This window comes from Bos grunniens, chromosome 3, assembly GCF_055505025.1.
Source record: "Bos grunniens cultivar Pamir isolate PY7600 chromosome 3, Bosgru_T2T1.0, whole genome shotgun sequence".
NCBI lineage: Eukaryota > Metazoa > Chordata > Mammalia > Artiodactyla > Bovidae > Bos > Bos grunniens.
Genome location: NC_141167.1, coordinates 94,919,268 through 94,991,356, shown reverse-complemented (window position 1 = coordinate 94,991,356; position 72,089 = coordinate 94,919,268). Strand labels below are relative to the sequence as shown.

At 43.4% G+C, this 72,089-nt stretch overlaps 1 protein-coding gene and 1 long non-coding RNA gene across 5 annotated transcripts; one reads left to right on the top strand and one right to left on the bottom strand.

Annotated features, from left to right (window-relative positions):
* Positions 1-10,683: 10,683 nt before the first annotated feature.
* Positions 10,684-24,818, top strand: LOC147376152 (uncharacterized). The gene is made up of 2 exons (XR_015161662.1): positions 10,684-10,949; positions 24,602-24,818. It is a non-coding gene; the product is annotated as an uncharacterized LOC147376152 (long non-coding RNA).
* Positions 24,819-49,645: 24,827 nt separating this feature from the next.
* CD2 (CD2 molecule) lies at positions 49,646-64,403 on the bottom strand. 4 transcript variants are annotated; one of them, XR_015161660.1, is made up of 5 exons: positions 64,038-64,127; positions 63,596-63,898; positions 58,653-58,886; positions 54,196-55,367; positions 49,646-50,411 (listed from the first exon to the last, which is right to left on the bottom strand). XR_015161660.1 is itself a non-coding variant. In XM_086394490.1 (5 exons), the coding sequence occupies exons 2-5, from the start codon at positions 63,753-63,755 to the stop codon at positions 50,116-50,118; spliced, it is 813 nt and encodes a 270-aa protein (XP_086250616.1). In that variant the 5' UTR covers positions 63,756-63,898; positions 64,282-64,403; the 3' UTR covers positions 49,646-50,115. The 4 variants fall into 4 exon arrangements, 2 of the variants coding, with proteins under 2 accessions (XP_086250616.1, XP_086250615.1); XR_015161661.1 differs by having other exon boundaries at positions 54,196-55,363; XM_086394490.1 differs by lacking the exon at positions 64,038-64,127 and adding an exon at positions 64,282-64,403 and having other exon boundaries at positions 54,196-54,318.
* Between the last annotated feature and the right edge of the window lie 7,686 nt (positions 64,404-72,089).

Here is a 72,089-nt window from a genome sequence, read left to right as displayed (position 1 = left end):
TGGGGTCGCAAAGAGTCAGAATGATTGAAGTGACTTAGCACTCATGAAGGCACACAACTTGAGGCCATGAAGATATTCTTCTTTATAAATTTCTGGATTATTTCTATCTCACATTTAGATGCGGAATTGACGTACCTGGAGTTTCCACATTTGTCATAGCAAATTTCCATATACACATGAGTCTGTTCCTGGCTTCTCTTTTCTATCACTGCGGCAATACCACAATGCATTGCCTGCCGTAGCATCACAGTAAGTCTTGGTTTCAAGCAGAGAAAATCTTTACCCTTTCTTCTTCAAGAGAGTGTGAGTTATCCTTGGGCCACTGCATTCCCATATAAATTCTAGAATGAGTCTGTCAAATTCCACCAGAAATTCCCAACATACCCTTGGAATTTTCACTGAGATTGAATTGAATTCATAGATCAATTTCGGGAAAATATACATTTTTACAGCATCAAGTCTTCCTGTTCATCAGTATTGTATACCCCACTCCATTTCAGTTCAGTTCAGTCACTCAGTTGCATCCGACTCTTTACGACCCCATGAACCGCAGCACACCAGGCCTCCCTGTCCATCACCATTTATTTAAGCATTTAATTTTTCTTAAAAATGTTTATAGCTTTTCCTATGTAAATCTTACATGTCATTTTTAGATTTAGAACTAGAAAGTTTTTATATTTTTTGTTATATTTTTTTAAATTTCATATTCTAATTCTGCTGCTGAAATATAGATAAGCAAAAGATTGTTTTTTGTTAGCAATCTTGCTAATTTTCCCTAAAAATTCTAGTAATTTATATTAAATTAAAAAAAATTCTCTGTATACAAGTGTGTCACTTGTGAATAATAGCAGTTTAATTTCTTTTCCAATTTTTTTCATTGCTATGTTATACTCGCTAGGCTTTCAGGTACAGTGCTATAAATAAGTTAAGATAGCAAGCACTCTCATTCTAGTTGCACTGTAGTTAATTTCTAAAATATTTTTACATTGAAGGAATTACAGCTAATTCCTAGTTTGCTAGGAGCTTTAAAAAAAAACTACAAACATATGCTGAATTTAATTAAATGAGATAATCATATGATTTTTCCTGTTTTCTATGTTAATTACATTTATTAATGTTTGAGTGTTAACCCAATTTTCAATCTTGAATAAACCCAACTTGATTATGATGTGATATCCTTTTTATATATTGCTGGATTTAGTTTGCTATAATTTTTTGTTTGGGATTTTTACATCTGTGTTCATAAGTGGGATCAGCCTAACATTTTTCTTCCTTGTTATGAGCTCCTAGCTGAACAACTTTAGGACCCAGATTATGTGGGTCTCACAAAATGAATTGGAGAATGTTCCCTGGTTTTCTGTTCTTTGGATTTATATAATATTGACATTTTCCCACTTTAAGTGGCTGGTAAAATTTGCTGGGGAAGTCATCTGAGCCTGGAATTTTCTTTGAGAGATTTTCAATTATGGATTCAATTTTTGTAATAATTTGTGATTTAGAAGTTTTCCTTCTTTTGGTAGATTATATTAATCTAGGAGTTTATTTGACTAAAAATTTCAAATTTATTGGCAAAAAGTTATTTATAATTTCTTATTGTCTAATAATTTATTTTAAATTATTTTCGATTCTCTCACAGGAATTCAGAAAAAAGAGGAGAGTAAAGTCAGAGTATTTCTTCCCGATTCTCTCCCTACAGGTGATGTTCCTTTTCTATTCCTGATACTGTTTATTTGTATCTCCTCTCTCTCTCTTACAATCAACCTTGCCAGTGGTCTAACAATATTATTAATCTTTTCAAAGGACTGACCTTTTATTTTATTGGCCATTTCTATTGTATATTTGTTCTACATTCTGTAGATTTCTGGTCGTTATTATTTTACTTGTTTTACTTTCCTTGAGTTCAATTGGCTGATCTTTTTCTACTTTCTTGGGATGAATATTGGCCTTTCCTCTTTTCTGTATATGCATTAAGAATTGAAAATGTCCTTCTAAGAATTACCCTACAAATTTTGATGTATAGTATTCTTTATTTCGGTATTGACCATCTTAAAACTCATCTGGCTTAAAACTCAAGGTTCAAAAAACTAACATCACAACATCCAGCCCCATCACTTCATGGCAAATAGACGGGGAAACAATGGAAACAATAACAGACTTAATTTTCTTGGGCTCCAAAATCACTGCAGATGGTTACTGCAGCAATAAAATTAAAAGATGCTTGCTCCTTGGAAGGAAAGCTATGACAAACCTAGACAGTGTATTAAGAAGCAGAGACATTACTTTGCCAACAAATGTCTGTATAGTCAAAGCTATGGTTTTTCCAGTAGTCATGTATGGATGTGAGAGTTGGATCATAAAGAAGGCTGAGTGTTGAAGAATTGATGCTTTTGAACTGTGGATTCTTGAGAGTCCCTTGGACTGCAAGGAGATCCAATCAGTCAATTCTAAAGGAAATCAGTGCTAAATATTCATTGGCAGGACTGATGCTGAAGCTGAAGCTCCAACACTTTGGCTACCTGATGCGAAGAGCTGACTCACTGGAAAAGACTCTGATGCTGGGAAAGATTGAAGGCAGGAGGAGAATGGGACAACAGAGGATGAGATGGTTGGATGGCATCACCGACTCAATGGACATGAGTTTGAGCAAGCTCTGGGAGTTGATGATGGACAGGGAAGCCCAGCATGCTGCAGTCCCTGGGGTCACGGACATGACTGAGCAACTGAACTGAATTGAACTGATTTGGTGATATTCGTGTGTAGAGTTGTCGCTTGTGTTGTTAGAAGAGTCATTAGTTGTTAGTCGTTAGTCGTCTCTTGTGTTGGGCTATGACCAGTGTATTCTGTTGACAAAACTCTGTTAGCTTTTGTCCTGCTTTATTTTGCACACTGAGGACAAACTTGCCTGTTATTCTAGGTATCTCTTGACTTCCTACTTTTGCATTCCAGTTCCCTATGATGAAAAAGACATCTTTTTCCAGTGTTAGTTTTAGAAGATCTTGTAGGTCTTCATAGAACCATTCAACTTCATCTTAGTTCTAACTATTTTTTATTTTTCAGTGTGATTTAATCTTTTATCTGCAGGTTATTTAGAATCAAATTGCTTTATTTTTAAACATTTGGGGGAGTTCTTCTAGCTATATTTTTGTTATTGACTTAGTTAAATTGTTTTGACTAGAGAACAATTTTTGCAAGATTTCAGTTCATCAAAACTTGTTGAGACTTGTCTTATGGCCAAACATATGGTCAATTTTTCTTAAATGTTTTATGTGCAATTAAAAAGAATGTGTATTTGCAGATGTTGTGTGCTATGCTCTATATATGTTAATTAGGTCAGTTTTGCTGAAACTGTTTTTTCATATATTCTGAGCCCTTTCTATTTTTTTAAATCTGCTTGTTCTATCAATACTGAGATAAGATATATTAAAATCTCCAACTATCATTATATGTTTGTTTATTTTTTTCTTACATTTGTCAATTTTTACTTTATACATTTTGAGGCTATTTTGTAGCTGTATATAGACTTAAAATTTATATCTTCCTGGTGGATTGACTCTTTTTATCATTATAAAGAGTATCTCTTTGCTGCTAGTAACGCTTTTTCCCTTAACATTCACTTTGTGTAATTTTAACATAGTAACACTAACCTTTTTTTTTTTTTTTTTTGGTTAGTTTTTACATAGCACTTTTTTTTTTTAATCTTTTCCATTTACACTTTCTATAGCCTTAGGTTTAGGCAATCTGTCAAAATAGTTTATTAAATCTGACAATCTTTGTTTTAATTGGAGCAATTATTCCATTTAATTTTATGTAATATATTCTGGTATATTTGTCCACTGGCTTCCCTGGCAGCCCAGTGGTAAAGAACCTGCCTGCCGTTGCAGGAAACTTGGATTCGATCCCTGGGCTGAAAAGATCCCCTAGAGAAGGAAATAGCAACCCACTCCAGTATTCTTTCCTTGGAAATCCCATAGACAGGGGAGCCTGACGGGCAACAGTCCATGGGGTCACAAAGGAGTTGGACACAACTTAGCGACTAAAAGACAGCAACATTTGTCTGCCACCTCTATTGCTCCTTTTAAATTTATTACTATATAGTTTACCCATATTTGGGTACTATTTAAATATATTGCTTACTCTATCTTTTACTCTATGTCTCAGCATTTCCACTCCTGAGTAATTTTGCACAGGACTCATGCATAGGTCCATGAGGGCATGTGCAAGACTGTACATCACAGTACTGTCCTTGTAAGAATTCTGAAGCAATCATGGAAGCAAAACTCCTCCTTTGTCCTCATGCAGTTATGAGTGTGTGCATTTCCTGCCATCTTGGGACAGGGCATTTTGCACACTGAAATAAACTGATATTTGGCTGATACTGTTTTTTCTTATATTCTGAGCCCTTTCTATTTTTTTTAAAAATCTACTTGTTCTAGCAATACTGAGATATGGTATATAACGATAACAACAACTATGGCAAAGGACAGGTTTATCTGTCCTTTCATTTATTTTGGAGAATAGAACTAGAGGAGACAATTCTACACTGAGTTTAGCCATGCTGATGGCTGAAGGCTGATGGTCACCTTCTTCATTGGACAGGAAAATCATATAAAAAGAATATACGCTCTTTTCCCACTGTGAACTGATATATGAGAGCTTGGTAACATTGGTAACTCTGTAGGAGGAGGGCATGGCAACCCACTCCAGTATTCTTGCCTGGGAAAACCCATGGATAGAGGAGTCGCAAAGAGTCGGACATGACTTGGAGACTAAACAACAACCTTTCCATTTAGATACCCCTCGTGGTTTTTGTTTGAAAAACCAGTTCTTCTGGATGCTGACTCCTTCGCACCTCTTTGCATGTAAACTGCTGTTCTCTTCTAAATAACCTTGTCTCTGAGTCTCATACAACATAAGGTGGGGATGCAAACCATGGGACACCACTAGCAGTTGTCAGGAAGAAAGAGACACTGCATTGGCCAAAAATTTTGTTCAGATTTTTCCATAAGATGTTACGGAAAAATCTTCACGAACTTTTTGGCCAACCCAATACATATAGTTCACAGATATTTAAAAACATGATTTAAAAAATGTAATTATTAATTAATCTTTATTAACTATTGTTTAATTTATTAATTTAAATTCATTATTTGGGCTTCCCTGAGGGCTCAGTGGGTAAAGAATCTGCCTGCAATAAAGGAGACGCAGGAGACTCTGGTTCGATCCTTGAGTCAGGATGATCACCTGGGGGAGGAAATGGCAACCCACTCTAGCATTCTTGCCTGAAAAATCCCATGGAGAGAGGAATCTGGTGGGCCACAGTCCAGAGGGGTGCAAAGAGTTGGACATAATTGAATTCTTTTTATTTATTATTGATAATTATGAATCATTGTTTATTAATTTAAATTCATTGTTTAATTTATTTCATCCTCACAGCAATTATAGATACAAGCTTCATGAGGGCAAGGATTTTGTACTTGGAACAATGCTTGGCACATGCAGGCCCTCAGTAAATATTTGTGAATCTTTGTTGAGTAAGTCCTCCTTTTACACACATGGTATGGAAAAACTAAGGGTCACATAACTTGCATAAAGTCACCTTGTGAGTAGGTGGCAGAGATGTGATTCCAGGACTACATTCTCATCAGCATGCTCATGGTCTCTAAGTGAGAATGGTACAGTACTGTTTTTTAATACTGCACAGTAAAATTGTCTTTAAAAATAATGCAAATTCAGATACTCAAGCAAAACAAATTTGTGTGTGCATGTGGTGGAGAGGGAAAGGAGAGTTGAGATCAGTAACGAAGGGTAAAGAACAAAATAAAGCACAAAGGGGTCTTGTCTGCAGTGAGGATGATACTCACAGGCGGCGCAGTAGGAATAACTCAGCTCCTTGCACCCCGGGCTCCAAAAGAATAACACCGATTTTGTAACAACAATCATAACAATAACAATGATGATGATGATACATGATGGGGAAAGGTGAGAAAGTAGAGATGGTAGGTAAAGGCAACACTTTCAAAAAGTTTTGGTCGTAAGGAGAACAAAGAATGAGGCAGTGGATGAAGGGGAATGAGGGCTCAAAGAAGATCTTTTTTCTTTCTTTTCTTTAAAAATAATATCCTTATTGAGATATAATTAACATATCATGCAATTCCCTCATATAAAGTACAAAATTCAGTGGGTTTTAGTATTTTCACAGAGTTATGCAATCATTACCATCATCAATTATAGAATATTCTCATGATCCCAAAAAGAGAAACCCCATTCCTATTAGCAGTCACTCCCAATTTTTCCCAACTCCTTCGTCCCTTGGCAACCACTAAGCTTCATTTTCTTTATGTCTATAGATTTGTCTGTTTGGACATTGCTATAAGTGGAATCATATAATATGGGGCCTTCTGTGGTTGGCTTCTTTCACTTAGCATAGTTTCCAAGGCTCATCTATGTTGTAGCATGTATCAGCAATTCATTTCTTTTACTACCAAATAATATTCCATGTGTGGATATATCACATTTGATTTATCCATTCATCAGGTGATGGACATTTGAGTTGTTTCCACCTTTTGGCTATTATGAAGGATGCCGCTACAAAATCCATGTATAGGTTTTTGCGTGGACATTCATTTTCATTTTACTTGGATGTATGCCTAGAAGTGGAATTTCTGGGTCATGAAGTAACTTTTCATTTAGCTTTTTTTGGAACTCCCAGACTGCTTCCAAAGTGGCTGTACCATTTTACATTCCCACCAGAAGTGTGGGAGGGTTCCAATTTCTCCACATCCTCCCCAACACTTTTTAATTCATTCTTTTGATTATAGCCATTCTATCAATAGTAGGTGTGAAGTTATGTATCATCGTGGCTTTGATTGGCATTTCCCTCATGGCTAACAATATAGAGCATCTTTCCATGTGTCTTTTTCTTTTTTAAAGATGGAACAAAAGTGTGTTGCAAATGGCCCAGTGGAGGGAGAACTTGATGACAAAGGAGATACTGGGGCTTTACATGCGTACTCCGTGACCCTGTCCTCTGTCTTTCTGCCCAGCAGCCAGGCACATAAGGACTCAGGCATGCAAGGACCTGGACATGTGAGGCCCTGGTTGAATGAAGACTGGGTGTGTGAAGACCCAGGGCACAGGATCCATTTGTGACTGGACTCCAGACCTCTGTGGACCTTATGAGAAGAACAGCAACCAGGGGCGCTCTGTAATGAAGGGACAAGCCCCAGGTCAGGAAGCAGCATCTACCCTTCACCATAAACTATCAAACAGCACTGGAAACCAATTTTATGGCCTTAGCTGGGGGCCAGCCTTCTGAGGTCTCTGACTGTAAATCATCCCAAGGCCGTAGATCCTGCTGGCTGGGCCCGGCTGCCCTGCGAGGTGGGTTAGGGAGGAGGACAGACAGGCAGCGCTCCTCCCCCTCCTCTTTGTGTCTGTCAAAAAAGCACATCAAGATAAACATGCTGAGTGGCTTTGACAGGAGAAGCCACACAGGGTTGTGAGATTTGCAGTTTGGCTATTTTGGAGTGATGGCAGGAATGGAGAAGGAGGAAGGGGGTCCTAATCCTGCGAACCTAGGAGGCAGCCGGGTCTATTTCCAGCCTCTGCCGGTGGCACTCGCTACTGCCTCCCCTCCTCCTCCCAGTTCCATCTCTCAGCAGCTGGCCGGGGGGCTTTCCTGTCCCCTCCGCTAGCCAGCTCTGTTCCCACCCTGGCTGCCCCCACCAAGCTGGGAGAGAGGGTCTGAGGCAGTTTGGAGTATAGTCTGCTGAAAGCAGAGCGGGGAGAAGGGAAACGTTGAATATTAGCTTAGCAGGGAAGCTGTGGGGGACGGGGAGAAGAGCTGCATAAATCTGCATGGCTAATGAAGTCAGGACAGAGCGGGCTGGGAGCCCTGGGACAGCAGGTCGAGGACAGTGGGGAGCTGTGAACTTGAGGGGAAGAAGACACAGCCAGGGAAAGACTCTCTGCCGTTCTGGAGTAAGAGGGATTGGGAGAGGAGGGGGGCGGGGGGCGGATGTGATTTTCTAACAAGTGAGGAACAATGAGGTAATTGTGGGCCAATCGGAGTGAAGAGTGGAATTTGAACCGGGGAAGGGAAGAGAAAAGACCCCTGGGGAACTAAGAGTGCCACATTCTTGTGGCCCCCTTGAGACCGTGTGAGAGAGGACGGCGCGGAGCAGGAAGGCCAGTCGGGGGCCCGTGCGGCTCAGTGTTAACCTTTGTGCTCCAGATTTCCTTTTGTGCTGTTTTCAGTGTGCTGGGAAGAATAGCCCCACGGGGCAGGGGCACAACCCTCCTTGGGTGGTGGCCTCTCTCCCCACAGGCCCTGGCCTCCCTGAATCCTGGCCCACAAGGCAAGGTTCTCAGCTGAGACCCGTCCCTTGGCAGGTGACTTCCCCTCCCCGCATCGCGCCAAAACGCTGACTCACCGGCAGGTGGTATTTGGAGCTTCTTTGGGTATCCCACCTTTCACATCCTTGACAGGTGGTCCTCCAGCCTCCACTGGAGCACTTCCAAAAACAGGGAGCACATTACTTCACAATGCAGCTGTTCTAATTTGGGGCCTATTTTTTAGCAAATTATTCTTCTATATAAAAAAATAGATATATCTCCCTCTAACTTCCACTGATTTTACTTAGAGTTGCATAGAATGTATTCCATAGCTTTCTGACACAAGAGTATTCCAACTTGTAAACATTGGTAGGATTGCTCTCCAGTCCCCAAAAGTCTTTTGCTTTATAAAAAGTTCCCATTTTTTCACTCCTGTCTCTCAGGAATGATTTCCTTATCACTTGCCTTGCAAGTTGCTCTCCTCTGAATATGCATCCATTTTCCACTTAGTTATTTTCTTGTTTATTCATTCATATTACCAATGTATTCCAAAAGAGACTTGAAGTTTACAAGCCATAAATGATAACAGCAGGTTTATAAAGCAATGGAGATATTAGTGAAGTGAAAATAAATGCAGGAAATACCAACCCAAGTACACAGATATGTGCCATTCGGTTCTCTGAACTTAGCCCCGTGTAGTTCCTAAATTTGCCTTTTAAACTTGCTGACAACCAAAGCAAAACGGAAAATATGGGTGGTTATACAATTTAATGTCCTTAAGAGCAAAATAGGAAACACTGCTATGCCTGTATCTGGAAATGAAAGAAAATTTTCTGAGTCTTCCTGAAAAACACACCCAACAATTTTCTTATGATAAATTCAATAATACACTTACTTGAACTGTTTCTTAGAAAGTTATCTCTCAAAAAAAAAAAAAGAAAGAAAGTTATCTCTCAATGTAGATCGAAGTCTTAACTCCAAAGCATAATATCAATAAAAGCAGACACTCCAGTGTGCTAATGTGCCTCTTAAAATCTGGCAATAAAACATTTCAAATTCAATCTAACCAAAGAAAATTACTGCCTGTTTGGGAAAACTATATTTCTATTAACGCAGCTTACAGTTGCATTAGCTTTTTGCAGAGCGCCACTGGTATTGACTCTTTGTTAGTGTCTACTCAAACTTACTCCCGCTGCTGTGACAGGAACTGAATTGAAGCCAAGCTGTCTTCATCTTATACTTGTGCAATTGATTTTTTGAACTTAAGTGCAGGACTATTTTGTTTATCACTACAAAATTCCATCCTGTTCGAGTCACTCCTATTTGTTCTAGCCTATTGATAATTTTTTATTTGTATTACATCAACCAATAGACCACATTTCATGGAGTATAAGACTCTTAATTGTAAGATGCACTATTTTTAAAAACTACCACAAAGAAGAAATATTGCCAATTAAACTATGACATGCAACTGACTGTATGATACATTCGATTTTAGACACGTTAGGATGTGCATCTTAGAGTTGGTGAAATATGGTATTAATAATCTCTCACATTCTGTCATTTGCAATTTGATAAACATATCCTCCATAGTACCATTTACTGGGTTTTCATAGCATGCAGCCACTGATGAAAACGTTGAACTGGGCAGGGCCAAGGAGAGCGTTTGGGAGACTTCTACCTGGGAACTCCCTCAGGTTTGCTTGCTCATTTGTTTGAATACGCACTTCTCAAATAAATATTAATTTATCCAGTGAATGCACAAAGAACTCAGGTTACAAAGATGAAGACGGTCCGGCCCCCGTCAATCTCAGTCTGCAGTTCACACAGTAATCCATAAGGCATACTCTCTGGGCCTGGTTGTTCCAGCCCCTCAGTATCCCTTTAACTGAGCTCTTGTCCACATCAGAACTTGAGGCCCAGTCAGGAGGGGCAACTGGAGGAGGATGGAACAGAGCAGGGAAGGGGCCAGGACCCGGAATCAGGGTGGGAGAAACAGGCTGGTTACAGGGTAAGTAAGTACACAAATAAAGAAGTCCATTGCCTGAAAGGAAGTGTGAGTTCAGGCATGACCAGAAGTAGACTCAGAAAGAATGAGCAGCCAAAGCAGAGATGCCACAGTTGTCCATCCTCATGGTCAGAGGACATTCGGAGATCTGAGTATGCATGGGCTACGGGACAGGGATCCAGGCCCAAATGGCAATGAAAGAAGACACCTAGGACCTGGTGGGCTTCCGTCTATGGGGTCGCGCAGAGTCGGACATGACTGAAGCGACTTAGCAGCAGCAGCAGGACCCCCAACTCGTACTTTGGTTCTAGGCAGGAGTCCGGCTGCTAGGACACAAAACCAGTCAGATCTAAGAACCAGGTTCCAAAACTGCAGACTGCCCTCTGCTCCCTGAGTGTCCACAGGGTGAGATGGGGGAGGTAGACAGAGGCGGGGAGAGACTTCCTCCTCAGGGCAGTAAGAGCTCAGGCTGGGCCTCGGTGTGGAGCAGGGGGAGCCAGACCTCTGAGCTTTCAACATGCAGCCAAAAAGACCTGGAGGACCACAGGAGAGAAAATGAGAGGAACAGAGGAGCGAATGTCTGCCTCTGAGAAGAGGTCTGGAGAAGGTGAGTGATTTCCCCAGGAGACTAAAGTCTCTGACACGTGGGAATCCCCGTCAGGAACCGGCTAGGGGCAGAATTGGCCAGTGAGTGCAACTTGGGCACACACAGCTATGAGGACCAAAATGTTACTCCTTCATTAAAAAGAGTTAAGAAATAAATTTATATACAAATGAACTTAGTTACAAAACAGAAACAGACTTACAGATATCAGGAACAAACTTAGGGCCACCAAAGAGGAAAGACGGGGGAGGGGGTATAAATCAAGAGCTTGGAGTGAACACATACACACACTGCTATGTATAAGACAGAACACCAGCAAGTCCCTACTGCACAGGGAACCCTGCTCAACATTCTGTGATAATCTGCATGAGAAAAAAAAGAGTGGATATCTGTATAACTGAATCACTGTGTTGCACACCTGATACTAAGTCAACATTGTCAGTCAACTATACTCCAATAAATTTTTTTAAAAGATAGTTATGGTGACAGTGATAAAAATGAAAACAAAAAGAAATTCATGATGGTGGCTTAGAATAATAATTATAAATTGAATGCAGAACATTAGTTACTCCCATGACAGAATGAAATAGAAATGTAACTGATTCTGGCCAATTGCAACTTCATTCTGAATGAAGAAGCAAGGCACCCAGTGCCATGTATGGAAATAGCTTCCTTATTTGCACTCATTCACATTTATTTCAGACACACATATGATTTGTTAGTACTCTCGTAGTTCTAAGAAAGCCTCTTTAGAGGTTTTGTGTTTTTGCTTTTAAGAGAGAGAAAAAAAAATCAAGACCCAGTTAAATTGTGAATTTAAATACAAACTTTAAAATTGTAGGGATTCTCATGATCATATTAAGGTCTTTCTATTATTAGATAAGCTTGAAACTTACGGAGCATTTTCTCTCCCGGGTCAAACTTAGATTGAAATGTGGAAATAGATGATCAAGATTTGGGTTTTTATAAGTGTCTGTGTGGGCAGACACAGGTCCCAGCCCTAGAAATTCTTCACAAGGATCTCACAAAATGTGACTCATTCAGTGGAGATAATGGTGACCTTGGCAACAAGAATACTGAGGTCTCGGGACTTCCTGGTGGTCCAGTGGTCGAGAATTCGCCTTGCAATACAGGGAGGTGGGTTCAATCCTGCTGGGGAAACAGGTTCCACAAGCTTCAGAGCAACTAAGCCGGTGCACTGCGAGTACTGAGCTGGCATGCCACAACTAGAGTCCCGTGCACGGCAACAAAAGATCCTGCATGATGCAACTAAGACCAGACACAGCCAAGTAAATCAGCCAAGTAACTAAAGAACACTGAGGTCTTCATCATATCCGGAGGACTGATCTCCACCAGAAGGATTGGGTAATTCTTACCCCAGTGGCAGGAGGTCAAGAGTACAAGAGTACAGGGAGGTGACCAGCTGGGCTTTATCTCCACAGGCCTTCAGGGCTCAATCATGTTATCCTGGACACCACTGGCGGCCATCCGGGGCTGAATGGTGGCGTGGGAGGCACCGTAAAACCTGTAGGTGGGTCTTCCAGAGGGAGGGCAGGAAGGGTAAACCCCAAAGTGCCACCCCTCCGGTGCAGAGTGAGTGTAAGTTCCTGCTCTCCCAGCAGGGGGCAGCAAGGGCCGAGGAGCAGTGTTCAACTAATTCAAGCGACTCCCAGTAATACTTGAACATCGCTGAAATACAAATGGATTTCTTATTGAGACAGCAATTCAGAGTAATAATTTGGGTATTGTAGTAAATGAGGCTCTATTTTACAGTCACAAACTGGTGGGGCCAGAGTGCTTGAGTTATAGAAAACATAGAATATCAATAAATGTTAGTAAAGGATTTAGCAGAATGAATGCAAATTACAAAATAAGCCTATGAAAATATTTCAGTCTTACCTGTACAAAGAAATGTAAACAAGATAGTACATTAAAATCTGTCAAACCATCACATTTTTAAATTATAACTTGTCAAGAGTTTAGGGGAAAAAAAAAAAAAAACAGAAGTAAAACCAATGAATCACTGAAGTGGTAATTAGTTAAAATTTATTGTGCACACACCAAGAAGGCAATTTGCAAACCAAGAGCACTCAGACTAAAACACTAATGAGGCTCAGAGGAATGTTGTAACAAAGCAACTTTTGTGGGTGGAAGCGGTGAATCTTTGCTCTTCACAGTGATTGTTACAATATTATTAATAGAATTTTCTTAAATGAAGATAATTGGTTATTAGTGTTTACCTCATATAAATGCAAGGGAACAATTAAAGTTTCACTTATGGTTTTTTGAAGCGTAAAGCAAAGAAGTGACCAAAGTCAAGTTAGCCAGACTTGTCTTGCAAAGTAAGCTTAAATTAAGCTTTGCTTGTATAACTGAACTGATTTTGTCTACTCAGTTAATTTTCAAGTCTGGTTTCCATTTGTATTTGATTTCTAACAACCTTCTGGCTAATTATGAAGAATGCTTTATGCTTTGGATTCTGTTTATACATTATCTCATCTAGTCCTAAGTGTTCATCCCATTGTATGAATGAAGAAACGGAATCTCTAAGAGATTGAGTAATAATATACTATGTCAATTTGAATATATATGTTGATGTCCTCTCTGTGCTACTAAAATGATAAATAATTAGTTGTTGTAGGAGCCGTCATGTGCATTGAGGATGTTTAGCATCGTCCCAGATCTCTACCCACTAGAAGTCTGTAGCAACCCCTCACCCTACTTGTGACAACCAGAAACATCTGCAGATATGACCAAAAGTTCCCTGGGGGTCAAGTTTGCCCCCAGTTGAGAACCACTGGATAAGGGCTATCTGATGGTGAAGGATCTCAAAAAAATTCTTGAAGAAGAGTGGTGTTGGATGTAACAGGCTGGAGTTAGCCAAATATTTTTGTGCCCACTGAGCCACCGTAGGGTGCAGAATACATCTGCATCACCTCTCAGAAAGATTATACACCAAAAGGAAGAGAAGACTCGGAAAACTAAAACCCAGAGGATTAAGTAGAAAGCTGTTTAAAGAATATTTTGATTTCTGATGCATCTTGAAGCAGGATTGTGAAGAACTGAGGCAGAAAGGTCTTCATGATCATGGTGGACTTAACATAATACCTGATATAATGATAATTTTTAAAAATGTGAACAATGACAAAGAAGACAATGCAAGAAGAAAAGGACAGCTAGAAACTCCAGCCCAAACAAAAAGGGAAGGGAAAGTAACTGTAATATTAATACACAGCAAGGGTCTGCAGTGAATAGTATTTATGCAGTTATAATAATTCATATTAAATTAATCATAAGTATTAATAAATATATTAATGATAATCACAGAGATATCATTGTTATATTACTTAATAATTAATTATTGACTTACTGTTGGCTAAATGAAACATGGGCTTCTCTGGTGGTTTAGTGGTTAAAAGAAAAAATCTGCCTGCAATGCAGGAGATGCAGTTTCGATCTGTGTGTTCGGAAGATCCCCTGGAGAAGGAAACGGCAACCCACTTCAGTATTCTTGCTGGGAAATCCCATGGACAGAGGAACCTGGTGGGCTACAATCCATGGGGCTGCCAAAGAACTGGACATGACTTAACTAACGACTGAGCAATATTACCAAACTATATAGCGATATGTTTATTGGAAGGTTATGGGAATGGCAAGTGGGGCAGGGGCAACTGATATAAATGAGCCAAATCCTAACATGTCACAACAGTAAGTGAATAATGCCTACAGCTTTTACAGAATAAAAGTAATACTGGAGATGAGCATCTAAAACAATAACTAAAAATTTGAGTGCCCCTGGGCTGTGAACAGGAAGGGTGCTCAGTGAGCCAGGAGACTAGTGTTTTCTATTATACTTTTTGATAATGTTTATTTTTTGAAACAATATGCATATATCATTTTTTGAAAATATTTTTAACATCCAGACCTATTGAAATGTTAGCGAGAAGAGCAGTCTTCTCTGTTGCTGGTAGAGGTATGTATTGAGGCAAGTTTTCTGGGAAATAGTGTGCCAGTTATCAAGTCTTAAAATATTCACCACCTCAAAAAAAAATATTCATCACCTCTAGGAATGTATCCTTTAGATGAAGCTAGCAATGTAGGCTAAAATGTATATGCAAAGCCTCATATTATATTATTTGTTACAGTAACAAGTTGGAAACATTGCAATTATCCCACAGTTGGCAAGTAGCTAAATGAATGCATAGATATACAACTAGTAATATACAACTTTTAAAAGAGTTTATGAAGAACTTAACATTATGAGGAGACATGCTTACAAAATACCAAGTGGAAAAAAGCAGAGGACCCAACTAAAAGGCCTTATCTCAACAATGTAAAATATATAAGTGCAGGAAAAAGTTTAGATAGCAACATATGAACATGTTAACACTGGTTATCTCTGGGATTGTGGTAAATTATATTTTCTTCTCAATCCTTCTTAGTTTTCTAATTTTTATTCAATGAGCACATATTGCTTTCACAATCAGAAAGAACATAAAGGTAATCATTTTAAAAGAAAAGGAAACAATCTTGAGTACCAGTTGCCTTCAGTTCAGTTCCATCTCTCAGTCTTGTCCGACTCTTTGTGACCCCATGCGCTGCAGTACGCCAGGCTTCCCTGTCCATCATCAACTCCTGGAGCTTGCTAGAGAACAAAATCTACTTCTGTGTGGCTAAGGCCTGGTGGAGGTTGCTTCAGGCCCTCCTGGAACCCCCGGAGGTTGATTTCCCACTGTACAGTCAACTAGAGATTAGGAATGGAACAAAAGACTATGCAAAGAGTTTCACTTTGCATAACTGGTTTAGCTCATCAAGGCCTTGGAACACGTGTTCATTTTTATCCACAGTCTAACAGAGGATTACCATTCACTGTCACATTCATGTGTCTGAATCTTAGGAATCCCTGAGTTCTTAGGATCTTTTCCTTCAGTTTCAGGTAGCAAACAGCAGATGAATGATGGTACTTAAGACTGTTTAGGTCAAAAAGCAAGAAAATGAACAAGATATTATTTACTCTAGAGTGGTTTTTCAGTGGTCTTTTCCTTTATAAAATGTAGCTTTTCATCAAAATATCAAAGTATTCTATCATTCATTAATAATACAAAATAGAACAGTGGTTCTTAAACTTTAGAGCTGTTTTAATTATCTGAGGAACATGTTTAAAATGCAGACTAGTTGGCTCAGCCTCTCAAGAGTCTCATGCGTATGATCTAGGATGGATTTGAGAATGTGCATTTTGAACAGATATGATAAGTTGATTTTGATGCTTTTGTTTCTGAGACTAATTTTGACAGTTATAAAGTAAGGTTTGAAGAAGTATATACCTATGGATATAAACTCAGTCCCTTCCAAACTAAGAATTATTTGTTAATCGCTGCTTAATTTAGCTAATTTTGTTGACTTTATAAATAAATGTTTAAACTTTCAGTAAAAGATGGGTGGATTAAACATGGGGAATTGAAGAATATACTTATTTTCACCTCACCTGAAATAACTGTGGCTGGATTTTTTGTAAAAGCCATAAATCCACAAAAACAAAGTGGAAGAAAGATGTCCACAAGATTTTGGGACTCATAAAGTGGATAGACAAGAGGTAAATGATGTAATGGTGTAGAGGCAATGGAAATCTCCATAAGCAATGGGGAAAGTGACAACGGGAGGTCAGTTTGCTCAAGTGAGCCTCATAGACGCCTGGTGATCAGAGGTACCAAAAACCTCTGAATTTAGGGATGAGGAGTGGGGGCTGAAACGGAGAAGGCAATGGCACCCCACTCCACTACTCTTGCCTGGAAAATCCCATGGATGGAGGAGCCTGGTAGGCTGCAGTCCATGGGGTCGCGAAGAGTCGGACATGACTGAGCGACTTCACTTTCACTTTTTACTTTCATGCATTGGAAAGGGAAATGGCAACCCACTCCAGTGTTCTGCCTGGAGAATCCCAGGGATGGGGGAGCCTGGTGGGCTGCCGTCTATGGGGTCGCACAGAGTCGGACATAGCTGAAGCGACTTAGCAGCAGCAGTGGGGGCTGAAAAGAGGAGCATTGATTCACAGTCTGTGTGAGCAGCAGTCAGACCACAGGTCTCTCCTCCTATGCCAGCAAGAGACAGGTGTGTGCTCTCGACATTGACAAAGAGGCTCTAGGCTCAGAGATGCCTGACCAGGGTAGGGCAGGCGTGCAGTTATCCGTCTACTGTCTCTCACTGGTTTACCCTTCTTTGTCCTGATTTGTTACATGGAAGCTGGATGTTATGAACATTTTTCTTTGCTGACCTGACTGGCTTGATATTGGGCTTTGTCGATAGAAGGTTCTGGAATGACTCTACATGGTGCTAGCAGCACAGAGGTGCTTGCAACCCTTCTGGATCTGTTTCTCCTGCCATTTCATTCTGTGAGGGAGCTAGCGGACTTACGTGGGGGCGTCTAGTGGTGCTTCCTTCCCAGCTACACTCAGCCCATGCTGTCTGTCTGACTGCCACTTCCATGGCAGCTCTAGCTGGGCCCTCCAGACACTGCCTCCACCTAGTGACCATTTCTACAGGAGCTCGTCCATCCCTGGTGGCTCAGTGGTAAAGAACCCACTTGCCAATGTAGGAGACGCAGGTTCCATCCCTGAGTCGGGAAGATCCCCTGGAGAAGGAAATGGCAACCCACTCCAGTATTCTTGCCTGGGAAATCCCATGAACAGAGGAGCCTGGCGGGCGACAGTCCATGGGGTCCCCAAAGAGTCAGACATGACTTAGCAACTAAACAACAACTTAGCCCATCCGTGCCTTCTGCAGTGAAAGGCCACCTCTATGGGTTATTTCTGGAAGGTCTCTTTGCCCCAGGGAGGCTGTGTGTTCCTGTAGCAGCTGTGTATTCTTTGAGGAGATCAAATCTCAGCTTGTGCGTGTGGTGAGAATGGGGAGCAGAGTACTTCTGCTAGTTCCTAGTCCCATTTCCTTTATGGTCCATACTTCCTCTGTCTAAATAATCTAAAGCTAGTAACTGTTTTTCTAGTTCTGGAGCTTTTAGATGCTTTTTTAAAAAAGTAGTTAACCATTTTTAACTAGTAAACATTTCTTTATATTAAAATTTCCTCTATTTGAATTACTAGTGTGGTTTTGTCTTTTGATATAGTGCAAAGTTTTTAAAGCAGGAAATAAATGAAAATCCTCATATTTGAAGGTGAGATCCACAGCTTCCTTCCTTCCGTGACTCCCAAAACACTAGCATGCAGGGTTATAGCGCTCAGGCAGGAGGAGATTCCTCCAAAGAGAAACTGACTGACTTGAGAGAAAAGGTTTACATCACTGACACATTGAGGTTTTGCAACAAAGTGGCCAGGCTCCACATTATAGCCCTGCAGTGAAGCCATTGGTCAGAAAGCTCTATCTATGCAGGTAACCAGCTTTTTGTTCCTTGCTTATAAATATGAATACATATCTGAGAATCACCAGGAGTCTCAGGAAATTTTTCACTATAAAAGATAGTTTTAGTAACAAAATTTTAGTATCAAAGAAGCAGAACAAAATGAATTAAAAGAAAACACCCTGGGCTTAATATCACCCAAGTTATGAGACAGTGCATTCATAAGGGAAAAAAAAAATTCTTAAGTGAGCATTCAGAAAATGAAAAAGAGCTCTTGGAAATTAAAAATGTGATAGTCAAAAGCTCAACAGAAGATTGGAAAACAAAGTGGAGGAAATCCTCTAGAATTTAACCAGAAAGGCAAAGATATGGAAAAACACAAAAATTAGAGCATCAATCTAAGATGTATAATTATACTAAGAGACATTCTAGAAAGAGACAACAGAAAATAAAGTTAGAAAATTTTCAAAAAAATAATACAAGAAAATCTTTTGGGCCTGAAGGACATGAGCTTCCCTATTGTACAAGGGAAGTACAATTTCCCAGAACAATGAGTCAGAGATGCATCACTGTAAAATTTTAGACAATTAGGTAAAAGACAAAATCTAAAACCAGAAAATCACTAGACTTCTAATCAGCGACACTAAAAACTGGAATACAGTGAAGGAATGCCTGCCCAATTCTGAAGAGAAACAATTATCAATTTAGATTTCTACTTCCAGCCAAGCTGTCAACCAAGTGCGAGAGTAGAATAAACACATTTCCAGACGTGCAAGGCTCAAACATTTCACTTCCTTATGCCGTTTTCTGGGAGGCTACTGGAGACGGGCTTTATCAAACCAAGAATGGGAACAATATGGGAGCTGTGAAGCAGGATGTCCAGCGTAGGAGAGAAGCACAGACACATAATTCCCAGACAACACATCTGTAGTGGGACAGGAGGATAGAGAACCCTAAAGGGAAATCTCAGAACAAGAAGTGAAAACGATAGATTACCTTACTTGTTTGACTTGCTAAGAGGAGTTTTAAAACTTTGGCAGAGAATTTAGAAGAAGAGTTAGTGATAGACCAAATTAAAATAAAAATAATTACCTCCAGGCCATTAAAAAAAAAACTCATGTAAGAAAGGAAATTAATCATACTACAGTTTGTGGCTCAGCTGTAAATAATAGTTAGTCATAGTAATGTTAACACTGAATATTGACTTTTTTTTAACCCAAAAATCATGCTTGGAAAAAGAGCATACTACAAAAGAGGAGAAAGAGAAAAGTTTGTGTGGGTGTGTTGGAGGGGCAGGTGGGTGTAAGATAGTTAAATCCTCATTCTTTTTGGTCGGAAGGCAATAGGTAGCAACTAAACTTGAAAAACCCAGAAATATTAAGTATAAGCACATATGTCAGTATGGATATAAATTTTGGAAGAAATGTCTGAAAGAGTTGGGAATGTTCTTTATAAGGAGTAGAACTGGGGGTATAAGGAAGATGTAAGCAAGAGACTGCCCTTGTTTACCCTTCTTTTGTTGAACTTTAATACTCTATACAGGTATCATGTGAATCAATAACTAAATGTGAGGGACTTCCCTGACAGTCCAGTGGTTTTCTTTCCCTTTCAATGCTGGGGGCACCAGTTCAATCCTTGTTCAGGGAGCTAAGATCCCTCAAGGCTCGTGACCAAAAAACCCAAAACATACAAAACAGAAGTAATATTTAACAAATTTAATAAAGACATTAAAAGTGGTCCACATTAAAAAAAATCTTTAAAAAAAAAACCCTAAATGGGAAAACATAGAATTTCAATGACTTGAAATCCATCACTATTATTTTTGCTATTTATGGGGCATCCTATCAGGGGCCTCCAAGACCACCACTGGGTTTGGTGATTTGCTGGGACTCATAGAACTTGGCATATAGTTATATCCATGCTTTATTACAGCTAAAGGATGCAAAATAAAATTGGCAAATGGACAAGATGCTTGGGGCCAACTCCAGAGGGAACCAAGCACAAGCTTCTGAGAATCTTCTCCAGTGCATTCGCTCAAAACATGTTTAATTCTTCCAGCAATGACTAGAGACAACGTGTGTGAAATGTCATCTACCAGCAAAGCTCATTAGAGACTCAGCATTCAAGGTGTTTACTGTGGGCTGGTCACATAGATACCCTCTGCCCAGCACAGAGCAAAATTCCAGACTCCCAGAAGGAAAGCAGGTGTTCAGCACAAGCTACAGTATTTACACAGACTTCAGGCAAAGTGGGCCACTCATCATTTAGGGAAAGTTTTGTATCCGTCTAGGGAATTGTTTAACATTCAAATTCCCAGATGCCAGTCAAAGGCCAACCTTGCAAACAGGTCTTTCCAAGGATAGCAGTCTTAGGCTGCTATGTTAACTCTTTATTCTCCACTGGCATTAATAGTCTTTACAGTTTTTCTTACAACATATCAGAAAAGTGCTGAGAGAACTGAAAAGACTGTGTTGGTTATAAAAAACAAGTTTAAGTCCCACACGGGCTATGTTAATGGCCATGTGATGTTGGGAGTGAAACTATTTGAGACTTACTTTTTCTGTAGGGCTAAAGGAAAGTTTGAAGGATATTAGACAATAACACAGGTGCTCAGAAAATGTTGATTTCTACAATTTTGTGATTTTGCCTAAAAGTCTCCCTGGTAGACTTCAGACTTCTCACTCAGTCTCCTCTGCTCTGCTTTTGCATTAAAATAAATGTGTTCTATTCCAAGGAGTTTTTAAACGTTTCCTTCTATATCTTAGCTACCTAGAAATTTCTGCTAGTCTTCTTGTGCACTTATCAGCAAGGGGCCATTCAGCTTCCCCAGCTCTGAGTAAAACACTTTGATGAGTCCTTTACCAAGAGAAACCACATCAGTGTAACCAGCTTTGACTAGGTTCTCAGTGGGCGACTCACAGTGGCTTTCCTCTGTGTGTATCTGGTTTGTTTCATTCATGTCGACTCTCCCAGAGTGAAAAATGACTCCCCTAGTTTCAACTTCCTTGCCATGCCCACATGATACCCCTCAAGAATTCTGTACCAAAGTCAAGGAACTATTTGACTCCATTGTTACTGTCCACTCCTCATTTGCCCTGAGTCACTTCCCCAAATCCACTGATTTCTCATCATTCTTACTCTGAAGTAACCCAGCAAAATCCTGAGTCCTCTGGCACATTGCCTAAGGTCCACCTAGCCCTAAAAGGCTATTTTCTTTTTTAAAAAGCTTTTTATTTTGTGGGGTGTAGCCGACTGACAATGTTGTGATAGCTTCAGGTGAACAGCGAAGGGAAACAATCATACATATACATGTATCCATTTTCCCCCAAGCTCCCTAAAAGGCTATTTTCTATGTCATGGGATTGTCTGAAGATTACATGAGCTAAGGAATATGAAAGTGTCCTGGCAAATGTAAAATGATACACGAATCATGAATATTGTTTTATCATGCACTTTTTGAATTCTACAGATTTACCTATTAAACAATAATTATTTATACATAAAGTGCCCCAATATGATACAATCATGGTCCTAGAACTCCAAAGACTTCATAATTAAAATTTGTTTCACTTTAAAGAAACATTTGTATTAGCAAAAATATTTTTATCAAATTAAAAATCTTTGTCTGAATCCCTAATTTTTTATCAGTTTGTTTTTTTTAAACTTCAAGTTTATACCATTTATGTGTTGTTAAATCAATCAGTCAAAATATGGCTGTTTTGATGACTTTAAATCTGAAGTTACAAATAACAGTTGAATCTCATGTTAGTCAATTGATCTCTGTTTTTTTGTTTTGAAGATATAATATTGAGAAATCCTAATTACCCAGAATAGAAATCAAAAAACTTATTTTTTAAAAAAAATCTTGCTTTAAATCTAACAATGCTCCTTACATAATTGTTCTAGAAGTTTGAAAAAGGAATCGTCTTGTGATTGTTTCGAAGTTCAGTCATTAACAATATTTAATAAGGGTTGTCATTCTTTAACTGGTTATTATTATTCTATGTGGAGAGCAGGAATAAATGGACCCCTCAGATAATATGTCTCCACTATTTGGAAGAAAATACATTTTAATTGTATGGTAACTTTTGATACCAGGATATTTTAATCTATGACCTTTTACAAAGTTTCATATAAAACTTAGTTTTTGCCTTTGGTAAAGGTGCATTTCACTTCAAAACAGTGAATCTGACATTTTTCATATTGATTCCACACTTTCAGTTTCATCTGACACTCTCTGTAGTTGTAAGCCCAGAAACATTGTTCCTGTACACAGCCACAATGATTTTACTGAACTTACTAAAAGTTAGTAAGAGATACAGGCTTGTACAGCTACGTTACATTACAGAGATATTTAAAGAGTGGGATCTCTTTATCAGTCTCCCCCAGAGGGATTTCTTGTCTCATTTGAATTATTTATACCAACATCTTGTCTTGAACTTCACTATGAAAAATGAAAACTTGGTACTCACAGTCCGCAGCATTACAAACAATGCTGAAAAACCCACAGTTTAAATAATATACCTTAACCAGGTGAGATGACTTGTGTGGAATTACCCAACACTAGGAAGATTCTGGCCTCTTCAAAGAAGTTCTTGCATGTCCCCATGATGCACAGTGAGTTATCAGACACCTTTCAGTGGCAAAGTTTGTATGTGTTATGACTTGTGCAGTTTTGCTATTACTTTTTGCACTCTATGGCACTGCTGTTTTGCCAATTTATTTGATAGAGTATTAAAATTGATCCCAACCACTAGAAGTGTCTTCTGTTATGTAATAAATATTTCTTGTTTGTACCTGCATGATCACATTACAAAAGAACAAATCAAGAGGTGAGACTTACAGCATTCCTCTCATCTACTCACCCTTTCAGTTCAAACTAGAAATAAACCATGATAATATTTAAATATCACACACCAGAACGCCTTCAAAGTCTTAGACTTATAATAATGGAGACACTGTCACTCTTGCAAACATCTGAAAGCGCGTTTAGTGGTGAAATTGCCGAGTGTTCTCGGAAACCTTGGGGTCCACTTCCTCCAAAAAGTCAGACACAGGATGCGGTGGACTTTCAATGAGTCATTAATTTGACATTCATTGGCCCTTTTGTTGACAGAATGGAGAAAAAAGTGGGTTTATTTTCATGCTGCCATTAGGAGTAATTCTAGGGATGGCATAAAATGCAGGGCAGCTGCCTAGCCATCCTGGGGGACATCATCCTGTGCCCTCTATTTACCAGTGGGGAGAGGGGAAGGTGCTGTGGAACTGTAAATCCAATAGGCTCTCAAGAGATTTGAATTGACCCTCAGTCCTGGTGTCTGGAAATCCATCATTCTACATAGACGCAGGGACTTGAGCTGAATGAATAATTAGTATAGTCTAGAGAATTCAATTCATCTAGTATTTATTGAGTGCAGTGTGAACACACAGTGTTCAGGGCCAGGTGCTGGAGAAGGCAGGAAACAAGGATGGGAGAAAATATGCCACAGTATAGGAAATGTTTCTAATCCTCAGGAGCTTTCAGTATTGACAGAGAGACAAAACACACTTAGGAAATAATGAGAAAATCTGAGAGACCGTGTCTAATATTTACAACCAGATATGAATGCAAATGAGTGTCAAGATCAGGCCTCATCCTGGGATACAGGTTGGATGGACTCTGGGGAGGCAAGCAGACTGTCAAGAGGCAATTAACTGGTCCAGGGAGGGAAGATGACTCTACATTAGGGCAAGACAGTGGGAAAGGACTAAATGGTGATACTGACAGAGGTGCCAGAGGGAGTGTTAATTGACACGAAAATCGAACTCTTATTTTGACAATTTCTTCTGATCCTCTTAAAAACATGTTTTTTTGGTAACATTCTAAAGAAGTCCTTTTCAGTTCAGAGCCAACCTATTTGTTCTAAGCCAATTTCAACTCTACTGACTATCAAAACATTCTCTAAGAAAAATCATATATAGGACTTGTCATTAGGATAGTTCTGGAAATAATGGAATGATCAAAGAAAATAAATTTACATCCTCCTGAAATTTATGCTTAAGCTAAACAGAGTTGAGGTGTACAGAGGAGGACGATGAGAGGGAATAAGAAGAATAAGGGAGATGATATTTTAGTGGTAAAATAACATTTCTCAACATAAATCCCATTTTTAGAAACGTTTGCGGTACACCTGACTATGTTCTCTGAGGGCTCTCCTCCACTTTCAGACACACAGAGATTAGACTTTCCTGCTCCATAGAAGCCAGGCAGAACCACATGACTAAGTGTGAAGACTGGTGGCTAATGTGATTCTATTACTTCCAGGAGGATGCTTCTAAGGGCAGCTGCATGACTCTCCATCCTCCTCTTCTGCCATTTCACGAAGAGATCACAAACCCAGATGGAGCAGCAAAATATGGAAGAGCCTCTCTCAGCCTGGATCCCTGAGGTCTCTCGTGGAGGATGATTGCCTTGCAGAGTCTCTTGGGACCTTAATGGATGTTGCATGAATGAGAATAAACTTTGCTATGCCCTGCTCTGATACTTTAGACTTTATTATCACAGCACAACCCACCTTATCTTGATTTGTACTCTTTGTTTTTTTTTTTTCTTTAATTTTCAGTCAAAAATATTTTTTAAAATCTGGCTTAGAGAATAGTTCTAAGGCCAAGAACACAGATTAAATCTCCACCCAGATTGTTAAATTGGGCTTCCCAGCTGGCCCAGTGGTAAAGAGTCTGCCTGCAATACAGGAGATGTGGGTTCAATCTCTGGGTGGGGAAGATCCCCTGGAAAAGGAAATTGCAATCCATTCTAGTATTCTTGCCTAGGAAATCTGATGGACAGAGGAGCCTGGCAGGATACAATCCATGGGCTCGCAAGAGAGTCAGTCGGACACACCTTAGTGACTAAACAACAAACAACACATTGTTAACTTAATGGAAGAAAAAGTGTTTGTAAGAAAAGTATGGTCTTTTCTACCAAAGATAAACATATAAGAAATATAGAAATGATCCGTATTTGTTTTTTAAAAAATATTTAAATAGAAAGATATATATGTGTGTGTGTACCCAGCATATGTATAAGGTTCCTAAAGGTGGCAGCTCGTTGCCAGTCCTTTGTTCTCTTCCTTTCCTAGTTCTCCTTCCTCATAAGAACAATTTGGTGGGCAAATTTCGTGGGCTTTACTCTGGACCTGTGCAGAGAACTAAAGGGATGGGGAAAACAGTTAATAGAAATTCTCCACTCAGAAGCCTACAGGTATTACTCACGGCCCCATCAACCAATACAAGACTTCAGGAAGATTGTGACTCTCTGTTTCTCAGCCTATGAGGAACCAGGGGAGGGAACCTATGTCCTAGGGATAAAAGTTGGGCAGACTTCCTGCTCAGTGTGCCTGCCCACCAGACACCTCATCTTGCAAGACCGTTATTGAAGCCTTGCTTCCCACAGCACCTCATATCTCCAAGTCCGTTCTTCAAGTTTGGGCTGGTAAGCATGTTTCCCAGTGTTTTAGGAGTCCATGGGACTCAAACTTTGTGTATCTTCTCTGCTGCTACTGCTAAGTCACTTCAGTCATGTCCGACTCTGTGTGACCCCAAAGACGGCAGCCCACCAGACTCCCTCGTCCCTGGGATCCTCCAGGCAAGAACACTGGAGTGAGTTGCCATTTCCTTCTCCAATGCATGAAAGTGGAAAGTGAAAGGGAAGTCACTCAGTTGTGTCCAACTCTTCGTGACCCCATGGACTGCAGCCTACTAGGCTCCTCCATCCATGGGATTTTCCAGGCAAGAGTACTGGAGTGGGGTGCCATTATTCCCTTAATTGCCTCTTTCTTTCCAAAGGTGTTGCTTGTGTTCCCAACTGTTCCCGTTGCTAGTGATCCCATCAGCATCACCAGTCTGCTGACACTGTACCAAGATTTCTGGCCTGATCCACTCCACGTCACATTTCCATTTCTGGAAGTTGGATGAAATGGTATATTATGCAGCATGGGATCTGGCTTTCTGAGCAGCCGAGTGATGTCCCCCAAAGCAGAGGGGGAGTGAATTCAGCCCTGGGGTAAACCTTGGCCAATGGGAGGCAGGAGATGGCGAGAGCCACACATAATATCTTCTCTTCCTTTCTCCCTTCCAAATAAAACACTGAGGCACAGATTTTTCTTGCAACATATCCAGAGGAAATTCCACCTGAGAATGTGTTTTCTTCCTGACTCCTTGTGAAGATGGGCACCCTGGTAATGTGTTGTATCACACTTCATCATGCTCCACACTTGTACTTTTCTCATCTCCTGTTTCCTCACCCTTAAAACTCTGGGCTGGCACCTTCTGGAAGGGTAGGAAAGCCCCCAGAGAACAAAGTAATGTGTACCACAAACTTTTTAAAGATATTATTTGTATTTATTTATTTACTGACTATTCCGGGTCTTAGTTGTCGCGTGTGGAATCTAGTTCCCTGATCAGGGACAGAACCCAGGCCCCCTGCACCGGAAGTATGGAGTCTTAACCACCGGACTACTAGGGAAAGCCTCACAAACATTTTCAAAAATAGGATTTATATTGAGAAGATCATTTTAATCACAAAAATATCATCTCCCTCATTCTTCTTATTCTCCCTCATAGTCTTTGTCTATACAAGTAAATTCTACTTAGCTTAAGCATAAATTTCTGGACAATATAAATTTATTTCCTTTGATTATTCCATCATGTCCAGAACTATCCCAATGACAAGTCCTATATTTGATTTTTCATAGAGAACCTTTTGATAGTCAGAGGATTGAAGCTGGCTTAGAACACTTTCCTCTCTCTTTCTCTGTGCTGAAGTTTTTCAGGGCAAGCACTGTGGAGGATGGGAGGGCAGAGGGAGGCTTCAAAGGAAGTGCGGTGCAACCAGGCAGGGCACACAGGGCAGGATAAGAGAGAGAGAGTCAGGTGGACACTTCAAACCTGGAGGCACTTTGCTAAATTTCTCAACTTGTGTCTTCTTGGTACACGATTGGCTTACAAAGACACCAGTAATACGGAGTCAAGTCTTAAAGTTCTAGGAGAGATTTTTTCCATGGCCAGCTTCAACACAGGTTGAAAAAATTCCTTTAATGACTCCCTTTGCTTTTGAGCAGCTTTTCCATAGATACCTTCTCAATGAAGTTCTTTCACTGTGTCAACATTATATGGAGTTCTCTGTTCCAACTTTCACCTTACGATGGACTTGAGGCTTTAACTGCAGTCCCTACACAACCATTAAACTAAAAACTCTGAGTTATAGGAATCAGTAAATATCCAAAAGGCAGCTACAGCTTCAGAGTCAGCTCATGGCTAAGTTTTCCAGCTTCAGCTTCATTCGGGTTCATATTTCACCACCTTTTTTGTCAAGATCAGTCATGACTTTTAGAGGAGATTTGATACATTTTGTCCAGAATTGCTAGATGTCTTGTAGTGGGATATTTTCTCAGACTATTTCATCCACAATATTGCCAGAAACGGAAATCTCCAGACTGCTAAACAAATTGAACACAGAGAATTTTATGGCAGTAAAATTGACTGACATAGCATCATGGCACATGGTGCCGTAGCTATGCGTCGTGGGCTTTGGCCACGCTTTGTGACCACCTTGGGCTTCCCAGGCGGTGCTAGAGGTAACGAACCCCCCTGCCCATGCAGGAGTCATAAGAGAGGCAGGTCTGATCCCTGGGTCAGGAAGATCCCATGGAGGAGAACAGGGCAACCCAGTCCAGTGTTCTTGCCTGGAGAGCCCCATGGGCAGAGGAGCCTGGTGGGTTATAGTCCATGGGGTCGCAGACAGCTGGGCACGACTGAAGCAACTTAGTACGCACAAAGGCACGTGTTATTTAAACAGCTTCCTGTATTTGGGAAACTTCCCGTATTATGGAGTGCAAGTGCAGACTTGGACTTCCTAAGATAGAAGCCAGAGCTCAGTTCGCCTTCTTCCCACGTGGGTGTAGGAGACAGGCACGTTATCTAGATTCCGCCTGTCTGATGCCCCAGGGTAAGAATTCAATTTGGAAAAGAGCCACGTGAAGAGCAGGAATACCTGGGGTATCTTTTGCTTAGAAGACCAGCAGAATGCCTGCTTTGGGGGGGAACCATGGCAGAGATTCTGATGCACAGTGCCTGGCATCAGCTGTGAGCGCTATAGTGCTGCCCAGGGTGGTCTTTCTGGTACAATCCTGGGATCGGTTATACACTCAGATGTGCAGCTTCTAAGCCCACTAGCCCTCTCAGTCTGGGTGATACCCAACAGCCTATAATAAATTCCCTTTTTGCTTAAACTAGCTAAGCAGGTGATGGTGTTTTCAATTAAGGACTCTGACTGATAGCCTGCGGATATAGCAAAGTAAAGAGGTTTAATTATGAAGACTGATTCTGTAAGCTACATGCAGAAATCAATATCATTACATATGGTCCCACCTCACTGAATTCTGTGGGTTAATAAAGAGAAGGCTTACAAACTCAGAGTACCAAAATAAATGTGATATTATATTTAGAAGGGAAACATAATTTAGAACTTAAAACCTACCTTTCTTGTGAACAATTACTGTTCAATGACTTTTTAAATTATGCAGAATTCTATTGTCTGGTTCAAATTTAGGAGTACAGTGGTGTGCGTGTGTTCAAGTTTGGTTTGATCTGTGGCTTAGTTAAAAATAAGAAATGAATATTCAGTTCTAGTTGGAATTTTATGTAAGTTCCTGCCAAGGTTATTATTACAAAGATGCAAAGAGGTCAGCATCATGGAGATAAATAATCACAATAATTTTCCACATGATATCCCATGACACCCCTGATAAATAAAGACTACGCATCTCATTTCCATTCCCATTTCACCTCTGCTCCCTCTGCTTGGAATTTCCTCCCCTTCTGTCTCTGCAGACCTAGATTATAGTTGTCCTTTAAAGCTCCCTTTTCATGCTGCTTCCTCCATCAAGCCTTCCTTTCATCACAGCCAAAGGAATTAACATCTCTCTTCTCTGGGCTCACAAAGCACTTTGTGAGTTCTACTTAATATTCGTGTGTATGTCTGTAACCTGGCACCATCCCTCCATCCCTGCCATGGAAGGTGGTAAAGCCAAACAAGAATGATCTCTAAGTTGTTGGTCAGTCAGTTCCAGGACTGGTCATCTTCACTGCCCCACCTTCTGTGGTCCAGGAGTGTGCTGGTGAAGGAAGGGTGGGAGGTGGGTGGGGATGGGAAAGGTGACCTAATCCAGGTCTCATGGAGTCAAACACACCAATGGAATCATAGGGAGTGTAAAACCAGCTCTTTATTTCTGTCTCTTGCCTTGCCATCCAAAGAATTCATGGCCCCAGAGGTTAGTTTACTTCATCTTTTAATTTGTTCTCACTTTGATTCATGGGCACAGACCTCCCTGTTCAAACTTGGGGTCCACATAGAGCAACTGCTCTGGGTGGCAGGGTCCATCCCAGACCTTCCAGCTGCCACCTGCTTTTCTCCTCCCAGGCAGTTATTTTAACCCTTTCCCTCCATAGCACATACTCCCAGGTCCCACTTCTTCCTGTGTCTAAGCTTCCAGATGACTTACTCTCTGTTTCATCTCCTCCTGCTCTTGGATGGGGGAGAAGGGGAACATTGAATGCTCGAACAAAGTTGAGGAAGGAGCCCTCACAATGGCTGACCATCAGATGGAGTATTTAAAATTAATGTAAGATCTCTCAGAGTGTGTGTGTTAGTCACTCAGTTGTGTCCGACTCTTTGTGACTCCATGGACTACAACCCATCAGGATCCTCTGTCCATGGAATTCTCTAGGCAAGAATACTGGAGTGGATTATTGTTGTCCAGTCACCCAATCATCTCCTGCTACTTACAACCCCATGGACTACAGCACGCCAAGCCTCCCTGTCCCTCACCATCTCCTGGAGTTTGCCCAAGTTCATGTTTATTGCATTGGTGATGTCGTCCAGCCATCTCATCCTCTGATGCCCCCTTCTCCTTCTGCCCTCAATCTTTCCCAGCATTAGGACTTTTCCAATGAGTGGTCTGTTCGCATCAGATGACCAAAATACTGGTGTTTTAGCTTCAGCATCAGTCCTTCAAGTGAATAATCAGGGTTGATCTCCCTGAAGATTGACTGGTGTGATCTCCTTGCTGTCCAAGGAACTTTCGGAAGTCTTCTCTAGCACCACAGGCATCAATTCTTCAGCGTTCTGCCTTCTTTATGGTCCAGCTCTCACAACCGTAGGTGACCACTGGGAAGACCATAGCCTTGAGTATACAGATCTTTGTTGGCAGCGTAATGTCTCTGCTTTTCAACACACTGTCTAGGTTTGTCATTGCTTTCCTGCCAAGAAGCAACTGTCTTCTGATTTCATGGCTGCAGTCACTATCCACAGTGATTTTGGAGCCCAAGAAGAGGAAGAGGATCTTCCTGACCCAGGGATCGAACCCCGGTCTCCTGAATTGCAGATGGATTCTTTACTGTCTGAGCCACCAGGGAAGCCCCAGATCTCTCAGGAGGCAAATGTTAAACTCTTACCTGAGTATTTCCTGTATCTTATCATGTGACAAGACTGTCACTTTCCAAGATGTGGATTTCATAACAACAAAACAACCTCATTTATCATTGTTGCTCTGGGAGGTTTATTTTCTGGGAAGGGGTGGGGATGAGGAAGAAAAGAAAACCCCATCCTTCCAATTACCTCTCTGGCTAGAAATTAAACATTTTGAGATAATGAGCTGTTTTCTCACACCTTCCTCACTCCTTGTACAGAGTAGATCAACAAATATTTGTTTAATGGATGGATGGACTGCGAAATTAACCTAGCAGAGAAAACGTCACATTCTGATGTTTGATGGTACATATTATGTCTTCGGGGGTCGCTGGTGGCTCAGCAGTAAAGAACCTTCCTGCCAGTGCAAGAGATGCAGGTTGGATCCCTGGTTTGGGAAGCTGACCTGGAGGAGGAAATGGCTAGCTACTCCAGTGTTCTTGTTTGGGAAATCCCATGGGCAGAGAAGCCCAGTGGGCTTCACTTCAAAGGGTCACAAAGAGTTGGACATGACTGAACAACTGAGCACATTATGTCTTAAAATGATCGCTTTTTTTTTTTAAAGGTGAAATAAGTTTGGTTTGACCTAAAGGCACTCCCTGTGGCCTAACAAGATGTGGATGCCACGGGCCTTTATTTGTCTGCTGAAGCCCTGCAGGGCTGGCCCTGGGAGGGTTTGAAGTGAGGACACCTGATCTTGGCTCTCCTGCTCACCTGTCGGTCCCACAACCCCCAGGAATCTCCCCTCCTCTTCTACGCCAGTCAGCGCTTTCCTGCTCTCAACTTGCTTGCAAAACAGGAAAAGGTCTGATAACATGTGTATTTTGACAGAAATTGCTTCAGGTGAGATAACTAGATGATTCAGAAAAATTGCAGATGCTGTGTTTGAGATACCTGAGCTACGGAGCTTTATCTGAGAGCCTGGAAATCTTGAAGGACACAGCAGAAATGTTCAACAGAAACCAGTTAAAGAGTTCACCCAAAGTTCCCCATGCAGAGGCAGGAGCAGGGTGGCAGGGCTCTGTCTGGGACGTGGAGGTGGGGGAAAGCCAAAGGTAACAAAGGAGGCAAGGCAGGAGACAACTGTAGCTCCAGGGGGGGTTGCCTCCCAGATGCAAAGTGCGCTTAACGTTCAACAATTGCTTGCCAGTGACCCAAGTCAGATTCCACTATACTGTCATTCCACTCTTGTTTATTCCCAGGGCTGATGAGACTTGGGAAATAAAGGTGTGTGCTCCTCAACTGGATGGTGAGTTTTCTAGGCCAGCTATAATATCTTTTTTAACTGCTTTACAATTTATTTTTAATTGGAGGAAAGTTGCTTTATAATGTTGTACTGGTTTCTGTTTTACAGCAATGAGAATCAGTCATAATTACATATATATCCCCTCCCTCTTGAACCTCCCTCCCATCCCCCAATCCCACCCCTCTAGGTTATCACAGAGCACCAGGCTGGGCTCCGTGTGTTTCACAGCAGCTTCCTACTAGCTATCTATTTACACACGATAGTTCGCAATTTGTCCCACCTTCTTCTTCCCTCACTGTGTCCACAGGTCCATTCTCTACATCTGTGTCTGCATCTTTATTCCTTCCCTGCAAATAGGTTCATCAGTACTAATTTTCTAGATTCCACACATGCGTGTATGCTAAGTTGCTTTGGTCGTGTCCGACTCTTTGTGACCCCATGGACTGTATAGCCCTCCAGTCTTCTCTATCCATGAGATTCCACAGGCAAGAATACTGGAGTGGGTTGTCTTGCCCTCCTCCAGGGGATCTTCTCCACCTAGGGACTGAACCCACATCTGTGGCTCCCACATTGCAGGTGGATTCTTTACAGCTGAGTCACTGGGGAAGTCCCTAGATTCCACATAGATATGTTAATATATGATATTTGTTTCTCTCTTTTTGACTTGCCTCACTCTGTATAACAGCTCTAGGTTCATCTACCTCACTGCAGCTGCCTCAAATTCATTCCTTTTTATGGCTGAGTAATATTCCATTGTGCGCTTCCCTGGTGGCTCAATGGTAAAGAATCCACCTGCAATGCAAGAGACATGGGTTCGATCCCTGGGTCAGCAAGATCCCCTGGAGAAGGAAATGGCAACCCGCTCCAGCATCCTTGCCTGGGAAATCCCATGGACAGAGGAGCCTGATGGGCTGCAATTCATGGCACAAGGAGATACAACTTTCCCACTAAACAACAACATTCCATTGTAGATATGTACTGCATTTTCTTTGTCCGTTTATCTGCCAATGGACATCAAAACTACAATGAGGTATCACCTCATACCAATCTGAATGGCCATCATCGAAAAAATCTATAAACAACAAATGCTGAAGAGGATGTGGAGAAAAGGGAACCCTCCTTTGGGACTGTAAATTGATTCAGCCACTATGGAGAACAGTATGGAGAGTTCCTTAAAAACTAGGAATAAAACTATCATCTGACTCAGCAACCCCACTACTGGGCACATATCCTGAGAAAACCACAATATAATATTTTTCATCCTTCTAGTCCCAGTGCCTAATGTAGTACCTGGCCTGATAGATGTTCGTATAGAAAATTACTGAAGAAATGGATGACTGAATGAAAGGCAAAATGAAAAGCACATCTTACCATTTCCCAGTTCTCTGAACTAAAATCCAAACTAACAAACAAAATATAAAGTTTAAGAGAAAGGAGGCATGGTAACTTCAGAAGGGTCCTGAGCATTTTCCTGAATGTTTCAAGCAATTTTATATGCTCATTAATGCCAGAGAAAATTCAGAATTGCTTCATGTTGCCCTCCTTCCCCACTGTCAAGGTCTGTTCATCCTTAGGAGGTCATTGGGCTGTCCCTCCACACCTATGCTGTATCACGGATTCCTTTTTTTTTTTTTAACTTTTAGTTATGTATTGGGGTATAGCTGGTCAACAATGTTTTGATTTAATGGTTTCAGGTAAACAGCAAAAGAATTCAGCCATACATTCTCCCCCAAACTCCCCTCCCAGCCAGGCTTCCACATAAATGGAGTAGAGTTCCATGCGCTACACTGTAGGTCCTTGTTGGTTATCCATTTAAAATATAGCAGTGTGTACATGACCATCCCGAACTCTCTAACTATCCCTTCCTCCCTGCCCTTCCCCCTAGCAGCCATAAGTTCATTCTCTAGGTCTGTGAGAATAACAAGTCTGAGTCTGTCTGAGTTCATGCTCTAGGCCTGAGTCTCTTACTGTTTTGTAAGTTCATTTGTATCTTTTCTTTTCAGATTCCACATATAAAGGACATCATACAATATTTCTCCTTCTCTATCTGACTTCCTTCACTCAGTATGACAATCTCTAGGTCCAACCATTTGCTGCAACTGGCATTATTCCATTCTTTTAATGGCTGAGTTCATTGTATGTATGTACCACATCTTTATTCATTCTTCTGTCGATGGACATTTATGTTGCTTCCATGCCTCAGCTATTTGTAAACAGTGTGCAAAGAACATTGGGGTGCATGTATCCTTTTGGATCATGTTTTTCTCCAGAAATATGCCCAAGAGTGGGATTTCAGAGTCATATGGTAGCTCTATTTTTAGTTTTTAAGGAACCTTCATACTGTTCTCCACAGTGGCTGTACCAGTTTACATTCCCACCAACAGTGTAGGAGGGTTCCTTTCTCTCCACACCCTCTCCATCATTTATTGTTTGTGGGTTTTTTTGATGATGGCCATTCTGGCTGGTGTGAGGTATCCCATGCTCTTATGGTGGGTGCTCTTCAGAGGTCCTGACAGCCTGAGGGTTCAGGTCTCTGGGCTGAAGTTATAACAATTCATTGTGCAGAGTTCCAGGCCAGCTGCTTCCTCATCCCAGGGCAGCAGACAGAAGAGAGGGTTGATTACCTGTCCCCAGTCTCTCCAGGAGCCCTAAAAGAATGCTACAGTCCAGGTAGGGACCAGCAGAGTATGGTTTGAGGCAGAAGGAGAAAGGCTGTCATGTAGTCCTTGCCCTCTTCTTCACACACCTGCTGGGATTCCTAGAGGGCACCAGCTGTCTCCATAAATGGCTCATGGCCAGCTGAGGGGAAGCATTGTTGTGAATGTGTGACTGAATTTCCACGAGGGTGTAAATAATGGTATGTGATCCTGTCCTGTGAGGAAGCAGAAACAGATCTGGCTCTGAGAGATGGCTAGAATCCACATGACAGGAAGGGTCGAAGAGAAAACAAGTTCTCCGTGAGGAGAGCTGTTTCTGAGGAGAGCACCCCCTCAGGACTGCTACCCCTGAGAAATGCTCCCCTGGGCACCTCCCCACAGAACTGCCCACCCCAGAAATGCAAGATGACTGAGGAGACTCCTCCTGAGGGATGCTCCCCTGAGATGGCTTCCACTGAGCGAGATTCCTCTTGCCTCTTCCCTAAGGATTCTCTCCTGGGCTCTGGGTAGTGGAAACACTCTCTCTCTTAGAACAGGGGACTTTCGTCCTTAGAAAAGTACAGATTTCTCTTTCACCTTCCAAGCAGCTCTTGAAGGCTACCCATGGGGAGAGAGGTGGCTCCATGGGCCTGACAGCTGCTCAGGAAAACTCTGGGCCTGCTGCCCTGCCTGTCAGGAGCAGCCCCTCTGCTCTGGGGCTCCGAGGCCTGATGTACTCTGAGCAGGACAGGCTCAGGTCTGGTTCTGAGGGGGCAAAGCTTGTCCCAATCCCCTCCCCACATTATTCTCATGCCCCTAAACTACACCCTCAGCCCCCCAACCTCATTCTACCTTTTCCACACCTTCGGCACCCAGTGCCAACGTGGCCTTCTTTCCACACAAAAATTCTCATTATGCAGTCTTCTGGGAGGACTTGCATTCTAGCAGGGTTTAAACCCTTAAGCCAGAGGTGAGGGACCTTCTCCACGCCCAGGAAAAATAAAATGTGCACAGGCCCAGTCTGCTTCCCAATGAAGTGAATATGTGAAAAAAAAAAAAAAAGGTATCTTAGATCCTGGAATACCTGCCTGACTGAATAAAAGAATGTCAGTGAGGAAACTGACATAGCTACCTAATCACTGAAAAGTCAGGATGCTTATCCTAAAATCATTGGTCAGTCTGATGGTCTCACATGTGGCTCTGAGTCCTCAGGTTGTTCCTGCTCCACACTGAAAAACTCGAAACTTTCACAGTGGGATTTCAGTTATCAGCCAGGGGGATGGGAGCCATCAAGGGGATGGGGGAGCAAGGGGCTTCCTGGTCCCTTAGAAATCATACCATTGAGCACTCCTGGCCTGGCCCTGAGACATGAGTCTTTGAAGCACAGAAGGGACTTCACGTTCTCACAGCTTCACAGAACACCCTGCCCCAGGGAAGTGAGCAGCAGGACACACAGATGACAGGCCTGCTCCTAGAACAGGAGTTTCTGCCCCTTTCCCCGCTTACATTCTTAGGGAAACGTGTTTGTGTGTATAACCAGCAGTCACGCTGGGTCTCTTTATCAGCTCCCTGAGGGCAGGTGTTGATGACCAGTGTGGCCAGTCGAGGTTACAGTTACCTTGCTTTTGCCGTCAGGGTTTGCCTCCTCTGGTAGACGGTGACGTGGGACCTGCTCATTCACACACAGGTTACTCAGCGTTCCCACTTGAGGTGAGATGCTCTGCTGTCATCAGGCTACTGCTGATGTCAGCACTCTTAAGGCACATGCAGCCAGTTTCACCCCAGCAGCATCTCATAAAGTCAGTCTCAATGGCCTGACTTTGAAACGGAGAAAAAGGAAGCAGCTAGAGTCTCTGTGGACAGCTCTCTGGCAGGAAACCCACCTCTTCAGACCACCTGCCTTCTCCCAGAGTCTTCGGAGGGTCAACTTTCAGTCTGATAATTGTGGAGGTGGGAAAGATATAAATATCCACATTGGTATTTCTGTTTTCTGGAAATTGCTTCCCTGTTTTTTTTTTAATTTATTTATTTTAATTGGAGGCTAATTACTTTACAATATTGTAGTGGTTTTTGCCATACATTGACATGAATCCGCCACGGGTGTACATGTGTTCCCCATCCTGAACCCCCCTCCTACCTCTCTCCCCATCCCATCCCTCAGGGTCGCTTCCCTGTTTAAGATTCTTAAGCGCACTCCACGTGGGGACCAGGTCTCTGAGCTCTTCCCTGGCTGCCGCCTGCCCACTTCTCACAGATGGTCCTGGTCATCGCCTGATCTGTGGACACAACACTGTCCTAGTTCCCAGATGAGGCCTGACCAGGCACATCCTGTTCTTGTGAGAAGAACGTACACATTGAGTACTTCTGGTCAGCTGATGTGGTTCTGAGGCAGGCCTCTGACTCCTCCGCTTTGTTTCTGTTGTTTAGTCACTCAAGTCAAGCCTGACTCTTTGTGACCCCATGACTGTAGCCTGCCAGGCTCCTCTGTCCATGGAATTTCCCAGGCAAGAATACTGGAGTGGGTTGCTATGTCCTTCTCCAGGGGTCTTCCCAACCCTGGGATTGAGCCCGCATCTCCTGCATTGTAAGCATATTCTTTACCGATGAGCCACTTGGGAAGCCCTCTGAACCAGTTACACCTGTGCAAATATATTTTGATGATTAAATGGATGAATTTGCTTAAAATATTTATTGAGCACCTACTATATTTCTGCAGCCATGAAATTAAGAGACGCTTACTCCTTGGAAGGAAAGTTATGACCAACCTAGACAGCATATTGAAAAGCAGAGACATTACTTTGCCAACAAAAGTCCGTCCAGTCAAGGCTATGGTTTTTCCTGTGGTCATGTATGGATGTGAGAGTTGGACTGTGAAGAAAGCTGAGCGCCAAAGAATTGATGCTTTTGAACTGTGGTGTTGGAGAAGACTCTTGAGAGTCCCTTGGACTGCAAGGAGATCCAAGCAGTCCATTCTGAAGGAGATCAGCCCTGGGATTTCTTTGGAAGGACTGATGCTAAAGCTGAAACTCCAATACTTTGGCCACCTCATGTGAAGAGTTGACTCACTGGAAAAGACTCTGATGCTGGGAGGGATTGGGGGCAGGAGAAGGGGACAGCAGAGGATGAGATGGCTGGATGGTATCACCGACTCGATGGATGTGAGTCTGAGTGAACTCCGGGAGTTGGTGATGGACAGGGAGGCCTGGCATGCTGCGATTCATGGGATCGCAAAGAGTCGGACACGACTGAGCGACTGAACTGAACTGAACTGAACTATGTTTCAAGCACCATTCTAAGTACTGGTGACTTCGAGGCAAACAAGAGAGACCCAGGACACATAGTCTAGCACAAAAGATAGCAGTAAGCAAGTGACTGTCTAAAGTCTTTGGAAAGTTGTGGAAGGGGATGGTCATGGTGCTGTGAGGAATTTGGGATGGGGGCCTAGTACTCTAGCCCATTAGGGAACATGACTGGGGTCTGAGGCAAGAAGAGGGATATTTAGTCTGGAACTAGAAGGACAAATAGAAATTAGGCAAATAAGGAAGTGAGACTGGTATATGCAAAGGCCTAGATGTGAGAGTTTAAATATATTGGAAAGAACTGAAGAAAGTCCACATGCCTAGAATTTAGTAATAGGGATAAATGTGAGAAGATACTTGAGAGGCAGGCCAGAGTGAGGTTGAGAGGTGCTTCAAAGCATGGCAGTAAAGCGTTTGGCCTTTTCTTAGAGGACATGGAAGTAAGAATGGCTCTTAAGCAGCGCTCGTATTTTATAAGTTTTTAAAAGCTTGGTTTTATAACTTTGTTTACTCATTTATTTCTGGCTGTGCTGGGTCTTTGTCGCCGCGCAGGCTTTCCTCTAGTTGTGAAGAGCCCGCCGCAACTACTCTCTGGTTGCGATGCGCGGGTTTCTCACTGCAGTGGCTACTCCTGTCGCGGAGTGCAGGCTCTAGGGCGTGTGGGCTCAGCAGCTGCGGCTTCCAGGTTCTAGAGCACAGGTTCGATAGTTGTGGTGCACGGGCTTAGTTGCCTCACAGCATATGGGATCTTTCTGGACCCGGGATCTACCGCGTGTCTCCTACATTGGCAGGTGGATTCTTTACCACTGAGCCACCAGGGAAGCTTCTTATAACTTTTTTTTTAAGATTAGGATTTATTCACTGCTGTAATAAAGAGAGCAGAGCATTAATGACTGAGGACCAAGCTCTCCACAGTCTCATACCCTATGAGCCAAATACCAACCTTCTGCCATACAAGTATATCATAATATTCTTGGTCAGGAAATGAAATTACAGCAGGAGAGCAAAGATCTAATGACATCTCTGACACCTTTGCCCCTAGTTCTGCAATTGCTTCTGGACTCTGATTGCATAGTATTTATATGGATGGCTTTTCCTGGCTTGCCTTTGGTCTCTCCTTTAGTCTTATAATTTATTGCAAAAATGTCTCATTGTTCTGGAATAGTCGATAGACTTATCCACCCAACTTTCTTTTTTTTTTTTTTATGGTAAAATAATTATAGATTCATAGGAAGTTGCAAAAATTGTACCTAGAGTCCAGTAAATCCTTCACTCAGATTTCTCCAATGGTGACATCTTATAGTATAACAATATTACAATTTCAAAACCAGGAACTACATATTGGTACCATCCTATTGACTAAATCACTGATTTTATTTGGTTTTCACATGAATTCTGGGTGTGTGTGTGTGTGTGTGTGTGTGTGTAGCTCTATGCAATTAAGTCCCAGGTACAGATTTATGCAATGAATCTATTAATACTGAACTATTCCATCACCATGAAGAACTCTCTCATCTATCCCTTTATAATTGCTTTCCCCTGGCAAACACTAATTTATTAGCTGTATTATTTTTAAGATGTCTCTTTACTGCTGTGTACTCATTCCATTTTTTGTTTCTAATTGTATACAAGCATTGTATACAAGCACAAGCATTGTATAATATGCTTACCCATTCTCTTGGTCACCATCTAGATTACCTATAATTCTAATTCTTTATAAGAATACATATGGGCTTGTGCAGCTATTTCTCTAAGATATATACACCCAAGGATAGATTTGTCAGGTCAAATGCTGTGTGAATTCTTGATTTGACTCTGCACTGCCAGATGGCTCAGAGCACATCCCTTTAGAGAGAGCCTAAATACTTATCTACATCGAGTAGCAAGGGTGGATGGGAAATGTAGTCTTTACTTTGGCAACCATGCAGCCAGGTCAACTTTCAAATCAATCCAAGCGGAGCCAATTAGTGACCATGACTGTCCTACTGTGCTAAAGCTTTTAGTCAAATGTTATTGCTTTTTTTATATGATTTTTTTATATGCTAATCAGATAATTATGATTTTTCTCCTTTCAGCTATTTTGTCATTTTGTTGGTGCTGCTGCTGCTGTTGTTTAGTCACTAAGTCAAGTTGAACTCTTTGCAACCCCATGGACTGTAGCCCACCAGGCTCCTCTGTCCATGGGATTTTCCAGGCAAGAATCCTGGAGTGGTTGCCATTTCCTTCTCCAGAGGATCTTCCCTGACCCAGGGATCGAACCCAGGTCTCTTGCTTGGCAGGCAGACTCTTTATCACTGAACCATTAAGAAAGGCCACATTATTTTTAAGTTGATGTTTCCCTGCATTTGTTGGATAAACTCTATTTGATCATGATACATTTAAAAAAATATATAATGATGGCTTTGTTTATTAATATTTTATCTAGGATTTTTAAAAATCTCCATTTGTAAGTGAAATGAACTCATACTTTCTTTTTTATATTACTCTTAATTCAGTTTTAGAATCAGTATTATATTAACTTCATAAATTGAACTGGGCAGTTTTCACTCCTTCTCCATTTTCTGAAATTACTTGTATAAGATAGAAATTAGCATTCCATGGACATTTCATAAAAGTCACCTGTAAAATATACTGGAAATTTTTTTAAAGGGAGAGTGCTAATATATCCATTTTTTTAAACACTTCATAGTTTATTCTAATTTTGTGTCTCTTGTGCCAGTATTGCTTTTTATATTTTTCAAGAAATGTAGCAGATTTCCTTAGTTTTAAAAATATTAGTGTATAGTTATTCATAATACTCTTCTATTAATTTGTAAATTTCTGCTGTCTCTGTAGTTATTCCCTCACTTACATTCTGTATTTTGTTTTTAATTTGAATCTTCTAGCTCTCTTTTTTTCCCCTAAGTGGTCTCACCACAGGGCTGTCTTGTTACTCTTTCTAAAACACCCATTTATTTTTTATTAATATTCTCTAGTTTTGCTATTTCACTGATTCTTTTAAAATATTTGTTTTTAATTGTTATTTATTTACTGCTACAGTGGCTCTTCATTGCTGTGCTCAGAATTTCTCTAGTCGTGGCGAGTGGGAGACACTCTCTACTTGCAGTGTGTGGGCTTCTCACTGAGGTGGCTTCTCTTGTTGCAGGGCATGGGTTGTCAGGTGCGAGGGCTCAGTAGTTGTGCTTCACGGGCTTAGTTGCCACGTGGCATGTAGGATCTTCCCAGACCAGGGATTGAACCAGTGTTCCCTACATTGCAAAACAGATTCTTAACCACTGGACCACCAGGGAAACCCTAGTTCTCTAATTTCTATTCCATCTTTATTATTATTCTTTCTGTTTCTTTGCTTATTCTTTTCTCATCCTCCTGACTACTAGCCTTCATTTGCTTTCCACCTGTATAATATCTTGATAAAAACTACATATTTATCTCTCAGTACTGCTGTAAATGTGGTTTTCAAATTTTAACATGTAGTAGTTTCATTATCGGAGAAGGCAATGGCACCCCACTCCAGTACTCTTGCCTGGAAAATCCCATGGACCGAGGAGCCTGGTGGGCTGCAGTCCATGGGGTCGCTAAGAGTCAGACATGACTGAGTGACTTCACTTTCACTTTCCACTTTCATGCATTGGAGAGGGAAATGGCAACCCAGTCCAGTGTTCTTGCCTGGAGAATCCCAGGGACGGGGGAGCCTGGTGGGCTGCCGTCTATGGGGTCGCACAGAGTCGGACACGACTGAAGTGACTTAGAAGCAACAGCAGCAGCAGTTTCATTATCATTTGGTTTTACATATTTACTTCCTTGGTGATTTTAGTACTAACCCAAGAATTACTTAACAATATGTCTTCTATTTTTCTAGGAATAATGTATGTCTAGAAAAGTAACATTTTCTGATAATCTGACATAGATTTCTTTTCACTGTCTCTTAAAAAATATTTTTCAATTTAATTCATTATGATTGAAAAATGTAATCTGAATAACACTCATTCTTTAGACTTCCTTGTAATTTCCTTTGTGGCCTAGTATGTGATTAATTTTTTAAAACTCTTTTATCTGTACTCAAAAAGAATATGTACTCTATTGGGTATAGATGAAATGAGCTTTTTGATTGAAACATTCTAATCATCTGTATCACTGCTTATTTTTTTCTCTGTTTAACCTATTCATTTCTGAAGACTCAGCTTTCTCCTCTATGATTTTTTATGTTAAAATTTCCAACCAAAATTATTAATTTGCATGTTTTTTTATCAAGTTCTATCAGTTTTCATTATATATAAATATATATATATATACACACACACACATATTGGCAACCCCCCACAGCATGTGGGATCTTAGTTCACCAACCAGGGATTAAACCCATGCCCCTATATTGGAAGTGTGAAGTCTTAATCACTGGACCACCAGCAAAGCCCCTGTCTTTTATGTTTTTTGAGGAATATTCTTAGGTTTATATGTATTTGCTCTACTGTTCTTTCTACCAGTATATGATTTCCTTCCTTGTCCCTTGAATTTTCTTTCGTCAAGTTTTAAGACTCCTGTCTCGTCTTTCGGAGAAGGCAATGGCGACCCACTCCAGTACTGTTGCCTGGAAAATCCCGTGGACAGAGGAGCCTGGTAGGCTGCAGTTCATGGGGTCGCGAAGAATCAAACACGGCTGAGGAACTTCACTTTCACTTTTCACTTCCGTGCATTGGAGAAGGAAATGGCAACCCACTCCAGTGTTCTTGCCTGGAGAATCCCAGGGATGGGGAAGCATGGTGGGCTGCTGTCTATGAGGTCTCACAGAGTCGGACATGACTGAAGTGACTTAGCAGCAACAGCAGCAGTCTCATCTTTTTAGCTTGATATCTGTTTATTTACTTATTTTTGCTTGGTATCTTTTTCTATTCAGCCTTTCTATATTCTTTTGTTGTAAATGTCTCCTCTGTAGATAATACACTGTTGGATCTTTTAAAATGTCCAATTTGACATTTGATGTCTTTTGATTTGTGAGCTTAATTCATGTACATTTATTATAATCTCTATATCAGGACTTGTTTCTGCCTTCTTATTTTCAAGTTTCCATTACTGATTTTTTTTTTCATGTTTTTTTTTTTTTTTCTTTTTTTTTTTCCATTACTGATATATATATATATATTTTTTTTCCTGTTTTAACCTTCTTTACTGTTTATTGAGTGGATGTGATTTTCTTCTGCTGGCTTAAAAGAACATGTTTAATTTTTGTTCGTACAGAGGTTGCCCTTACCTTAAGATACATATTTGTTTATTTATTCTTCCTGACTCACTGAATGTCAGTGTCTATTTCCTCTCTCTGACAAGGAAGGTAATTTAACATGCTGTCTCACCTGTTTGGACTCTGCTCCCCCATCTCACCCACAATACACACAACAGCAGAGGAAACAGCACACACACACACACACACACCAAACTAATAGAGCCTAGGTCAGATTTTACTTCTGGATTCTTATGAACATAGTTTTTCCTTTGCTTTTTTTCTTTAACCCTCACTTTTTTTTTTTTGGCCCAACACTTTTGCTAGGCTCCTTAATCACCCTAACTCCACATTTCTCCACAGTATCTGCCGGGTTTATTTCCTCTTTTTTGAATATTTCCTCTAGCGGTTTTTCAAAATGAGTCTATGTATAGCGTAGTTTCTGAGGTTTTGTATGTCAGAAAATATATTTGTTATATCCAGAATATTTTCTCTTACATCCTCACATTTCAGTGTCAGTTTGGCTGAATATAAAATTCTATGTACAACATTTTAAAAATAGCATTGCTTTTTTATCTTCTCACATCCTGTTGCTACTGAGAGGTATAAAGTAAATCCGATGCTTGTTTCTTTGTATGTATGCTGCTTGCTTTCTCTCTCTGGAAACATTTCAGAATTTTCTCTTAGTCTTCACTGATTCTACTTCAGAGTAACGCATCTAATTTGGAGGGTTACTATGTTTTCTGTTTGGCTCCATATCATAGTCTTCATTTTCTCCTCTTTGTGTTTTTTTTTTTTTTCCTCTTGTGAGATCCCTTTTATCTGACTATTGGTATTTTATCCCTCATATCTCTTAAATATTTCTCTTATTTTTAAAAATCTCTTTATATTTACTTTACAGCTTCTTAATTCATTCTTTCACTGTATCTATCTTGCTACTTATCCCAACTATTATGTCTTTTGTTTCAACTACTGTATTTTTCATATTTATATTTCCACTTGGTTGTTCTTACATCATGTTACTAATATCCTCCCTGATTGTATTTCTGACAAGTCAATGAACCAGCTTGTGCTGATGGTCCCGTCCTCCAAAATTAACTCTTTGCAAACTACAGAACTATTTGAGGGAAAAAAACATGGATAGGAAAAACTGACATAAAAGAGAACCCTCTGAGAAGACCAAAGGCTCTTTGTGAGCAGGAGTGTGAGCAAGGGGACCCGAGGGGATATATGTCCACAGCCTGGGGGAGAAAGGGATAGGTCAGGGGAATTTGTAAACCATCTATGCTCTCCTGGCCCTGCCTGGGGTGCCTCATCACCAGGGCGATTGTGGGCAACAGTCCTGTCAGCCTGGTGATGGCAGAGAGAGTGAGGGGAGTGAATCTGAAGGCAGTGCAAGAGGGAAAAAGAAACATATATGCAGTCAATCATTATTCACAGTGTTGTGTTCTGTAAAGCCACTACGAACACTGACTTAGCAAATCCTGAACCTCTGTTCCCAGGGGAAGTACAGTTCCTGTGAGCCTCTGGTCACAACATTTTTATCCAGTGATCAATACAGAACTTTATTTTATGTGTGTCTCTGTTCAGAGACACCTAATTTAGAATACATGGTTGCCGCATTAGTGCTGAACTCATGGCCAACAGCACCGCAACTCATGCTGTAGTGAGGCTTATGTCACACATGGGTCTTTCTCCATAGGACACATAGAGCCTTCTGGCCCTTAGGAACGTTAGACAGCACTTCAGCATTGTTATGGACTAATTATATCCACCAAAATTTATATGTTGAAACCCTAATCCCTAGTGTGACTGTAATTGGAGATGAAGGAAGAGTAAAGACCAAAATCTCTGTGAGTAGAAGGTGCTTAATGACTGCAAACTTTACTCTGGGTCCACTTAGCTGGGTGGTTTTATTGGGAAACTCTGGACGTCAGCATCATTAGATCTTTTTCAGTAAGGTTATTTGATAAGATTCTTTTTGATATGATGAATCTTTTCCAATATTCTGCCTGAAAATATCATGAATACTCGTCTGATTTCTGCAAACTAGGTGGGGGAAGAGCCTGGTGGCAACATTTAGCAGAAATGTTGTCTTTGATCTCTCTGTTTTTAATTATGCTACGTTTTCTTCCTTCTCTTTGTCCTTGTGGTTGATGTCTTTTCTTTTTTTAAGCTTAATGTTATTTTTGTTAGGTTTCAGAAGAGAGTAAAGGCTAACACATGAGTTAAGCTGCTACCCTTGACTAGAAACTGCACAGCCTTGCCATCACTCCTTCCCTGTTCTCACCTTGAAGGCAGCGCCCAGGTGGCACTAGTGGTAAAGAACCCACTTGCCAGTTCATGAGATGGAAGAGACATGGGTTCAATCCCTGAGTCAGGAAGATCCCCTGGAGGAGAGCATGGTAACCCACGCCAGTATTTTTGCCTGGAGAATTCCATGGACAGAGGAACCTGGTGGGCTATGGGCCATAGGGTCGCAAAGGGTCAGACACGATTTAGCATACATGCACCCTACAATCCAGATTTTACCTCCCCAGTCCATTGGCTGGGTTCTGCTGTCACAGTTCATTTGGGACCTCTGGGACTGCCTGATTGTTCGATACAATTCATGAAATCGATTGCCCTCTGCCAGCATTTGCTGTAAGCCCCTTCCTGATGCCAGCTAGGACCCCTGGGGAGATCTCAGACCTTATCAGAGGTAGGCTATCAGAAACAACAGGGCTGCCCCCTGCCTCCCCATCCCCTGCTCTGTGTTGCTGTGAATAAACCACATTTTGTGGTTTTAAACCATCTGGAGTGGTGTCCAGATGTGTCATCAGGGTGGCCCTGCATCAGGGCGGCCAGTAAGGTGGCAGGTGGCTGGTGGCTCAAACTTGGCTTTGTGGGGCAGTCTCAGAGATCATGTTCTTTCATTTTTAATATGTCTGGTAGTGAACTCCGGGAGTTGGTGATGGACAGGGAGGCCTGGCATGCTGCGATTCATGGGGTTGCAAAGAGTCGGACACAACTGAGTGACTGAACTGAACTGAACTGAATAGAATTTTATTTGTTTGTCCTATGTGGCCAGATATTACGAAACTCACTCAGGTGAATCACACTCACAGCACACTAAGTCACCTCATCGTTGTTGTTCAGTCTCTTTGTGACTCCATGGACCATAGACCGCCAGGCTCCTCTGCTCATGGGATTTCCCAGGCAAGACACTAGAATGGGTTGCCATTTCCTCCTTCAGAGGGTCTTCCCAACCCAGAGATCAAATCCATGTGTCCTGCATCTCCTGCATTGGCAGGCAGATTCTTTACCACTGAGTCACCGGGGAAGCCCAAGTCACCTTACAGAGTGCTTATTTATTAATTCAAAATGGGCTGTGTCTCTTTCCAATAACTGGGCCATTTATATCTGCTATCCAGCGTATTTATTCTCAGATATCAAGCCAGAAAGAAAGCTCACGGTTATTAGATTTCTTCTGTACACAGGACATGCCAGTCACATTTACACATATTACTTCTAGTTAATCCTCATTTCAACCCCGTGAGGTGTTATCTCCATTTTAGAGATAAAGAAACCAATATTCAAAGAGGCTGAGTAAATAGCTCAAGCTCGCAAGCCAGTGAGAGAGAGTCAAAACCTTTTGGCTGCTATACCTGTGGGCCTCCCCCTCCTTTGACCTGGAGGACCACAGACTGAGACACAGAGATGAAATGGTCTCATCAGGTTCATGTCACAGCAGAGTTCAGGAAAGGTCTCTTTCGTGAGAGAAGAGTGTGGATAAATGAAAGGCCAGGTGAGGAGTGTGGACAGTGGGGTCAGCATGTGCAATGGCCCTGCGGTGGGGGACACGTCGGTGAGCTTGAGGAAACATGTGGCTGTAGCCCAGCCAGCACAGCTGAGTTCCACACTAGAGACTGCATAGGAAAGACTGAGATGAAATTGCCAATCCACAGCCAAGGTCCCCTTGAGCTAGGCTTGACCCAGCTGCTGGAATCAGACTGCTTTTAGGAAGAGCAGGGAATCTATCAAAAAAGACTGGAATTTTCCTTTATGTGACACTCTAGAGTGTTCCAGTGTCTCCAATTACCTAAATATGTCTTTCAACCAGGCTTCATTCCTTGCAGTAGATGTTATCTACGGGGGATTGTTTAACTGGGCTGTTGTTTTTCTTACAGTGCTGTATTATCTATCAAGTCCTCAGGTTTGACCAGTCACAGGACCAGGAGACCAGTGGTTCCCTACTTGACAACCCCTTAGAATTGTTATTGTTAAAAATAGAAGCTTGGGCCCCAACCTAAGCTACTGAATCATCATTTTTTTTTCCCTCACAGGCTTCACAAGCTATTCTGTAGCTGGCCCGACCACATCTCAGAAAGTCCACACTCTGGGACAAGGTCAGTGGGAGGTCACACAACATCAGCACAAATTTCAAGCAAGGCCAGTGTTTTCCGCCTCATGGCGGAGATTCCAGCAGGCCAGGAAGTGTATTTTACATATGTATTGAGTTGGCCAGCCGGTTTGTTTGGGTTTTTCATTACAGAAAAACCCAAAATTGTTGGCCAACCCAATAGATGCCACGGATGTTTGTTTCTTTTTATTTCATCAAGACTGTACTCACCCACTGAATCAACTGGCCAGTGAAATTTTCAGTAAAGTGGTAGGGGCAATGCTGAGAAATGGCCAAAGTCCTCAGGAGGCTTTTTAACTATGCATTTCATTAATTCTAAACACATTTTTTTTTCACATTTTAACACCTCAGGAATAGGGTTGAAACTATAAATTGATTGTATCTTAGCATTTGTTAAAGTGCAATTGAGAGTACTTTTTCTTTCAAATGGTGTGTAAATAATGGCGCCAGTTAAAATCAATAGTGTCTTCAAACTGATGAAACACAGTAGTTGATAAAGGAATAACATTTACCTCAACAGATAGTCAGCGTGGGCTTTGCCCCCTGCTGCTCCCTCTACAGGGCTAATTCTACACCTCTGCTTCAGCAGTTCTTTCGACTCATCTGCTGCTGCTGCTGCTAAGTCACTTCAGTCGTGTCCGACTCTGTGCGACCCCATAGACGGCAGCCCACCAGGCTCCCCTGTCCCTGGGATTCTCCAGGCAAGAACACTATTACAACTCAATTCAAAGGCCACCTCCTCCGGGAAGCCTTCTGGGTTACCCAGTCCTGCCAACCAATCCAGATTCTAAGTCCTTCATCTGGGCTCCTGTATTGGCCTCTAACCTAGACTTATCACACGGTTACATTTATCCTGTAATTAGTCCACCCCTCCCCCAACCTGAGCACCTTGAAAGCAAAGATGTGTGCACCTCTGTGTTTCTAGCACTTAGCACAGAGCCTGGAAGGTAGTACAAGTTCAATAAATGTTTGTTGAATGAGTAAGTGATGTAGGGATTGAATAGTTACAGGCACTGTACCATATGTATGCCACAAGATGGTGGAAAAAAGGCAGAGCGCAGGGCTGGAAAGGCCGGGGAGGGCTTCAGGAAGGGAATGGGTTAGGAGTTATTCTGGCAGGATGGCTGATGGAATGGCACAGGATTGCAACGAGGAAGGAGAAAGGGGGGCCTTTCTCTTTCTCTTCCTTTCTCTTCCTAGTGGATCTCATGATGACTGTCACTTGACTAGACTCCATGTTAGAATTTCAGGAGGCGATGGGCTTTCATTCATCATTATTCTTAATAATTAACTCTGGGTGTTAAAACAATAGAAGCCCTGGTTCAGAGAAAAGAGCAGCTCAACCCTCTGTGAGCTCTCACAGGAAGTCCTGAATGTACAGAGACTTTGCGGTTTAGACCTCAGAGCTTCCTGCCAGAGCTTGACAGGGTTTAACAAGTCTAAGAGGCTGGGAGAAGGCGGGCGGGCGGGCGGGACCGCAAACAGCACGGTGCCAACATTGCAGCCAGGTGCCTTCTCACCATCTATCGCTTTAGAACCTTAACTGTAAACTGTTTTTTTCTTTTTCTTTCTCCCCCACTTCCCTCAAAGTACAACTAGCATGACTGCCAGCTGAGGGTGGGGCCTGACCTTTTAATCATGGTCATTTAAGACCTGGGGTTTGCTTCGACCGAGTTGTATCTCAGCCTGCTCCTTTTGCATGTTGCCTGACAGGCTCGTGGAACCTCCCGTCTTTATGGATCCCCCCTCTTTTCAAGGATGCTTCACCATGAACCTGTCTGAAGAACCAAGGAAGTAAAACTGCAAATGAGGTTATGTTTTCTGGTGCTTCTTATTGAAGTCTGTGCATAGAGATTTCAATTCCTTATACAAATCTACCAGTAGGCCGTGGTTCCAGCTTTGCACCTGGAGCCTGGGGAGTGGATGTCAGTTGTTCTGGTGGGGGATGAAGGGGAACTGGTTGAATTGGGATGGCCAAATTTGGTCGCGCTGTCATACCGCACCAAATAGCCTCTTTCCCATTCAGCACTAGATGACACCTGGGGTCAAGTCAAGGCTTTTATTTCACTGCTACTCCCAATACAGTGGGCAAGTGTCCACCAGGCACATAAGAAACCAAGAGTGTCTCAAGCAGGAAGCTGCTTGTACAAGACACGGCCACAGTGACTGCTTGACATCTGACATGGGCACGTGCTCTGAGAGGGAATCTGTGCTATATCACCCAGTCCTCGTGTGCACACTTTTATTCCCTTCCTGGAGAAGCGGTGATCGGGGAAGGGGGCCAGAGACTGCAGACATCAGGCAGCCTGGCTGCGTTAGAAGTCACAGACTGCAACTCACTTGGTTGTGGCTCACGGGCTGGGGAGGTGATCGTGGTCTGCTTGGAGAGCACCCTTGCTGGAGGATGGAGGTGTGGGCGTGCACACCCGGAGTGGAGAAATTCCACAGTGCCTTTTATGGGAAAGGACGGGTTTTCATCTCTTTTGATGAGAGGAAGAGGACAGCTGCGGCAGAGTTAGGAGTTTTCTTCGGCGTCACAGGGAGGTTTTGTTTGAACGCGAGGCTTGGGGAGGGGAGGGCCCTTTTGCTGGTGAACTTGTGTGCCTGGCGTCGGAGGAAGCCTCTTCTGCTGGGGCTGGACACGGGGGCCAAGAGCCCGTGGACGATGAGCGGGGGGCTGAGAACGATGGCCAGGTACTGGAGGAGTTTGGGACATGCCTGGATTTGCAGGAGTCGAGACTGGAGTCTGTTGAGGCTTCCGGCCTCTTTCCTCAAGGATCGCTCTCTGTGCTTTTATCTCCAGCTCCTCATCTGCAAGGATCAAAGAAGAGTTCTCTGAAGAGTTCTCTTGGCAAAAATCAGGATCGGCGTAACAATACCGAGCGCACCTCCTGTGCACACCACAGCATGCTAGCTGCTCTGGGGAGGATACGATGAGAAGGCAGAAGCCACCTCTCCTCGCCAGAGACTCCAGGTCTTGAGGGGGAGGACAGAAAGGCCCACCAGCAAGATAGAGGGACAGCCCAGGGCTTCAGAGAACTCAGGGAGTCAGAGGCAAGGAATCCGCTGGAGAACTTGATGCCTGGATCTCCAGGGGGCAGAGAGGGCACTCAGACCCCAGCCCTGCCTCAGAGTCACCCCAGGCATCACACCGTAGCACCACTCAGGGTCAGAGCCCTTATAATAGGATCTGTAGTAGTCAGAGAGGGGCTTCCCTGGTGGCTCAGATGGTAAAGAATCTTCCTGTAGTGTGGGAGACCCGGGTTCGATCCCTGGGTCAGGAAGATCCCCTGGAGAAGGATATGGCAACCCACTCCAGCATTCCTGCCTAGAGAATCCCACAGACAGAGGAGCCTGGCAGGCTGCAGTCCACGGGGACACAAAGAGTCGGACACGACTGAGCAACAAACACACACAGTCAGAAAGGATGTTAGTAACCACCTGCCTTCAGATGGGTCTCTGAGATCTACCTTTCACCCACTTCTGTAATTCACCCACATTCTGGCGAGGGGTTGGGATATATGCAAGGGGCTGTTTAGTCCTTAGAAACATTTTAGTTTCTCAGAAATTCATAAGCCAGCCCTATGCTCTTGAACTTGGAAGAAAAATTCCTCCTCTGGTCACTCACCTCTCTGGGATTTTCTGCTTTCTGTGATGGCAATCCGTGAAGACAGGCCTACGACTCAGAGAAATGTAATTTTCCTTTGCTGTTTTAAAGTCACACAGGAAATCTGAGGATGCTCAGGTGCCATAGGCTTGGAGGGCCCCGGTGGCCCCTCTGGCCCCCTTTGGGCTACAAGTTAGGTATTTCCTTCCCTGTGCCCAAAGCCATGCTCACAGTGTTCTCTAGAAAGCTAGAAAGAGGATCCCTCCCCGGGGCGGACGGCTGCTCACATCAGTACCGGGGTGTATGTTAGGAAACACGTGCCCTCTCTGAGCACCACCCTGTGACTTCAGGTGACAAGTGAAGTGAAAGTTGCTAGTCGTGTCTGACTCTTTGTGACACCATGGACTGTACAGCCCATGAAATTCTTCTGTCCAGAATACTGGAGTGGGTAGCCGTTCCCTCCTCCAGGGGATCTTCCCAACCCAGGGATCAAACCCAGGTCTCCCGCATTGCAGGCAGATTCTTTACCAGCTGAGCCATCAGGAAAGCCCAAGCACCCTCCTCTGACTGCTGGAAATCCAGGCAGTGGGTGACTCTGAACGCAAAGACTCAAAGCCAAATGCTGGGGTTTTGGTGAGGAGCTGCTGCTGTGCTATGAGCACAAAAAGTGAAATGCACAGCAAGGGAAAAATATATCTTCTGTGCCATCTTTGGTGCCTCCAGGAGGCAGAGGTGGTGCCATGAGGCCATGCAGAGGACTTTGAGCCCCAACCCCAGGTCCCAGCTATGGGGCCGTGGGAAAGCCTTTTTCCATCCTTGGACTGCAAGCTGGAGCTGGCCATTTGCTTACTGCTAGTCTGGTCACCCGCTGTTTTGTTCATTTGTTTTTAGAATGCTTATTCCCTATCTTCCAGGTGTTAGTTACCATTGCTAAGTGCCTGTGATGGCTCAGACACAAGCACTCTTCTTAGATAGCCTAAAGTCAACAAGCAGCACAAACCAGGACTGCGAATCACTATGTCAGTCTCTGGTAAGGGTCCAGGGTCACTAGAGAGATGCAGACAGAGAGCCCCATGAGTTCTGGGAGGAAGAGAGGGGTACGGCCAAGGGGCGGACGCCTCAGGTTGGCTTGGACAGACAAGGCAAGTCATCAGAGCTCTGTGCAGCCCCCCGTCAGAGCAGGACTGTGGGCCCCAGCACACCCATGCGCGCAACTCCAGCTGCAGCCCACATTGCTCCACGCCTGCATGGAATCCCTCCAGCCTCAATGTGCTCCTCTCTCACTGCATCTCCTGGTTGCTCAGCACTAGGCCTGGACTAGATGAAGCGAACAGCCACCCAGGGCAAAAAACCAAAGGCGGCCCTAACCCCTGGGGCTGTGCAAAGGCAGGGTCAACCCTGGGGGTGGAGGTCTCCTCAACTTTTGTACCTGGGGATCCTTGTTCACCTTACCCTTGTCCTAACTCAGCCTACTGGCCACAGTATTTGGGACAAAGCATTTAACCTCACTGAACTTAAACTTCACCTGAAGGAATATAATCTGTCTCATATGATCATGCAGAAAGTTGGATGAGATAGTGAATATAAACATCAAAATAGGGAGGGAGGTTCAAGAGGGATGGGACATGGGTAAACCTATGGCTGATTCATGTTGATATATGGCAGAAGCCAACACAACACTGTAAAGCAATTATCCCCCAATTAAAAATAAATACATTTTTAAAAAGCATCATATTACAGATTAGGGTCTGGCACAGCCAACTCCTTTGTCAGTGTGAGTTGATCATCATGTTGGTCATTTCAGCCTCATGAGAGAACAGTTGTTTTGCCACCGGGTGGCATGTGAGGTGCAAGCATGGGATCTTTGACTCTTAAGCAGTGAGGAAGGAGAGTTTGCAGGGGGAATGGGGATGGAAAACTGCCCGAGTAGGGCCAAGGAAACCGTGTGTGCTAATGGGACTAACCCCACGGGGGTGGAGGGTGCAGGAGAGAGGGAGGTGGGAGCTTGGGGCCATGCTGGAGCAGTGGCCAGAGGGAGGCCTGAGGAAAGACGTCTAAAGTAAGGAAGATAAATCCAAAGGTGGCCCAAGGCCACCACTTCCTGGGGAGGTGCAGACTAGGTCTTTGTTTGGGTGGTTGCAGAGGCAGCTGGCCTGGGAGTGCCAGGCCCACTCCAGGGAGAGACCCCACATGGGGGGGACCAGTCCTGCTGTGAATGTGAGCTTGTGAGAACCTGAGGACCCATCCACCTGTCCTCACGTCCTGCTGATGACTGGACACCCCTTGCTGGACCCACCTGTAGCATCGCTCCCTAACACCCTCATCCCAGTGTCCACAGAAACATCATTTTCTGAACACACTGCTTTGGGTGGCCTGGATGCTCCTTGAGCAAGCTCCTCACGAGCATAACATTTTCATTCTTAGCGGGTTGTCAGGACTGGTTCAAGGAAGAAACACTCACAGCCCTGACACTTCCTCTTGGAAGGAAGTGAATTGGAAAGGGAATAGAAACACCCAGTTTTAGAACAAGTGTGCTCCTGTGAGTCCCCACTGTGCTGAAATTTTACCTGTGTTCCTAGGAGACTGGTCCTGAACCCACCTTGGCCACCCTCCTCAGGAGAAGACAAGATGTTGGTTCACAGAAATGGTGTTTTGAAGCTAATCTTTCTATCCACATAGATACACATGTCTCATTCAAAGCATGACCACACAGCTTTGCACAGAGTCAGCTTCGGGTGGTGGATTCCAGTGAGGCCAACCTGGACTGAGCTTCTCAAATCTCCCCCATTGTCACCACTGAGAATCTGTTTTTCAAAACTCAAGCTAACCACAAAATGGAACAACCTGTAACCGCCGGTGAAGGCCCTGACATTCTGAAACTACCCATCTCCAGTTTTTTCTTTCCAGACTCTGGGTGCCAGCCCCATGAGCTGTTTCCACGGGGATTTCACCCAGGCCTGCGGTGGGACAGAAGAAGGGGGAGCTTACCATCTCTCCTGCGGCTCTGTTTTTTCCTCCTGCTGATGTAGAAAATGAGTAGTGCCACGAAGAGGAGGAAGACGGCGCCTCCTACACAAATGCCGATGATGAGGTACCAATCCAGACCTTCATCTGCAAGAGGAACAGATGCGGCATGGATGGGAGGTCCTGGGAAGAGGGGCCATTTCATTGCTCTGGCCAAGGACTCGAGGACTCCTGCCTCCCATCTTAAGGATGAAAGAGTTTGATGGGACTTCTCAGCCTTACGGAGGCTAAGCTCATGGAGGCTGCTGAACAAGGTCAATACCTCAAGGAGTGCAGGGTTCACAATAAGCCCTCTCACAAGGCTCCTTCGAGAGCTGTTCTTCTGGACCAGAAATGCCTGATTCTTCGTGAGCCAAGGCTCTGTCCCCTCTCAAGGAGGATGTCACAGAAGTTTAGATCTGAGAACGAGGTTAGAGAAAATCTAGTGTAATCTCTAGATTCATGCACAAGGCCCAGAGAGGAAAGATGAGTTGCCTGAGGTCACACAGCATCCATTCCCGAGTGGTTCCTTTAAGCAGCTCCTCATCTTCATGTTTCTGCACTGTTTATCCAGCTTCATCTCTGGTTGCCCTCCTATATCATGATTGCTTTTTCCTCACTCTCATGACCAGGCACTTTCCAAAGACAGGATCCATGTTTCATGTGTCCAGCCCAGCTGCTGCTGCTGCTGCTAAGTCGCTTCAGTCATGTCCGACTCTGTGCAACCCCATAGACGGCAGCCCACCAGGCTCCCCCGTCCCTAGGATTCTCCAGGCAAGAACACTGGAGTGGGTTGCCATTTCCTTCTCCAATGCATGAAAGTGAAAAGTGAAAGTGAAGTCGCTCAGTTGTGTCCGACTCTTCGTGACCCCATGGACTGCAGCCATTTTCCAGGCAAGAGTACTGGAGTGGGGTGCCATTAACCTCAAAGCCAGCACCCTCTCCCAAATTTTCCCTGGCCTGTGAGAGAAACTCAGACACACAGTGAGTTAGCCGCAGCAGTGAACTCGATCTTCAACTCACAGACCTTCAGCTGCTGTAATGCAATGAGGATAACAATGACTGTGTTAAGAGAAATGGATTTGAGTGCAGGCTTTTCTAGGTAGGAGCTGTGTGACCGTTGGCCAGTTACTTCACCTCTCTGAGCCTGTTCCTGTCTTTGAAAAAATGGAGATAATGAATTTACATTATAGGTGGCTGTTGGAAGTCAATCAGATAATGGATGTGAAAGTGCTTTATAAAGTGTGAAACTACACACAAGGATGGAGCCTGCCCTGACTACAGTTCCGTGCACTGGCACTTCTGGGAGCTGTTTCCTGAGAGGGATGCTGGGCCATCTGCCCCTTTGTGAGTCGATAGCAGTCACAGAGTCAGCAGCTGGGGCCAGGGCTCAGGGGATTCGTCCATCCTGAGAATGAACAGAGCTCGGCCCAGCATCACAAGGAAACCCTTCTCCAGCCTAACATTCTTGGGAAGATACTGTTACCCGTGAAGCCCAGGATGGACCCCAGGAGTAAGCCAGAGGCTCAGAAACCAAACTAAACAGGTGTTCAGACTGCAGTGGTTTGTTAATCCTTGCCTTTCTTCCTAAGTGTCTCTCTCTCTGACCCATTCTTTGCCTGCCTGTTACACAGACTTTCTAGGCTCTGTGGATGAAGGGGCTTCCATTAGAAAAGCAGGCATAATCCTAACCTGTTGTGAAACTGGACTGGGAAAGGCAGAAGGGCCCTTTAGGTTCTGCCTGCTTGGAGGATGGGCCAGGGCTATCAGAATCCACCTTGGGCTCAGCCAAGGGCTTCCCAGGGTCTGACCTGGGGGGGTTGGGGGCAAGCCTAGGACCAGTTGAGGAACATGGGGCTAAACCATGCAGCTGCCAGCCTGTCTCCTCAGAGTCCTCAGACGGGACAAGCGTGCCCTTATCTGGGCACACTTGGGAATGTAGGTGTGCCTTACACACTCTGTTCACAGATTTGTCCAGCACAGCCTCTGGGTGCTTTCTGTGGGGGAGGTTCCAGCATGTCTCAGACGTGGCTGTCATGCAAAGCTATGTCCTCACAGTCACTAAATCCAGCCACACTCCTTTCTGCACTCCCTCTCAGAGATGATATGCCCATGAATTCATGTGGTAGAGTCCTTTTGCGTATCTAAACCGGCTCCCTCCTCCTACTATTTTGATTTTAAGTACATGCTTATCTTTTTTGAGCCAAGTGGTTAATCATGTCATTGCTCCTCTCTGCCTTGGCCTTTTAGGGTGATGCATCCAGATCCACTTTAGGGTCTTCAAGAGCCACCTTGTCCTCCCCAGGCTTGCCCTAGGTATTCCTCCCATCTCTCTAGTGCCCCTTCCCCCACCTGGCTCCCCCAACTCTGCACCACAGGGAGGTGACAGGAAGGGTCCTGTCTGCAAACCCCAGCTCCCCCCAAAGCCCTTCCTCTCTTCCTCCATCCCTAATGCACACACATTTTTATACTGCTGGGATCTGGTTAAAATACACATGGAGTAGCATTACCAGATAAAATACAGGAGATGACTAGTTAAATTAGAAATAAACAATGAATAATGATTTAGTATAAGGATGTCCCATGCAACACTTGGAGCACACTTCTACTGTCTTTTTAGGGACTTCCCTGCTGATCCAGTGGTTAAGACTCTGTGTTTCCAATTCAGGAGGTGTGGGGTCGATTCCTGGTTGGGGAACTAAGATCCTGCATGCCATGCAGGGTGACCAAAAAAAATATTTACACTTTTTTTTAAAAAAATTTGCTAAATCTGGCAACTCTAATTAAGAGCACCCTGAAAGGGGATAAGAGCTTGTGAAGTCGAGGAGGGGCTACCTCACTCACTGTGCCTTAGTGATGGGGGGCAGGGAGGGATGACTGGGAGTCAGAGATTTCATAGGAGGTGACGTGACGCTGGTCTGAGCGTGTGACTTGTGGACTCTAGGATGGTCGCCATTGAGCCCTGCCTCCTGAGATTTCTACCTGTGTGTGACCCCTTCTGATTAAATGTGGGCCAGGCTTACTGAGTGGCTCCTGAATGAATAGAGTACAGCAGCAGTGATGGGACCTGAGACCAAGTACACAGACCAAAGAGCCTGGCTTTTGCGCTGGGCCCTTACTGTTGCTGTTTCTCAAGCTTCCCTGAGGGAAGGGGCTGCCATACTGGGAGGCAGCCGAATGCACGTGAGTAAACTTGGAAGTGGCTCCTCCCTCAGCAGAGCTTGTACCTGACTGACTTGACTGCAGCCCCTGCTAGTACCTTGACAATAGCTTCATGAATGACTCTGAGCCAGAAGCATCAGCGAGGCCAGTCCCAGATTCAATGTCTCACAGAAACTGTGAGATTATTATCTTCAACGCTGTTTGCTGTTTTAAGCCACTACATATGGGGTTGTTTGCTACACAACTGATAACTAATTCAAAGTATATATTAAAGTCTTACTTCTGACTTCACACCAGCTCAGGGTTGCTTCCTAGGATCACTGACCCGCCAAAATTGCTATAGAAACTAAGGAAATCTGGCCAGATCACTGTTTTGTGCTTGGCTTCCTTTCGGGGATTGACCAGGCAGCACTGGAAAGATAATCGTGGAGTATCAGATGAGTAGACGCTTGGGGATCACGGGGCTTATCTTCTTTGTGGCTCAGGAGGCTGAAGCCCAGAAAGAGGAAGGGACTCTGTCCAGGCCATCCCGATATATTTAGACAGACAGAAACTAGAGGTCCAGACCCCAGTCTCCCAGGCCAGAGCAGGCCATCTTTCAAAAATTACTTTGGGGGGTCATGTCAAGTTGGGGAGCAGGAAAGAACTTAGACTCTTGAAATTTCAGAACTTTGCGTGCTGAGCTGTCTGCTCTGAGGCAGTAAGAGCATTGCCCACCTGGGTTCACAGTCCTCCCTGGCCTCAAGCTTTTCCTCTCTCCAAGTCCTTCACTTCCTGGGTTTCTAGAAGGAGCCCTTCTGCTCCTGCCTCTGATAGGAGGTGCTGACCATCGCCCCTCCAGAAAGGAATCTTTCTTGCTCCCTTCTCCATCATTGCCCTGGGGTCACAATCATGGTCCCTGACTAACTGAGAGACCATGGGCAAGTCAGTTTGCCTCTCTGGCAAGGGGCCGTCTATATGAGATAACCATTTCAGCTCCTTTTATCTCTTCAACTCAGCAATTCTTTCTCCGAGGAGAGCATCTTTTTAATTTCCTGAGGTTAGACCATGCTCTGTGAGAAGAATCCCAAGACGGGTAAACAGGGAACACTACCCCCTCTCTCCTCTAAGCCTTCCCTTGGAGATTTCCAGGAGAAAGAGGGATGTTTTCAGTTCTTATCCTGAGCCAAAGCGGCCTCCCAGGCCAAGCACCCATGCCCTGGAGCAGTCCTTGCCTGTTCGGCCTTAAAGACTAGATTGTGACATGAACTTGTGGCGCCCGACCAGTGCCCACCACGCACCTGGACACACGGCGATCTCTATGCTGACTTTGCTATCGACATGGTTACTCGCCACGCACTTGAATGTTTTATTCCATCTGGTGTTCCACGTGTAGGTGATGAGCTTCCCATGATCTTGTTTGACACGGGTCATATTTAAAAACAGTTCTAATTTAGGATTACTTCCATTTTCTACCTTGCAGCTCACAGTTCTGTTGGTACAGATCCAGTTAATTTCAGGTCCTGAGAGCATCTCTGAAAAGAAAAGAAAGATACAACTCAAGTCAGGCAACTTACTGATTGTAAAAGATATACCTATTTAGAGAGGGAAAATGGAGTTAGTTGGGGAACAGGAAACAATTTCAAAGATTCCTAGCAATTTTAAAAATATCATTTCTATTTTATGTTATTTATACAGCACATTCAGAATAAATTTATTTCTGATATTTATAAATATATCAGTAAAATATACATCATATTTTCAGATGGTAAAGTGTCTACCTGCAATGTGGGAGACCTGGGTTTGATCCCTGGGTTGGGAAGATCTTCTAGAGAAGGAAATGGCAACCCACTCCAGTACTTTTGCCTAGAAAATTCCATGGATGGAGGAGCCTGGTGGGCTACAGTCCATGGAGTTGCAAAGAGTTGGACATGACTGAGTGACTTTACCTTCTTTCTTTATACCTTAAAATGCTTTCACATATATGATATCATTTCATCCTAACAAACAGAGAGGCTGATGTTTTTCTTCCTGTTTATAGATGAAGTACCCAAGGGTCTGGGAGGGTTAAATGGATGGTCCAAAGGTACCCACTAATAAATGGCAAATCAGGAGAGGAGCTCACCCTCCCAAATTCAAGTTCAGTCATACAGTTAAGAGGTTTACCATGTCGTGATCCCCACATGGCACAGTAGTCTGTTGGGGATGGAGGGTTGGGAGAAATGCTTTAAGAGCAACTGGGAACCTGACCCTTGAGAAACTGGTACATGTATAGCCTGGGGCCTTGGTCACAAATGGAAACTCCCTCCTCCTTCCCCCGGCAGATCCTGGGAGCAGTGGTGCTGTTCAAGCTCTGGACAGACAGAGCCTCTTCATCCTCCCAGAGCTGCTGGGCCACTCCCCACACCTCACTGGTGCTCACCCATAGATAAGGATAAGAAAAACGTTCCCCACCTGCACAGCAAGGATGACAGGTGACAAAGCCCTGGCACATGGCTGGGCTCTGGCAATACTGGTGGTGGGGCTTCCCAGGTGGCACAGTGGTAAAGAACCCACCTGCCAATGCAGGAGGCACAAGAGACAGGGGTTCAATCCCTGGGTAGGGAAGACGCCCTGGAGCAGGAAGTGGCACCCCACTCTAGTATTCTTGCCTGGAAAATTCCATGGACAGAGGAGACTGCTGGGCTTCAGTCCATGGGGTTGCAAAGAGTTGGACACGACTGAGCACACACAATATTGGTGGTAGCTGTTGTGATCACACACGCCCTGCCTTTCCTTTTCTGACATGATAATATTCGAAGGCTGTGTCATGAAAGAAAAAGCCCTGGCCATGGTGTTATTTGGACCAGGTTCAAATCGTACTCCACCACTTGTGAGCTGCGACCAGATTCTGCCCTTTTTCTCACCCTGCCTTCCCTTTCTTTCCTCAGAGTTGCCACCTTTCTCTCTCAGCAGCCTTCCATTCATCATGCAGATGGATACCTTTTTTTCTTTCTTAATGATTTCCTCCCTCCCTGACTCCCAGACAATCATATCTTCCCCATGAACTTTCTCGCCAAATTTCATTTCTGTCCCAGAATATAGGTATGCAGAAATTAAGTGTTTTCCCATCCAGAGATTCAGTGTGACCCCGAATGAAGAGGATGGAAAAACATCCCCGTACACCAAGACAGGGTCAGTTCATGCTCTAGGGGTTGAGTTGAGGAGTGAGTTTGTGTTTTCAAAATGGAAATATTCCTTTTTTTTTTTTCTATTTATAAATCTACATGTTGTTGTACAGTTGAAAACAACACAATATTGTAAAGCAATTATCCTCCAATTAAAAATACGAGTAAAAAAAACATACAAGTAAATCACATCACTGTAAAAATTGATAAAATATCAAAAAAGTTTCAAAAAGGTTAAAAATCACTTGCAATTCTATCACGCAGAGTCAATAATTATCAATGTTTCAATGCATCTAACAAATGTTTTCTATGCACGCATGCCATATATAAATAATGTTCTAAAAAATAAAATTGGATCATATGATTTTTTAGTCTGCCTTTTTCCCTTTACTGATCTATTATGAAATTCTTTACTTTATGAACACCAATAAATATACATGTCCACCATCTTTTTAAATGATATATTGTTGATTTTAAGGGCTTCCCTGGTGGCTCAGTGGTTAACAGTCCACCTGCCAATACAGGAGACGCAAGCTCCATCTCTGGGTCGAGAAGATCCCGTGGAGAAGGAAATGGCAACCCGCTCCAGTATTCTTGCTGGGAAAATCCCATGGACAGAGGAGCCTAGCAGCCCATGGGATCATAGAGTAGGAAAGGACTGAGTGACTGAGCACGCACGCATTCGGATTTAATCAGTAAGTTTCTAACTGCTGGGGACTTTAAGATCCTTTCCAGTACTTCACTGACATAAACCACCCAGCAATGTGCAGCCACTTGAAAGCATATCTTTGTACATATGCTGTCTGTAAGACAGTTTCGTACAAGAGGCATGATTGTATCGAGTGAGGGTACATCTCATAGATGAGCGCGCTCTGATTTCCAGGTTGCTAGGACGACCTCCTTCTCCACTAACATCTGCTTTTAAGGGGACTTCCTCAGCTAATGGCAACAGCCCCCTCGTTAAGGAGTTGTGGGTACCAAGATTGGAAACAGAGACGCTTGAAGGAACAGAGACAGAGAGAACTCTAGCACTGAGGAGACAGGTACTGTGTCCCAGGGGCCTGACGCACCTATGGTTAGCTTTTGCCCTGAAGCCTTGTCCCATGAATACCCCATAGGGTTATAATTATGAAAATCAGACTCAGAGCAGATAGAGAATTTGCCCAAGGCCGTGTGGCAAGAAATGGTGACTGGATCACAAACTGACATGCTCTGTAACATTTATACACACACACACACACACACACAGGATGGCAGTTGTGTCATGGAAAGATCTCTGTCTTTTGGCAAGAGTGAGAATTTATTTTTGAGGTTGTGAAAACATTCTAAAACTGATTGTCGGTTTGGTTGTACATCTCTGTAAATATACTACAAGCCATAGAATCATATACTCTAAATGGGTGAATTTTGTGGGACGTGCATTATATCTCAATAAAGCTGATGGGGTAGGGGTGGGTCGGGGCAGGGTGAGGGCAGAATGTCACCATCCTTGCTAAAACCAGCCTTGGGTTTGGATCCTGACTTTGCTCCCATCAGACCACTACCTGTTTCCTCAAAGTTGATCAGGGAATAACGACCTCTCAGGGTTGTTGGGATCCTCAAGTAAGAGCATGTAGCAAAGCACATCACACATCACCGGTAGCCATTATCACCCAGGCAATACTAAATGATACATGATGTGAAGCTCAAGTTTGAAAGAGGCCAAAGTTATGACATCTGTGGTTCCCAGAGCCCACAACAGAGGCCTGTTCTGGCTGCATCTATCTCACCCCATTTCTGAGCTGTAGTCTGTATTCTGGTGCCGGATTAGGTGTGGCAGGTTGTCATCTGCAGGGGGGCTGCCAATGTCTGTGACTGTTGTGGGTGGGGGCTGCTACCAGATCCGCGTGCTCAAGAGCAGGGCTGGAGGGTGACTTTACGTAGGAGGAGGGGGCCCTTCCTTTGGCAGCATTTCCTGTGTCAAGCACAGAAATGCTTATTTGCTCACTGAATCTCTGGCTTGTGTTCAGGCTCAGGTTCCTATCTTCTTCTCCAAGCAAAGTTCAGCTTCTTCTTCTACTGTTATCTATGCCCTGCCAAGTGACTCCTGGACTTGCTACTTCAATGTCATTTCAATTCTACTTTCTCGTCCCTCTCTCTCGAACTCAAGCCACTTTGTCCATCCTTTTTCCACACATGACCCTCAGTGTAAGCAAGCTTCAGGCATGTTATAGGCACCCTGTGGTCTAGGCCACTGGTTATCAGCTTCAGCTGTGCTTTAAAATCACCTGGGGCGTTTAGTGCCTACAATGCCCAGGCCCTGAGCCAAGAAACTCTGATTTAATTGGTCTGGGATGGGACTTAGTACCGGTGAATTTTACTGTACCTCAGCTGGTTCCAACATGAAGCCTGAATTAAGACTCACCAAGCAGCCCCTTCCTGCTTCCCCCGGATTAAAGCAGCAGCTCCCTGCCTAGTCTTCCATCTGTCATCTTGCATAGCTACTACTGCTCTCCCAGTACACGCGTAGACATATGGAGCCACACCCTGTGTATTTTCTACAGATACCAGCAAAAACACCTTCTACCTTTGATCATGCTGATGTTGAGCAGATTAGAAACCATTCATCCTTTAATACATTATTTCCAGCCCTTTCCTGCCTTACCACCACTCCTTCAGGACATCCGGGCTTGAAATTGTCTCTCTGGACAGAAGACCCACTGCCCTTCAATCAGCCTCCCCGTCCTAGCCTCATAGCTTATCCTTCATCATCCACCTGAAATGGTCACCGTTTCCCCCTTCTGCCCACTGATTCCCCTCCTCCTAATTAATGCCATGTCAATCTAGATCCTTCACTCAAATCAGCATCCCCACCACCTCTGGAGAGGTGGAGTGTGTAGACACGAGGGTCTATTAGCTGTGGCGTCTATCTCTCCCACAAGACTGGAGCTTGCATCGAGGCAGGAGGAATGCATTCAGTTTCCCTTAGGGCTCCCCAAGGCCAACATCTGGGCTGGGGACCTTGCATAAATGCTACTCTTTGGCTTGCTAAATAGCACCCATTTTGAGATGGAGGAATTTAGGGGTCAAAGACTTACCTTGAATCTTCAAATCAAATTTTTTGCTCAGTAGGTTTACTCCATTTGAATCATAAACCTCTACCTCATAGAGACCACTATCGTTTCTCATCAGAGTTTTAATTTTCAGAGTTCCATTTGTAAACATATCATATTTGTCCGTTTCATTGTGAAGTGGCATATCTTTCTTTATTCGTGCAATCTTGTTTTTGTTTCTGTTCCATTTTATATCTGCCACTATATCACTTCTTGGAAAACCAGGAATGTCCAGGTTGAGGTCATGATCCAGGGCACCCCAGACGACAATGCTTTCAGGGTCTTCACCTACAAAAAGCAAGACAGTGGCTGAGGTGACTCTCTGCCAAGGAAAAGCAGGGTTGTGACCTTTCTGACCTCTATGCTCAGTTCAGGGTCTCTAACGAAGCTTCTGACAGTGAGAGTGAAGACCCTCACACCAACTTACCTTTGGTGGGAACAGTGAAAATCAGAAGGAAGCTGGCTAAGATTTCACATGCGAGGTTCATCTTTGGGGATCGTTTCCTTCTGTGATTCTGTGTTCTTCTTGCAAAAGGAACTCAAGTAACATCAGTGGAATCCACCCCCTGTGAGCTTAACCACGTGCCTCTCTTTTTTGCTTCTTTAGGTAACATAGAATACAGACGCACACACACACTCACACATAAGCATATACAATTCAGAAAACCAACCTGGCTGATGTACTTCTTTGCTAAAGCAGAATATTTGTGAGTGTGTCTTCTTATCATGTTTTAATCCTCACAGCAGCCTTGGGTGGGTTTTATTATGCTCGTCAAAGAGAAGAGGAACTAACAGACTAAGCCACTCAGAATCACCCTTTAGTTAACAAAGAGCCAGATTCAACCTTACGGCCCGCCTTCTATGCCCTCTACTGCAGTATATATGAAAAAGTATTACTATTAAAATACATAAATTATTCCTATCAATCAATAAGACAAATGAAATTTGGTTTTAAAAATCAACAAAGAATACAAACAAGCAAATTATAGAAGAAATACATTATAGAAAAAATGTCAATAAATGTATGAGAAGGTATCTAATGCTACAGATATATATATAATAGCTATTTTATATATATATATATATATAAGTCATAAAACACCATCTTCACATTCAAATTGGTAAAATTAGAAAAGATAGTGATTTACATTATTGACAGAAATGTTGGGAGAAGCAGGAACCTTCATATAATACTTGAGGGAGTATAAAGTATACTTCCCATGGATGGGATTTGGTAGTTTCCACTAAACTTTAAAATATATATATATATATATATATATTTAACCTAGTAATTTTAATTTGAGAAGCCTAACCTTCAAAAATGCTTGAATAAATGTGCAAAAATTCTGTCCAAGGAAATTTGTTATAGCTTTTTTGGTAATAAAAATGTTCAAACAACTAAAATTGTGGTATATTCATATGATGAAATATTGGTTGAGTTAAATAGAACAAAGTAGCTCTAAGAGCATATTATATATTATATTGTATTGTATTATACTATCATAGTGTGGACATGGAAAGAAATCTGCAAAGACTCATGCTAAACTTTCCACAGCACATCCCTTTCAGGAATTGGATTTGGAGGAGGCAAAAAGGAAACTTTCACTGTTTTATCAACTTTGGTGAAGTTAGAAATTTTGATAATGAACATATTCATTCTATAATAAAAACTGTTTTTAATGAAGGGTGCTTAGGACACATCTGTTCCAAAGCATATACAGATCCTGAGAAACAATTTACCTCTAGGCCCCTTACCTATAAGTGGCTCACCCACTAGCCAGCCGCCAACCACAGCCTCCCAAGTCCTGGTCCAGACGACGTGGTGATGGCCATGGTGCTCCCCGCCTTGGCCTTTCTGATAATTTTCCTAAGCTCTCATGGGACAAATGGAGAGCAGATGTCTGTTCTCTCTGAAATATTAATCAATCCTGCTCCTCTCACATCTCATTTAATTCTTTTTTTTTTTCCTTCAAACTTTAATTTTTTTATTTTGTGTTGGGGTATAGCCGATTAACAATGTCAGTTTCAGTTGAATAGCAAAGACTCAGCCATACATATACATGTATCCATTCTCCCCCAAACTCCCCTCCCATCCAGGTTGCCACATAACACTGACACCTCACCTAATTCTGAATGTTGAAGGAGCCTGACTTCAAGGACAGAAACTGAAAAAGAAAAGGATCGATAAATGCATGTAAAATTTAAAACCTTTGTACATGAAAAGCCCTAAGAAATTTAAAAGACAAAGTACTGAAAGGGGCAAATTATTTGCATGATATATAACAAAGGTTAATATCCTCGAAATTAAATTTTTCATGTAAATGTAGAAAGAAAAGATAGACACCTTGATATTAAACTGGGTCAAGGTCATCAAAGGACAATTCACCAAAAAAGAAGCATGATTGAATAAACCTATGAAAATGGAGTCGACTTACTAATAAGCAAAGAAATGTAAATGTTAACATAGATGTATTTTCATCTTTTATTTAAAAATGAAAATATACAGTGTTGATGATGGGAAAACAGACATTCTTGAATATGGACAGTAGACACACAAACAGATGTAGAGTTTCTGGTGGACAATTTCTCAGCATGAATTAGAAGCATCAAAAATATTCATATTTTGACCTAGCAAGTCCACAAGAATGATTTTATCTTAAGGAAATAATGAAAGACTTACAAGACTTGGCTAAAATTTATACCTTGTAGAATTGTTTATAACTCAAAACTGCAGATGATTTGAAAGGAGGAAATCTGTTAAATCATGATATGAACTAACTGAATATGCGGAGAAAAAGGTCACAATAAACAATATAATCCTATTTCTGTTTCTTAAAAAGTGTGGTGTGTTGTTTGTGTATCTTTTGGAAGAACATTCACTAGGGTGTTGGTCTCTGAGTGGTGGGATAATGCCTATTGTTCTGTTGTTCTTGGTTGTTGTTGCTATTCTAACATTTCTAAATTGAATATATATTGCTTTTCAAGTGATCTCTTGTTCATTATAAGTAGACCTTCTGCTTAGGTAAAAAATCCCAGGACCGAAGATGGGTGCAGTTCCTGCCGTGTGTGTGTGAGCTTCCAGGGAAAATCCACCAATAACTCATTCCAAATTTTCTCTTTCCATCCTCACTGCCCTCTGGGAGCTGTCTCTTGCTTTATCTTCACTGACTCTTCTTATCTAAACTAATACTCCTGGGGAAACAGTCGAAGAGAGCAAGAAGCAGGTGAAGGGGTGGAAGACATTTTCACAGATGTATCCCTGGCTAGCGAGATACCTTCGGTCCCTGCTCCTGCCGTCCCTGCGCTGTGCCAAGGGAAAGCTCTCGAGAGAGAATCAGATTCTGTTAACACTTCGGCAGTTCACACCCAACCGAACATGCTGAATTGTCAGATTTCAGAGCGGCAGGAAATTCAGGAAGTGATCTGGTCTCCTCTCTGCATTTCAGTTGAGGCTCTTGAGCCCATGGAGTTTCTAGGGTATTCCTGTCCGCCTTGTCCGGGTCAGCAGCCTGATCCCCAGGCTCCGGGACACTCTCCGCTTCCTACTTCAGGGTCATCTTCGCCTCTCACCTTTCATGTGCCCCCCAACTTAGGAGTCACTAAGTCCAGCTTTGCCTTCCTACTTAACACCCGTCTCTTCTCTCTGGTACCTCTGCTTGTGCCCTCGTTATGCCTTCCCACAAGCTCAGGTGAGAATGCGAAACAGGAGGCAAGCAGGTAGCATTTTATACTAAAAGCCGAGTATGTTGTAGCTTCAGTGCTGATGAGAAAGGCCACATGTGTGAGTGTTTGCAGCCTGGTCCCGTTGATACTCGGCCTCACATTAGCATTGCATCAGCACCAGTGCACAGCTATGCTCACTGCCAGGCAGCAACTGACTGTTCTTGCAAAGGCGGCCTCATGTAATCAGCCACCCATGTATGTTCCAAGGTGGGAGACCTCCGTCTCTGAGCACCAAGTCCGTTGCCAAGTGTTATTATTCTCTGGGGCAAAAACTTGAGTTTCCTTTTCCTTCTGCGTTTCCCACCCACACAGCAGACAGGAGAGAATCAGCCCACGGAAAAAGTTCCTGTGTGAAGTCTGGATGCCTGAAATGAGAGTCATTGAGACTGGAAGTCCCCCAGGGGGGTAAATTCCTCTGAGAGAAGATGGAATACATGTTTGTCACTAGCCGTATAATCATGTGATTACAGAGAAGCGAGTTTTAAACCAAACCAAGCCGGCCCACGTGTACCAGTTATACAGATCTAGGTAGATAGGTCCTGCTTGTAAGCCTCAGTTTCCACATTCTCAAGCTGACTGTGAGTCAGATAAAGTGATGGGTGTCGGGCATCTAAGGGCAGTGCCTGGCCCCTAGGAGACCCTCAGCAAACATCAGCTTTCTTTCCTGTCTGCCATTACACTCTGGATAAGGGGCCTACTTAAGAGAATAAGGGAAGGGACGACATCGAGACACTTTGCCTTCATAAAAAAGTCAGGAAAGCTGGAGGCTCTCAGGGCTTCTGAGCACTGTCCAGCAAGAAAGCAGGGGACTTAAGACTGACAAGACCTAGGAAACTATTATTTTTTTAGGGTACATGTTGCTTTTCTCTGCTTTTTATTTTTGTAGCCTTCTTTCCCGTGTTTATTTCTCAGGATTGCTTAGCTGGATCGCCAACAGGGCCTGTGAGCTTGTAAGCTAAGAAGCAGTGAAACAGAGCCCTTCTCAGCTGCTGGGCTTGGGGACATGAGCCCAGGTCACAAGAAGCTGGTGCTGGCTGAAGAACAGAGGAAAACAGATTAAGGGCCAGCACTTGAGGAGAGCAGGAAGGAGACCCCAGCTGGCTGAGCCCTGAGAAGGGTCCACCGTGGCTGGAAGTCCATACACCTCTCCAACAAACAGCAAAACACAGGAAATGCTGGTGGCATGAAGAGATGAATAGGGAAGGTGGAAGGAGGAGTGCTGCGCTTGGATTCAAGCTGGGAGACCCAGTTTAAAGACAGCTCTGACTTTGCCTGCTTGCTAGCTGTGTGCTCCCCACAGTCCCTCTTTGAGCCTCAGTTTCAATGAGTCTGAAATGGCAAGGAGGGGGAGGGGCAGTCATTCCGCTTGCTCGATTTTGATCAAAAGGTTGTGATGAGGGCTAGATAAGGTAACCAATGAAAATCTTACACGTGATGGTGAGAGTGGCCATCAGAAACTTGTGGGGATCTGTACCATTTTAGAGATGCAGACGTAGAGAACAGATATGTGTGTGTGTGGAGGGCTGGGGAGTGGGATGGATCGGGATTGACAGTATATACACTATGTGCTCAGTCACTTCTCCTATCCGATGCTTTAGGAGGCTATGGACTGCAGTCCACCAGGCTCCTCTGTCCATGGGATTCTCCAGGCAAAAATACTGGACTGGACTGATGTTTCCTCCTCCAGGGGGTCTTCCCCACCCAAACTACCATGTGTAAAATAGGCAGGAAGATGCTCTATAGCACAGGGAGCTCAGCATGGTGCTCCATGGTGACCTAGATGGGTGGGATGGGGCCGTGAGAGGGAGGCTCAACAGGAAGGGGATGTAGATATATATACAGCTGATTTTGCTTCATTGTACAGCAGAAAAGAACACAACATTGTAAGGTGATTATACCACCAATTAAAAAAAAAAAAACGTATGGGGAAATCATCAAAAGGAGGTTTCTGGATTTAGTTCAGGCACAGTCAGATCCCGCTACAGAAGACAAGGCAATCTTTTCAGAGTCAGGTGGGCTGAGCAGAAAAGAAAACTATCACCAATCACAGCACCAGGATCCAGCAGCTCCTGGGGCTGCTTTCTTTCCAAAGGATCCTGGGGCAAAGCTGCCTGCTGCTGCCACCCTCTGGTCACAACCTGAACTGCACCCTTGCTAATGTCACTGCTGATGGTTAGAACACACTTTGCATATGAATAGTATTTGTATAATGTTTTTGCTTACACTTTTCCCCTCTAAAAAATTATATTTATTCATCCACACAATATCCTTGCACTGTAAGAATTTTCATAGATGAATAAACCAAAGCTTAAAGAATTTAAAGCTTCCTCGGTGAAGACTTAGCCAGGAGGTGACCCAGATTCTCTGATCCAAGAACTGTATTCTTTCTGCCACTACTATAGTAGGTATCCGAATCTGAGGATGGGGTTCTCCTGACATCTTCTCCTATCCCAACCCTGCCTCCATGGTCTCAAACTCCCAATACCCCTCTGTGTCTGAGGTTGCCCATGGGCGGGGATGGTGAAACTAGAAAAGAAGTGAGCAGGGCACATGGTGCCCCAGTCCTCCCAAGAATCTCACATGGATGAAGGAGGTGAGACACGCATCCGGAGGTGATACAGACATCCACGGGCCCTGGTACCCATGCTAAGTGCTACAGGCAGGCTCCGGTGGAGTTCATGGGAGGGTAAAGCGGTTCCAGCTGGGAGAGGTGATGCCTGAGCTGACTGTTAAAAGGCTAATGGGGTGCAAGTTCATCAAGGGGTCAGTGAAGGACATCCCAGGCTGAAGGCCCGGGAGGAGGGAAGCACAGATACAGACAAACTTCAGTGAGAGGGGAAGAGGCATTCCTGTTTGGCTGAGAAGACGGCAGTGATGCTGGATGTGGAGATTGGGCGAGGGATGAAATTCCTCCTGTTTTGTAAGGCCATCCATTCAACTTGTGTAACCAATATTTGTTGCGACAGGCACACATTCAGTTTGTTTCTAGGGACAATAGCAAAACCAACACTTTGTCACATACCTTTGAATTTATTCAATGAATATTTATTGACTGCCTACTTTCCCTGTGCCAGGCACTCTCCTGGGTCCTGGGATGTTCTCCCCACCCAACCACCCCTCAATGAACTTACATTCTACTGGAGACACAGACAATACACAACAGAAATGAGTAACATATAAATAAGCATTTAGATGGTGAAAATGAGGGAGAAAAATAAGGAATGAAGGGGGAATGTGGGGAGGGTGGAGGGTTTGCACTCTTAGAGAGTGTGACCACAAATGTCTCACTGAGGAAGTAGCGTTGGGTAAAGGCCCGAGAGAGTGAGGTAGGGGGACGGTGGGGTGAGACCGCAGCCTGTTTGGGGAGAGGGGTGCGAATGCAGACGTGTTGGGGTGGAGCAGCGGTGGACGGGGGCGGAGGTAGGGGGAGGAGAAAAGGTCTAAGGCAGAGGTGAGACAGGTGGTAGGCAATCATAGGAGGCTTTGTTCAGAGCAGGAGCAACTCCGTGCTGTCCGCCTTGAAGTCCCATTCTTTCTGCAGAGTCAAAACAATGTGAAAGGAGCCTGTTCTGCAGTTTGACTGTATAGATTTGACAGGGGTGTGGGGAGGGGAGGCCACGGGGTCCTGGGACACATAACTCACCATCACAGACTTAGTGGCATAAAACAACCTCCATGCTGTTGTGATCCCAGAACCTGTGGGCACGACTCTTCCTGAGCTGGCACGTCTGGAGCCTCCACTTGAAGGGATGCTGGGAGAGCTGGGCCTGGGAAGAGGCAGGTCCAACAGGGCCTGAAGCCTGCCCTGGGAGGGGGCTGCAGCAGCCGGCCAGAGGACCCCCCGTGCCCCTTCCCGGGGCGGTGTGAGGGATTCCTTCTGAGAGCGAGGGGCCACCAGAGAGCCAGCACTCCGAGAGGAGTGGGCACAAGGCCCTGGCCTCTTATGACCTAGTCTCAGGAGTCCCAGAACATCATTCCCACCACTCAGATGGCTGAAGGAGTCACAGAGCTCAGACTTCAGGGGAGGAGTGCCATGTCTTAATGGGAACCATGTCTTAATGGGAAGCATCTCAAAAAAACCAGCAGCCTTGTAAAATGCCACCACAATGAACCTTAAGGCAGGAGCAGGAGAACTGTAGACATGAGCTTTGGGGTTTTGTTTTGTTAAATATTTATTTATCTTTTTGGCTCTGCTGGGTCTTAGTTGTGGCAGGTAAGATCTTTAGTTGCTGCGTATGAACTCGGAGTTGCAGCATGTGGGATCTATCCATAGTTCCCCAACCAGGGATTGAACCCCTGCCACCTGCACTGGCAGCACGGAATCTTACCCACTGGACCACTGAGGAAGTCCCAACATGAGTTTTTAATAAGGATGAAGACCCAAGTTATATTTAACACTGTGCTCTAGCAAAGAGGTCTACTGCCTGTGTGTCTCTGGGCCTTTAAAAGATCAAGCTCTGATGCACTTGGGAGTGTGTGATTCACAACAACCCATATACGAAAACAAGCCAAGTGTCCATCAGCAGATGAATGGAAAAAGGAATTGTGGTATATGCATACAATGGAATATTTTTCATCCTTTACAAAGAAGGAGACCCTACCATTTTGACAACATAGATAATAGCAGACATTATGCTACAGAAGGACAAAGGCTGTCTGATTCCATTTGTTCGAGGTACCTAAAATAGTCACACACACGGAAGCAGAGAACACCACGCTGCCGCCAGGAGCCGAGGGAAGGGGCGATGGGGAGTCA

What these genes read in the sequence shown, in the direction of transcription:
- CD2 (XM_086394489.1), bottom strand. Translation starts at nt 64,098, where the DNA reads ATGAACCTCGCATGTGAAATCTTAGCCAGCTTCCTTCTGATTTTCACT. An exon ending in ATTTGATTTGAAGATTCAAG is followed by an intron (nt 58,887 to 63,595) that starts GTAAGTCTTTGA and finishes TTTTCTTTTCAG; the next exon opens with AGATGCTCTCAGGACCTGAA. An exon ending in ACAGAGCCGCAGGAGAGATG is followed by an intron (nt 50,412 to 54,195) that starts GTAAGCTCCCCC and finishes TGATCCTTGCAG; the next exon opens with ATGAGGAGCTGGAGATAAAA.